At 44.8% G+C, this 72089-nt stretch overlaps 1 protein-coding gene across 1 annotated transcript; it reads left to right on the top strand.

The window, feature by feature from the left end:
* Positions 1–37788: 37788 nt before the first annotated feature.
* On the top strand, positions 37789–67642 carry LOC309564330 (uncharacterized protein; the record flags this gene model as incomplete). The annotated part of the gene is made up of 4 exons (XM_082268957.1): positions 37789–37822; positions 45540–46811; positions 47048–47097; positions 66398–67642. The coding sequence occupies 4 exons, from the start codon at positions 37789–37791 to the stop codon at positions 67640–67642; spliced, it is 2601 nt and encodes an 866-aa protein (XP_082125083.1).
* Positions 67643–72089: the final 4447 nt, after the last annotated feature.

Raw genomic sequence — 72089 nt, 5'->3', positions numbered from 1 at the left:
CTGGTTCCTCCACAGTTTCGGAACTGGCTTCCATGCTGCTTGGCAAGTTGCCAGGAGATCGGGCTTCTGACCTGGCTGGGGATGCCACATCCTGGCATGATGCAACATCTGCAATGTAAATTTGTAAGGGAATACAAGAATATAAGGTTAAACAATCATTGCAAATACACATATTTCTATGATCCCACTACACAACAATCTGTGACTACCAACCTTCTTGTTGCTCTGGTGTCTCATCACTTGTTGGCTCCACCAGGATTATTTCCGGAATAATGTCTTCATCTACATAATACAAAACATTGGCCATATCATAAAAGTCACAAGAGGTACATTTGTTAGGACATGGTGCCCTGCTTGATAGCTCTTTTAGTAACAAATATGAAGACATGTACATGGTTATCTACGAAAAATATGGTACATTAATGTTTGACAGTGCATAGGAACCAATTACCTTTAGTGGAATCTGTGCCACCTTCTGTGCCCATGTCCTCATCTTGTTCGGCAACTGCCGATGGAGCTGCCAGACCTCTCCTCCTCCTTTCCCATAGTTTGGCACGGAGTTTAAGTTTTTCTCCTATTTAAAGGTTTGAATAATAATCAGTGATTAATAGGAATGTTTGCTGAGAAGATTCGTGCAGGAAAGAACGTTCGTTGCAACACAATACATATATTTTTAACTATGGCTTCCTGACTTTTAATGTCATATACTAAAACATCAACAATAGATCGATCAAATCACGACATGACAACTAAAATGAGTAATCTAACTTTTTACATAGACATTATAATCTAGACATGTTAATACAACATACACCAAATTATAAAAAACAGATTGCATGATTAAAAAAATAAAGAAAAAATAAAACTTACTTTTTTTCAAAATCCGATGGATTTGGGAAAGCTGATCCTGCTCACGGTGTTTGAGGTCAGACCACCGTTTCCGAATCTGATCTTTCGATCGCTCGACACCGAATTTTTTGACCAAACAGGCCACCACCTTGTCCATGATGCCATCTTTCCTGGCATTGGGCCGCTCGTAATTAGCCAACTTGCCATCATAATCCATTTTTTCTAAAATGGAGACCATCTCCACCATTTCTGGCTTTGACATGGGTGTAGCCCTTGATTTTCTGGTGGCCCAATCACTTCGGCCCCCACTAATTGAGCTCCCAGATTGTTGAGACATTATTCTTGATTACAAGATTTTTCCACTGCTTCAGGTGTGAGTGTCGCATGTAGGCCTGATCTTCGGCACGTACACACCCCTGCACAAGCCCGCCACTGGAGGAGGAGTTGACGCCTGCGCTGTATTTAAAGGACGCCAGATCGTTCGGCCGACGATTCGCTAGCGGACATATCGAGAGTTGGAGCACGATCGAGCGGCGAATCACGACTTTTCCCCACAAACAAAGGTACGACTCTTTTAATAGAAAGTGTGTGTTTTGGGCCCTATACAGCTTTTATTAGGAATATCTTTATTATGTGCCAAAATACATGCTCTTTTAATATGTTTTGTGTTGTTTTGTGTCTTGCAGGCATATACTGTCCTGCAATATGGTGGACAATTTCACCACCCACAACTTTTTAATAAGTTTTATTGATGAGTTCAGGCAACTGCCCTGTTTGTGGCAAGTCAAGTCCGCAGATTATAAAAATAGAAAACTCAGAAAACAGGCCATGGAACATTTGGTGGCCTTCTACAAGCCCGTCTGTCCTGGGGCAAATTTTGATTATATCCGCAAAAAAATAAACAGTATTCGCACTGCCTACAAGCGGGAGTTAAAAAAAATAGAAGATTCCACCCAGTCTGGAGCAGGGGCACGGAATGTATATGTACCACGGCTGTGGTACTTTGATAACATGCGGTTCCTGGCAGACACCATGGAATCCAGGCCGTCAATTTCTACGCTGCCTTCGACTTCGGCAGAGGGCTCAGTGTCTGTAGATCCAAGCCAGGATGAGGATTTCCTGGAGGAGAGTTTTACTCAGGTATGGCATTTCACAATATATTGTCTGCTAAAATGTAATCATGTAACAAAATTATAAGCTAAACCATAATTGACCCTTTAGGTAAACGGGCATAGCAAGGGGTTGGCATGACAGGCAACCGCCAGGGGCGCAGGCCAAGGGGGGTGGGTCACAAAAACATTGGCATTGTTTTATTGTTTATTTTAACAATCCACTCAGCCTGCACACCCCAGAACCCCCAGTTTGCAGGCGGATTCATGCAGGTGTAAAACATTGAGAGCAGCTTCATGCAGGTGTAAAACATTGAGAGCTGCTTCATGCAGGTGTAAAACATTGAGAGCAGCTTCATGCAGGTGTAAAACATTGAGAGCAGCTGAGCCAAAAGACCAGGAGACTGAGACTGCCTCTCACTGCATCCCCAGCACACCTCTGGTCTTACAAACACTGCTGCATCCCCAGCACACCTCTGGTCCTAACAAACACTGCTGTAGCCTCAGCATTCCTCTGGCTCAACCTTTTTTAATACAAAACTAACAGCTCCTGCAAATGATCCATCCATCCTTGCTTCCATGTCTCTGGTCTCTCACTCTGGGTCAGCAAGGCAGGTGGCTTCCTTATTCCTGTTTCCCTGCACTGCTTCACCCTCAATGCCCTACATCAAGTCCTCTGCAAGTTCAGGCCCCTCTCTCTCTGCAACCCCCTCCTCTCTCTCTCACACCCCCTCTTTCTCTCCCTCTCTCTATCTCTCAACCCTCTCTTTCTTTTTCACACCTGAGACAATGATTGCCCACTAGAGAGCTCTACACTGGGCAAACAAGGGGCAAATTAGAAACTTTTAATGCCCTTTAATTTTTTTTTGGGGGGGTGGGTTACAGCTTTACATTGATCTTGGGGGGGGGGGGGGGTTGTTGCCAAATACAGCTCCTCAACAAGGGCACTGGAGACCCTAGATATGCCACTGTATGTAAAGTCTGCTATTTGTTCACAATAATATAACAAACATGCATTTTTATATACACTATAACATTCTAATCAATTGTTCATTTCATCAACAGGGAAGTGTCACTGAGGAGGAGCCAGGTTGCAGCCAGGAGCCTGGGGAGCCTGCGGAGCCTGAGGAGCCTGTGGAACTATTTCCACCACCACCTCCTCCTGCCAAACGGAGGCAAAAGAGGAAGCACGTGGATGACATCACCGACGAGTTTATCCAGGAGGCCACCATAGCCCTACGTCGGAAACCGGAGGCCAATGAGTCCTTCGGCAACATGACGGCAAAAATTTTAGATAAGGTGGACCTCAGGCAGTGTCAGTATGCCAGAAAAATCATCCTCGATGTGCTGCAAAAGGCTGAAAACGGCATACTTAATGAGCACAGCCATGCATGCCAGGAGCACCCGTGCCCTCCACCTCCACCTCCACAACACCCACCACCTCGCCAAATGCCACATGGCCAGTGGCAATATGGCCAGCAGGATCCAAACCTGCCCTCATGGCAACCTGATTTCAGTTACCAGCAACTTTAATTTTTGTAACCCCCTATTATTTATTTTACCCCTGTTTGCCAGTTTCTAGTTTAATTTTGTCCAAATGGACCTTTTTTATGTTTAGTTATACGGAAAGTATTGATGTTTGCTTTGTTTTTTTTTTGCTGAGATCCAAAAAATAAAGAAAATTGAAAATAAAAAATGGCCTATCTGAATTTGTTAACATGTTTAATATTGTGCATAACCTGAAAAATATGTTTTAGACATTAATTCATACAAGAATAAAGGGTCATATCAATAGTTAGATCTTTGGTGTGAAAATACAAAAATAACGGTGAAGAGTTCAAATTATTTAATTCTAAAATTTGATAGAACAGATAGAATAGACAAACATTATCTTCATCATAACAGAACACATGCCTTTTTATTAGAAAAGTATGGCATTATGAGCAGCATCTTCCTTCTTCTCACATTTATCAAGATGAGCATGTGCTCCGCATTTCACCTATTTCTTGGACTTCCGCGAGCCGAAAGTTCTTTCTGAATAAAATGTTGAGTTTACTAGAGAAAATTCTTCCGGGAACTCATTTGGTTTGATCATGCGTGTTGGGATTTGTAGCTGTGTGTCGGCAGAATTGTGTACTGACAGGCGAACAATCGTCCGTTCTGGTGTCGGCATACAAATATTTTCATGTTTGCAAGAAAGACTTTTGTCCGCGGATTGTGCGCAGACATCTGTCGGAGGCACCATACTAACACGCGTACAATCGGCAGATCCTTCGTCCACCGACGTTTGTATGCCGACGATCGGTACGTGTGTACGGGCCTTGAGGGGGAGAATCTGTCTCTGAATGAATGGAGATATTCTCAGTTAATAACTTCAATACAGGGCACTTTCACCCCCTTCCTGCCCAGGCCAATTTTCCCCTTTTAGCGCTGTTGCATTTTGAATGACAATTGCGCAGTCATGCAACACTGTACCTACACCAAATTTATGTCATTTTCCCCCCACAAATAGAGCTTTCTTTTGGTGATATTTGATCACCTCTGGGTTTTTTCCTTTTTGCTAAACAAATAAAAAAAGACCGAAAAGTTTGAAAAAAAAAAACACGTTTTTTTGTTTATGTTATACAATTTTGTAAATAAATACGTTTTTTCCTGCACTGACAGGCACTGATGAGGAGGCACTGATACTGATGGGGTGGCACTGAGAGGCGGCACTGATAGGTAGCACAGATATGCAGCATTGGTGGGCACTGATAGGCGGCACTGCTGGGCACTGATAGGCGGCATTGATGGGCACTGATAGGTGGCACTGACGGGCACTGATAGATGGCACTGATGGGCACTGATAGGCGGCATTGGTGGGCACTGATGGGCACTGATAGGTGGCACTGACGGGCGGCACTGGTGGGCAATAATGGGCACTGGTGGGCGACACTGAAAGATGGCAATGATGGGCACTGGTGGGCAGCACTAATAGGGAGGGCACTGGTGGGCAGCACTGATGGGGAGGGCAATGGGGGGCTCCCTGAGCCCTGATTGCCATCCCTGGTGGCCATAGTGGGCATCCCTGGGGTCATAGGTGGGCATCCCTGGGGTCATGGGTGGGCATCCCTGGTGGTTCTAGTGGCACCCCCCCAAGGGTCTGCACTGGTAATCAATGATCTCATTACCAGTGCTGACCCCCCCCCCCTGTCAGGGGAGCCGCCGATCGGCACTCCTTTACTCGTGCCTGTCAGGCACGAACTAAGGAAAGCCGATCAACGGCTCTTCCTGTTTACTATGTGACCAGCCATGATTGGACACGGCTGGTCACATGGTAAAGAGCTACGTCAGTAGGCTCTTTACCGAGATCGGAGAGGCAGGGTGTCAGGCTGACACCTCGCATCACCGGTCGCCGCTCTGCGCGCCGCCGTCATATGACGTCCGGTCAGGATAATACAACCACATTCCCGCCGTCAATCTGCTATAGGGCGGACGGGAAGTGGTTAAAAAATGTTGTGGGGTCCCTGCCACGACCCATTAGAACAGAGAAGGATTAGAACCTAGTGGAAAAAGAGATAGGAACACGATTAAAGAACAAGAAGTAAATAGAATATTGAATGCTGTCCAAAGCTTAGCGGTTGATGTAAACACCATTGAAATGAATTATAAATGTCTCTCGAGATGGTATAGAACACCGTTAAAAGCACAGAAATGCCAACATATCTTCACTATGTTGGAGGGGCTGTATTATGAAAGGTACAATGGCCCACATTTGGTGGGACTGTCCTAAGATCTGGGCATTCTGGCAGAAGGTGCAACAACTTATAGGTGAGATTACAGGAGTAAATATCACTGATGACCGATGGGTTTGCTTATTTCACAAATCTGATAATTCAAAAAAACAATTTAAAAGCACAATAGTACCAAATTTGATAAATGCAGCCAGGGGCAATCCCAAAATCCGGGCTAGATCCGGAAAGCCCCACACTTAGAGACTGGTTCAAAAGAATTGAATATACATTTAACATTGAATATTTAGGCAGTAGAGAAGAGGATCAGACAGTGAGTTTCTCAAATAAATGAAGAAAATGGTCTGAATTCAAAAATACTAGCAGATATGCAGACATTTGGATGGAATAGCGGAGAAGGAGGGACAAGTATAGAGATGGGGGGGGGGGGGGGGGAGGATGCACAAGAATAGGAAGTGGAATAGATGAGTAAGGGAAAAGTCAAGGGAGGGGGATGGGGTTGTTGACAGGGAGAGAAATTTATTTTTGTGTTATTTTTTTTTTTTTTGTGAAAAGCAACTTTTGTACTATTAAATTATTTTGAAATTTAATAAAAATATAAATAAAAAAAAAAAAGTTACACTTTTTATAATAGACACTTCTATTTTAATTGCACACAGAACTTCCTCTTACCAGTCTGACTGATTTCCTCCAGAATTAGGATGAGGATGATCTTTCTGTAAGGCACAGAAACGCTCCAGGAGTCCAATCACAGCTTCTCTTCCCCGATCCTGAATATCATGTAACGAGGTGTGAGAGAAGGAAATCAGCCCCGCTCCTTTTATTGATTTATATTTCTGAAAAAAAAAAATATATATATATATATTTATATTGTATATATACAGTATCTCCCAAAAGTGAGTACACCCCTTACATTTTTGTCAATATTTTATTCTATCTTTTCATGTGACAACACTAAAGAAATTACACTTTGCTACAATGTAAAGTAGTGAGTGTACAGCTTGTATAACAGTGTAAATTTGCTGTCCCCTCAAAATAACTCAACACACAGCCATTAATGTCCAAACCGCTGGCAACAAAGGTGAGTACACCCCTAAGTGACAATGTCCAAATTGGACCAAAAGTGTCAATACTTTGTGTGGCCACCATTTTTTTTCCAGCACTGCCTTAACCCTCTTGGCATGGAGTTCACCAGAGCTTCACAGGTTGCCACTGGAGTCCTCTTCCACTCCTCCATGACAACATTTTAGAACTGGTTGATGTTGGAGACCTTACACTCCTTCACCTTCCATTTGAGGATGCCCCACAGATGCTCAATAGAGTTTAGGTCTGGAGACATGCTTGGCCAGTCCATCACCTTTACCCTCAGCTTCTTTAGCAAGGCAGTGGAGGTGTGTTTGGAGTCATTATCATGTTGGAATACTCCCCTGCAGCCCAGTCTCCAAAGGGAAGGGATCATGCTCTGCTTCAGTACGTCACAGTACATGTTGGCATTCATGGTTCCCTCAATGAACTGTAGCTCCCCAGTGCCCGCAGCACTCGCGCAGCCCCAGACCATAACTTTGTACTCCTCACCTGGTTGCGCCACGCGCGCCAGACACCATCTGAACCAAATACCTTTACCTTGGTCTCAACAGAACACAGGACATGGTTCCAGTAATCCATGTCCTTAGTCTGCTTGTCTTCAGCAAACTGTTTGTGGTCTTTGTTGTGCATCATCTTTAGAAGAGGCTTTCTTCTGGGACCAGAGCTTGCAGACCAATTTGATGCAGTGTGCGGTGTATGGTCTGAGCACTGACAAGCTGATACCCCCCACCCCTTCAACCTCTGCAGCAATGCTGGCAACACTTATACATCTATTTTTCAAAGACAACCTCTGAATATGACGCTGAGCACGTGCACTCAACTGCTTTGGTCGACCATGGCGAGGCCTGTTCTTAGTGGAACCTGTCCTGTTAAACCGCTATTTGGTCTTGGCCACCGTGCTGCAGCTCAGTTTCAGGGTCTTGGCAATCTTATTATAGCTTAGGCCATCTTTATGTAGAGCAACAATTCTTTTTTTCAGATCCTCAGAGAGTTCTTTGCCATGAGGTGCCATGTTGAACTTCCAGTGCCCAGTATGAGAAAGTGAGAGCGATAACACCAAATTTAGCACACCTGAGACCTTGTAACACTAACTAGTCACAAGACACCAGAGAGGGAAAATGACTAATTGAGCCCAAATTAAGACATTTTCACTTAGGGGTGTACTTTTGTTGCCCGGGGTTTAGATATTAATGGCTGTGTGTTGAGTTATTTTGAGGAGACAGCAAATTTACACTGTTATACAAGCTGTACACTCACTACTTTACATTGTAGCAAAGTGTCATTTCTTCAGTGTTGTCACATGAAAAGATATATTAAAATATTTGCAAAAATATGAGGGGTGTACTCACTTTTGTGAGATACTGTATACAGTAAAACCTTGGATTGTGAGCATAATTCGTTCTGGAAACATGCTTGTATATATCAAAGCAAATTTTCCCATAAGGTATAATGGAAACTCAGATGATTCGTTCCACAACCATTTATTCATAAATATTCAGTTTATAGTCCACATAAAAAGATAGCAATGTTACCCATTCACAAATAGCAGCCTCCACAAGAGGATGAGAAGCAAAATGCCGCAGGAGCTTCAGAGTATAAAAGAGAAGAGAGGCGCCTCTAAGTGTAGCAATATGGTTACATTTAATGAAGGTTCAACATTTAGCAACTCACATGGTTAATGATCAAAGAGGCACATACTATAAATATATCCACACTGAATGCTGAGCTTTGTATTACACGTTCCTTTGGGATGATCGCCAGGTCATTGGATCCTATGGTTGCTGGTCTCATTTTTGGGTATGTGTATTCAGATTTTATATTTAATTGACCTACCCCCTTTCTTGTTTGCCTAAATAGTCATTCATATGTGAGTTCTTTTCCCTTATTGTATATTTAGGTACTCTTGTAATAAATAGATTGGTCTCTCCATATTTTCGTGGTGAGTTACACAATTTACTGTTATGTAGATTTCTTTTATCTTTCTATTTTGGTGCAAATATTTTTGTGGATGTTGAGTATTTTAATCGTTATGAGTTTTGGCACTTTTCACTTCCACTTATTGGTATATGCCTCGTAACGGAGACATAGCTACCACTTTTGTTTGTTTCTTTTTCATCACTGTGTACACATGCTGGTTTTTTGACTCACAGTTTGTACCTTACAATGTGGCACTTTCACATTTTTTATTATCATTTGCGTAGGAAGTATATTCCTCCTTATTCTCCTCTTTTATATCTCCACATCGTACAGCCATTCTCATTCTAAGATCCAAGGTTTCAATATCCTCTCAAGATATTGGTCGAATAAGTTATGCTAAGGGTAAGGATATAATTATTTTGGACTTCTCTCGTTTTCCTCATTTGCCTCTTTTTCCTCATTTGCCTCTTTCTCCCCCCCCCCAAATAGCCTGTTTGAGTTTGATCCCTCACATCAATTTTTCTGGGCCTCTTCTTTTTCCCTCCCTCCCCACCCCCCTCCCCCTCCCCCTTTTTTTTCTTTGCCGCCTGTGTTCCGTGAAAAAAACATACCCATAAAAATTCCATACCCTCGTTACTTCCGGTGCACCTACGTCAGCGAACAGCTGAGGAGCTTACTAGTGTGCATGCTCACAGGGTATGGAATGTTCACGGTACTGTGTTATAACGTTAGACCGCATCACCACATTAAAACATCTCCGTTGCAACATGAGTCTTCTCTGCTCCTACCACTGTAGATCACGGAGCCGACAATCGCCGTGATTCAGATTTCATACACCCGTCGCCCCTTTTACATTTACAAGCCGAGATCAGGGAAGTGACAGTGGTAGGAGCGGAGATGATTCATGTTGCAGCCGAGCTGTTTTAATGTAACCGCCGCACAGCTGAGGCGGTGTAACGTTATAACACACTACTGTGAACATTCCATACCCTCCGAGCATGCTCAATGCTAAGCTCATCAGCTGTTCAACGACGTAACCGGAGCTGTGAGCATGCGTACTGCTACGCTGCTCAGCTGTTTCTGACCGGAAGTGACGTGGGTATGGAATTTTCACGAGGTATGGTTTTCTCACGTTACACCTGCTTCTCCATGTATTGTTTTCATTGCTGATGTGGAATTTGTAATGAATTGTACTGTATTCTATCCTAGTTCCTTTTACCTGTGATTAAAAATTAGTGGTTTTGATGTTCCGGACAGTTTTGCATGCTACGCACCTTCCGAACTTAAAAAACCCCACCTGATCCAAAAAAGTAGATGTTCTCTTAGGTGGGTTTATGATATTCTTGGCCAACCTATTCCTTAGTGTGGGAGGTTTTCTATAAAAAAAATTGTTTGTTTGTTTTTTTTTTTTTTTTGTAAAAAATTAAAAGGATTTTGTCTTTACACCATTTAGATTCATCAATTTATCAACTTAACCTGCATGTAATGCTATATTAATGAATATTGGCTAATTTGTTCAAGGCTGATACTAGCTAGTTTATATTGATGGCTTCTAGTTTCATATCAAGGGTCTGTACACATAGGAAGTCAATAGAGAAGGTGATTTTGAAGCCCAGTACACCCAACAGGAAGGGAACAGGAAGTCAAGTGAGCGGATGTCCATCCGTGCATGGCTATTTACATTCACTGAGTGACCGGGATCTCTGTCTTTGAGAACGCCCTGTGGGAGAGGTGAAATGCGTAGACGCAGATTACAGTCTCTGAGTGTCGTCACATACAGTTGTCCGTGATACGCATGTTGGAAAGCACGCTGAGTGCAGGTCACGGCACTAGCTTCTGAATCAGTCAGAATATCACATCTGCCCTCACCTCTTTTTGGATATTTTGTGAATTGATGTCTACATGATTGTAAGTGCATATTTTATTGTTTAACCACTTACCGCCCGCCCGCCGTCATATGACGGCGGGACGGTGCGGCTATTATCCTGGGCGGCCGTCATATGACGTCCGCCCATTCAAGCAGGGCAGGCGCGCGATCGCGGGCGCGCCGCCGTGCATTGCCGGTGTCGGCGTGTCCCCGGGACACAGCCGATCACCGGCAGGGGGGAAACAGCCAATAGGCATGGCTGTTTCCCACGTGATCGGCTGTGTTCCAATGACACAGCCGATCACAATGGAGGCGCCCGGGAGATGACCGCGCATGCGCGATCGGGAGCGCGCAGCGCGGTCATGTCGGTGGCACTGTGTTCCGTAGGAACACAGCTGTTACCGGCGGTAGTAAACAGTCACTGACAGTGACTGTTTACTATGTGATCGGCTATGAATTCATTCACAGCCGATCACAAAATGTAAACAAAGAGCAGTAACTGACTGTTACTAGCTCTTCTCTCCTCATACAGTTTCCAGTATGAGGGGAGAAGAGCTAGAAATAGTGAGTTACTGCTCTGTACCCCTGTAAAAAGTACACAAATAAAGGTCCCCACACAGTCCTCAGCCCCCCCCCAATGTCCCCTGTCACCCAACAGTCACCTCATCAGTGCCCAGAAATTGACACCCATAACGTTCACATGTAAGCGTAGCGATCGCAGGCAGAATAACCGCGATTCTGCCCGCGATCCAGAAATCATTGCAAATTGCGGGACGCCTGTGCGCTGCCCGTGATTTGCAATAGCACCCCAAACGCTGTGCGATGTTGCCACCATTTCCGCCTGCCGAATCGCGGTAACATCGCGCAAACATCGCATGACGCCCAAAAAAGGTACAAGAGTTTCTTTGGGGCGTCATGCGTTGTTTGCTTGATGTTACCTCGATTCGGCAGGCGGAAATCGCTGCAACATCGCACAGCGTTTGGGGTGCTATTGCAAATCACAGGCAACGCACAGGCGTCCCGCGATTTGCAATGATTTCTGGATCACGGGCAGAATCGCAGTGATTCTGCCCATGATCGCTACGCTCACATGTGAACATAGCCTAAAGTTCACCGGTCACCAGAGACTGCCATCAGTACCGCCGTGCACCGTCACCTGTCACCCATCAGTGACCATCGCCCGTCACCTGTCACCCCATCAATCACCGTCACCTGTCACCCCATCAGTCATCGTCACCTGTCACCCCATCAGTCATCGTCACCTGTCACCCTATCAATCATCGTCACTTGACACCCCATCAGTGATCGTCACTTGTCACCCCATCAATCATCGTCACATGTCACCCCGTCAGTGATTGTCATCTGTCACCCCATCAATCATCGTCACCTGTCACCTCATCAATCATCGTCACCTGTCACCTCATCAATCATCGTCACCTGTCACCCCATCAGTCATCGTCACCTGTCACCCCATCAGTCATCGTCACCTGTCACCCCATCAGTCATCGTCACCTGTCACCCCATCAGTCATCGTCACCTGTTTGCCATATACATGCAATCACTTACTGACCGCCTAACGACTATATGCGTCGGCCATTAAAAGCTAAATACTGGGGTTATGGCAGCAGATAGCCCCCATAACCCCGGTATTTTTTGAAACGGCGGGCGGTCGGCTTTCAGATAAGGGTGGTCCCAGAGGCGGATTCACCGCGGAATTACCCTTACAGTGCAGGGGAAGAGGTGCCCCCCCCCCTCCTGCCGCGTCCCAGACGTTTTCCCAGCTTACCGGACCCGCCGGCAGCGGGGAAAACTATCCGGTCCCGGATCCTCAGAGACAGGAAGTCGAGTGAGGGCAAGATGGCCCTCACTCAACTCTATGGTCTTGGAGGACCGGAGCTACGTCAAAAGACGTTGCCTAGCAACCGGTTTAAAGGGCCGCTTTTTTTTTTTGCTTTTTTTTTTTTTTCCTCTTTCAACAATTTTTTTTTTTTTTTTGCTTTTTTAGTGTAGTTGTGAGGTGTGAGGTCTTTTTGACCCCAGATCTCACAATAAAGAGGACCTGTCATGCCTATTTCTATTACAAGAGATGTTTGCATTCCTTGTAATAGGAATAAAAATGATCAAAACATTTTTTTTTTAAAACTGTGTAAAAATAAAAAAATAATAAATAAAATAAATAGGAAAAAAAAAAAAAAAAAAATTAAAGCGCCCTGTCCCCGTTAGCTCGCGCGCAGAAGCAAACGCATACGCAAGTCCCGCCCACATATGTAAACGGTGTTCAAACCATACATGTGAGGTATCGCCGCGATCGTTAGAGCGAGAGCAATAATTTGAGCCCTAGTTCCTCTGTAACTCTAAGCTAGTAACCTGCAGAAATTTTTAAAATGTTGCCTATGGGGATTTTTAAGTACCAATGTTTGGCGCCATTCTGTGGGCATGCGCAATTTTGAAGCATGACATGTTGGGTATCTAATTACTCGGCGTAACATTATCTTTCACATTATGGAAAAAAATTGTACTAAATTTACTGTTTTCTTATGTTTTAGTTCAAAAAAGTGAATTTTTTTTCAAAAAAACCGCATTTGGAAGACTGCTGCGCAAATATGGTGTGATAAAAAATATTGCAACGATCTCCATTTTATTCTCTAGGGTCTCTGCTAAAAAAAAATATATAATGTTTGGGGGTTCCAAGTAGTTTTCTAGCAAAAAAAAATGATTTTAGCTTGTAAACACCAAGTGTCAAAAATAGGCCCAGTCTTAAAGTGGATAAATGGACAACTTTGTGTAAAGCGCTACTTGGATGTTAGGCCTATGTATGTGGCCAGGCTGTGAAAAAGTGTTACACATGTGGTATCGCCATACTCAGGAGGAATAGCAGAATGTATTTTGGGGTGCAATTTTTGCTATGTACATGCTATGTGTTAGAAATATTGCATAAATGGACAGCTTTTTGTAAAAAAAAATGTGTTTTCATTTTCTTTCCACATTTTCCAAAAACTTGTGGAAAAAAATGACATATTCAAAAGACTCATTATGCCTCAAAAATTATACGTTGGGCTGTTTGCTTTCTAAAATGGGGTCATTTTATGGGGGTTTCCATTGTCCTGGTGCTCCAGGGCCTTCAAAAGTGCGATAGGTTGTCAGGAAATTATATGTGTAATTTGTGCTCCTAGAATGCCGGACGCTGCTACTTTGATGTTAGGCCTCTGTATGTGGCCAGGCTGTGAAAAAGTCTCACACATGTGGTATCGCCATACTCATGAGGAGTAGTAGAATGTGTTTTGGGGTGTAGTTGCAAGTATACATGTGCTGTGTGAGAGAAATAACCTGTTAATATGGCAATTTGTAAAAAAAAATTAAAAAAAAAATAAAAATCTTCATTTTGCAAAGCATTGTGGGAAAAAATTACAACTTCAAAAAACTCACCATGCCCCTTATTAAATACCTTGGAATGTCTACTTTCCAAAAAGGGGTCATTTGGGGGGTATTTGTACTTTCCTGACTTTTTAGTGTCTCAAGAAATGAGATAGGCCTTCAGTACATCAGGTGTGATCAAGTGTGATCAATTTTCAATGATTCGCACCATAGCTTGTGGACTCTATAACTTTCACAAAGACCAAATAATATACACTTATTTGGGTTATTTTTACCAAAGATAAGTAGCAGTATAAATTTTGGCCAAAATTTGTGAAGAAAAATTACTAATTTGCAAAATTTTATGACAGAAACAAAGAAAAATATGTTTTTTCACAATATTTTCAGTCTTTTTTTATTTATAGCACAAAAAATAAAAAAAACAGTATTGATCAAATACCATCAAAAGAAAGCTCTATTTGTGTGAAAAAAAGGACACAATTTTTGTATGGGTACAGTGTTGCATGACTGAGTAATTCTCAGTCAAAATGTGAGAGCGCTGAAAGCTGAAAATCGGTCTGGGCAGGAAGGGGGTGAAAGTGCACTGTAGGCAAGTGGTTAAACCTAAAATAAAAGGACTTATTACACTATTTTTGGATCCTCTTCCTCCCATCTATGAGCCATGGTCCTATCAAGGACGTACAAGAAATTGAACCTGGTCTAACGTACCAGACAAAGCCTGCTAGACCCACATGCTATATGGCTAAGGGGTCCATGTTTTCTGGTAAGTGTTTATGCTGCTGAGGAGTGGAAAACTGAGCACCGCATGAGATATTCAACATTTTCAGCACTTTGGCACAAAAGCACTTTATTTGAGTATCATCAAGAGATTTTCACTGGCCACATGCTTTTGTCACTATATTGACTAAAAATCATTAGCATGAAAGCACTTTTTCCTTATTCAATTGAGGACTTCCACTGGCTACTTGCTTGTTCTAAAACGTTGGACTGTTATTTGCATATTGTATGTATAAGATTGTTGCACTACATGTATTTCATGTAAGGCAGACTTGTCAGAATCTCCAACCACGTCACTTCAGGTGACTCTCCAGCATATTGGATTAATTGGAGTAATTGGAGATTTTGGCGAGTTGGCTATTTTGACAGAACACCAGCAGCATTTACACTACGGTAGATGATGAGTTGGCTGTTTTGACAGCACACCAGCAACATATACACTATGGTACACATTGACTTGACTGTTTTGACAGAACACCGGCAGCGTATGCACTACGGTACACAACGAGTTGGCAGTTTTGACAGAACACCAGCAGCGTATACACTTCAGGACACAATGAGTTGGCTGTTTTGACAGAAAACCGGCAGTGTATACACTACGGTACACAACGAGTTGGCAGTTTTGACAGAACACCGGCAACGTATACACTACGGTACACCATGAGTTGGCTGTTTTGACAGAACACCGGCAACATATACACTACAGGACACAACGAGTTGGCTGTTTTGACAGAACACCAGCAACGTATACACTATGGTACACAACAAGTTGGCAGTTTTGACAGAACACCGGCAGCATATACACTACACGACCAGTTGGCTGTTTTGACAGAACACCGGCAACGTATACACTATGGTACACAACGAGTTGGCTGTTTTGACAGAACACTGGCAGCGTATACACTACGGTACACAAGGAGTTGGCTGTTTTGACAGAACACCGGCAACGTATACACTACAAGACACAATGAGTTGGCTGTTTTGACAGAACACCGGCATTATATACACTACGGTACAAAATGAGTTGGCTGTTTTGACAGAACACTGGCAATGTATACACTACAGGACACAACGGATTGGCTGTTTTGACAGAACACCGGCAACATATACACTACGGTACAAAATGAGTTGGCTGTTTTGACAGAACACCGGCAGTGTATACTACGGTACATGACCAGTTGGCTGTTTTGACAGAACACCGGCAGTATATACACTACGGTACATGACGAGTTGGCTGTTTTGACAGAACACCGGCAACGTATACACTATGGTACATGATGAGTTGGCAGTTTTGACAGAACACCAGCAACGTATACACTACGGTACACAACGAGTTGGCTGTTTTGACAGAACACCGGCAGCGTATACACTACGGTACACAAGGAGTTGGCTGTTTTGACAGAACACCGGCAGTGTATACACTACGGTACACAAGGAGTTGGCTGTTTTGACAGAACACCGGCAACGTATACACTACAAGACACAATGAGTTGGCTGTTTTGACAGAACACCGGCATTATATACACTACGGTACAAAATGAGTTAGCTGTTTTGACAGAACACTGGCAATGTATACACTACGGTACACAACGAGTTGGCTGTTTTGACAGAACACCGGCAACATATACACTACGGTACAAAATGAGTTGGCTGTTTTGACAGAGCACGGCAACGTATACACTACGGTACACAATGAGTTGGCTGTTTTGACAGAACACCGGCAGTGTATACTACGGTACATGACCAGTTGGCTGTTTTGACAGAACACCGGCAGTATATACACTACGGTACATGACGAGTTGGCAGTTTTGACAGAACACCGGCAACGTATACACTATGGTACATGACGAGTTGGCTGTGTTGACAGAACACCGGCAACGTAGACACTACGGTACACAACGAGTTGGCTGTTTTGACAGAACACCGGCAACATATACACTACGGTACAAAATGAGTTGGCTGTTTTGACAGAGCACGGCAACGTATACACTACGGTACACAATGAGTTGGCTGTTTTGACAGAACACCGGCAGTGTATACTACGGTACATGACCAGTTGGCTGTTTTGACAGAACACCGGCAGTATATACACTACGGTACATGACGAGTTGGCAGTTTTGACAGAACACCGGCAACGTATACACTATGGTACATGACGAGTTGGCTGTGTTGACAGAACACCGGCAACGTAGACACTACGGTACACAACGAGTTGGCTGTTTTGACAGAACTACGGCAGCGTATACACTACGGTACACAACGAGTTGGCTGTTTTGACAGAACACCAGCAGTGTATACACTATGGTACACAATGAGTTGGCTGTTTTGACAGAACACCGGCAACGTATACACTACGGTACACAACAAGTTGGCTGTTTTGACAGAACACCGGCAGGGTATATACTACAGGACACAACGAGTTGGCTGTTTTGACAGAACACCAGCAACATATACAGTACGGTACACAACGAGTTGGCTGTTTTGACAGAACACCGGCAGCGTATACACTACGGTACACAACGGATTGGCTGTTTTGACAGAACACCGGCAACGTATACAATACGGTACACAACAAGTTGGCTGTTTTGACAGAATACCGGCAAGGTATATACTACAGGACACAACGAGTTGGCTGTTTTGACAGAAAACCGGCAACGTATACAGTACGGTACACAACGAGTTGGCTGTTTTGACAGAACACAGGCAGCGTATACACTACGGTACACAACGGATTGGCTGTTTTGACAGAACACCGGCAACGTATACACTATGGTACACAATGAGTTGGCTGTTTTGACAGAATACCGGCAAGGTATATACTACAGGACACAACGAGTTGGCTGTTTTGACAGAACACCGGCAACGTATACACTACGGTACACAACGGATTGGCTGTTTTGACAGAACACCGGCAACGTATACACTATGGTACACAATGAGTTGGCTGTTTTGACAGAATACCGGCAAGGTATATACTACAGGACACAACGAGTTGGCTGTTTTGACAGAACACCGGCAGCGTATACACTACGGTAGACAACGGATTGGCTGTTTTGACAGAACACCGGCAACGTATACAATACGGTACACAACAAGTTGGCTGTTTTGACAGAATACCGGCAAGGTATATACTACAGGACACAACGAGTTGGCTGTTTTGACAGAAAACCGGCAACGTATACAGTACGGTACACAACGAGTTGGCTGTTTTGACAGAACACAGGCAGCGTATACACTACGGTACACAACGGATTGGCTGTTTTGACAGAACACCGGCAACGTATACACTATGGTACACAATGAGTTGGCTGTTTTGACAGAATACCGGCAAGGTATATACTACAGGACACAACGAGTTGGCTGTTTTGACAGAACACCGGCAACGTATACACTACGGTACACAACGGATTGGCTGTTTTGACAGAACACCGGCAACGTATACACTATGGTTACACAACAAGTTGGCTGTTTTGACAGAATACCGGCAAGGTATATACTACAGGACACAACGAGTTGGCTGTTTTGACAGAACACCGGCAACGTATACACTATGGTACACAATGAGTTGGCTGCTTTGACAGAACACAGGCAACGTATACACTACGGTACATGACCAGTTGGCTGTTTTGACAGAACACCGGCAACATATACACTACAGTACACAACGGATTGGCTGTTTTGACAGAACACCGGCAACGTATACACTACAGTACATGACCAGTTGGCTGTGTTGACAGAACACCGGCAGTGTATACACCACGGTACACAATGAGTTGGCTGTTTTGACAGAACACCAACAACGTATACACTACGGTACATGACCAGTTGGCTGTGTTGACAGAACACCGGCAGTGTATACACTACGTGTTATATTCTCCGTGTTGTGAGAGACACAGGACTCTGATCTGGAACAAGGGTTGTTTATTCAGGACTCACTGTACACTCCAACATGCATTACAGGACAGCTCTGTATATCAATTCATGTCTCTAAGATGGCCACTCTGCCCCTTGACCCTTGTTATCACTCTTGGGTGGAGCCAGCCTTAAAGTGACAGTACATGTAAAACCCTTCAGGTATAACACCTTCCATCCATCCTTTAAAAAAAACAACAAAAAAAAAAAAAAACAACACAACAAAACGAGGCATAAAACAGTAACTAATAATTGTCCAATACAGTCCTCCAACTCAGGAGATTTACATAGCTTCTTCCGCGTCCGGATGTGAGAACAACTTCCAGGGACGCTACGGGGAGAACATGGCAGTGGATCACTTTTGGCGGGCCCGTCGAAAGTCTCGTAACTGGTTTTGCATTTGAAACCGGTCAGGAGGGCGACAGTGTCGTTGAGGACGGGCACCCAGTGACTCGGGGCCGGAGGAAGCAGGGCTGGCCAGAATGGACACCGGCGGGGCCAAGAGGGGATCCCCTAGCTCAGAGGGTGAACAGACCTCTGGACCAGGGCTGGAGGGCTCTGTTGGAGCTGAGTTCAGAGTCCCCCCAAGCATCAGTCTCAATGCCTCCTGATCTGGTAGGAGCAGATCCTTGAGACACTGGAGGTGCAGCCGATGTCAGGGATTCGGGCAGCTGAGAACGAGGACGCAATTGGTTCGCATGCCGTCTGCAAATGGAACCATCTTCCAGGCAGACCCTATACATTTTGGGTCCCAAAGTCTCTGCGACAATAGCAGGAAGCCAACGAGTGTTGGAAGCGCCATAAGATCGGGCCCATACCTTTTGCTGGGCTGTAAACCGGGGAATCTCGTCGTGTTCGACCCTCTTGTCTTGGGATTGCCGCATATGTTCCTGGACTGTTTGAGGGCGGAGCATGTCCAAAACAGTCCATGGCTGCTGACCCAAAAGAAGTTCAGCTGGAGTTTTCCCAGTGGTTGCATGTGGTGTGTTTCTGTAAGCAGAAAGGAAGGAGTCCAGCTGCTGGGGTGACAGGGACTGTTGTTTACTTGTAGCCACAGTAGCTTTGAAATAGCGTTTGAAGGTCTGTACAAACCTTTCTGCTTGACCATTTGTAGCCGGGTGGTAAGGTGCGGTCAACTTGTGTTTGATGTTGTGGGCAGTCAGGAAACTCTGAAACTCCTGGCTTGTGAATTGTGCACCGTTGTCTGTGACAATTTCTCTGGGGTATCCAAACGTAGCAGCAAGATGTAACAGTATGGAAATCGTTGCGTTAGTCGTTGGCTGGGTAACAGGAATGACCTCAGGCCACTCTGAATGGGCATCAATAATGATCAAAAAGGTGTGTCCTCTGATCGGGCCTGCAAAGTCCAAGTGTAGGCGAAACCAGGCAACCGTGGGCCAAGTCCAGGGCTGGACGCACCCTCGAGGAGGGTCTCTTGCAGTTTGTGCACATCCAGCACATGCATTCACATATGTCGTGATATCTGAGTCGAGGTTCGGCCACCACACGTAGTCTTGGGTCTTTTGTTTCATACGTGTGCCCCCGGGATGACCAGTATGTAGCAAGTCCAGAATGTGTCTCCGGAGGGTCTGTGGAACGATCACTCGGTCTCCCCATAAAACACAGTTGCCAGCCACAGTTAATTCCAGACGCCTACGGAAGTAAGGTTCATAATCCTGTGTGACAATTGCAGGCAACTGTACCGTACCCAGGAGAGTATTGTCTTAAGGAAGGTATCCTTGGCTGTATGGGCTGCTACTTCCCCGGAAGACAGAAAGGACAGGCTGATGTAACGACAACTCTTGACAGGTGGAGAAGAGTCTGTTAATGTCCTTGTCAGACGGGATATGGCGTCCGCATTAGCATCATGGCTGTGATACTGGATTTTGTAGCTATATGCTCCCAAGAATAGGGAATAGCGTTGAAGACGGGCCGCAGTCGTCTGGGAGATGCCTTTGTCAGGGCTAAAGATCTGAAGGAGTGGTTTACGATCAGTCAGTATGGTGAATTCCCTACCATACAGGTAAAGATGAAACTTCTTAATTGCCCATATGAGCGCAAGAGCCTCTTTGTCAATGTGAGAGTAATTGCTTTCTGCTTTTGTCAAGGACCTGGAGGCGAATGCCACAGGTTTCTCTGACCCATCTGGTAAAACGTGACATAGTACAGCCCCTAGACCATAGGGTGAGGCATCACAAGCCAAGGTGAGAGGCCTTTGGAGGTCATAGTGCACGAGCATGTGTGACGCCAACAGCTTTCGCTTAGAAACTTTAAAAGCACGTTGGCATGCAGCCGACCAGTTCCATCTGGAGTGTTTCTCCAAAAGCTTGTTTAATGGAAACAAAGTGTGTGCTAGATCCGGCAGGAATTTGTGGTAATAGTTCAGCAAGCCCAGGTATGATCACAGCTGTTGGACGTTGGTTGAGGCTGGAGCTTTTACTAAAGCATCAACTTTGGCTTCCGTGGTGTGTATACCCTCTGCATCCACAAGGTGGCCACAACACTCCAATTTAGGTATCATGAATTGGCATTTCGCTAAGTTCACTTTTAGACCCTGCTCTTGGAGTCTCGCCAACACAAGCTCCACGTTACGCTTGTGTTCCTGGTCCGTCAGGCCCGTGATGAGCATGTCATCTAACAGGCACTGTGTGAAAGGAATGTCCGCCAAAATCCCATCCATTTTGCGTTGCCAAATGGCTGGGGCGGAGGCTTTCCAAACACCATCCGATTGTATTCATACAATCCCTTGTGAGTGTTGATGGTTAGAAACTTGCGGGACGAAGGGTGGACCTCAAACTGTAAATAAGCTTGCCTGAGATCAAGCTTGGTGAACTTTTGACCTCCTGCAAGAGAGGCAAAAATGTATCTACTCTGGGTAGGGGATACTGGTCTATCTCCAGTTGAGAATTTAGTGCCATGCGGAAATCGCCACAAATGCGTAAGTCCCCATTTGCTTTCTTTACTGGTACAACTGGTGATGCCCACTCGCTGTGCTCTACCTTTGAGATGACACCTTGTTCCTCCAGCCGGCTTAGTTCAGCTTCCACACCTGCTCGGAGTGCGAAAGGTACTGTCCGAGCATTGAAGAACCTGGGCTGGGCGTTGGGTTTCAGCCTGAGTCTCACACAGTCATGCTTTATTTTTCCCAAATGGTTATCAAAGACTTGTGAGAATCACTGTTTCAGGGATTCCACCCATCCCTTGTTATCTCTTTATGGGATGGTCACGGTGTTGCAGGGGTTTATGGCGATGTCTGGCATGCCAAAGTGAGCAATCCAGTCTCTCCCAAAGAGAGGGGGTCCCCCATGTTCTAGGATATACAATGGCATTCTCTTTGTCTGACCCTTGTAGGATACCTGCACTTTCACGTAACCCAGTGGGTGGAGTATCTGCTTTGAGTATGTCTGCAGTTTGATTGGTGTTGGACGGACAGTTGTTCGGATCAGAAGTTTTCTCAATTGTTTCTGGGTGATAACTGAAACTGCTGCTCCTGTGTCTACATCCACCTTGAGTTTCTTTCCTTCCACAGTTACCTCTACAGTCATTGCAGAGGGTGCTGAATGCATATGATGTATGTCCAATCTGTAGAGCACTTCCTCATCCTCGGATTCCGATGACGATGTACATCTTCCCACCATATATGCTTTTGTCCTGGTGTTCAGAGGTTGTTTATTTCACACCTGCTTACTACGGCAGACTCGTTTCAGATGGCCTGCCTTACCACAATTATGACAGAACTGATCCTTAAACCGGCAGACTTTGTGGTCATGGTCTGTATTCCCACAATGGTAGCAAGCTGACACCCGGTTTGGTGAGGGTCTATTTTTCCAGTTTGCTGCTGTTGGCTTGACTGCTGTTCTGAAAACTTCCTCTTTAACCTCTTCCCTTCTGCTCTGGGGGTTCAAAGCCTCTGTATCTTTCACAGCCATTTCCATCACTGAAGCTATCTCAATTGCCTTTGTAAGGGTAAGGTCTTTCTCTGTTAACAGTCTCTTTTGGCTAGACTCACTATTTAGTCCCATGACAAACTTATCCCTCAGTGCAGTCGGTAAGTACTCCTCAAAAGAACAGGTTGAGGCTAGTCTGCGAAGGGCGAGCACATAAGCCTTAATATCTTCACCCGGCTGTTGCTGCCGCTGATAGAACCGGAATCTCTCTGCAATCTCTAGTGGTTTAGGCTGGAAGTGATTCCCTAACAGTGTCAGGAGCTCTGCCAAAGTCTTAGTTGCTGGTTTTTCAGGGAAAAGGAGATCCCTAAGAGTGTCATATGTCCTAGCACCAACCACTGTCAGAAATACTGCTACTTGCCTGTCACCTGGGATGGCATTTGCACAAAAATACTGTTCCAGTCTCTCAATCCAGGAACTCCAACATGCCTGTTCTCCATCAAATTCACTTAATGTCTCGATCAATTACATTTTCCTGCTGGGCTCTGTGGGTGTTTGTATCCAGCTGACAATCCAGTGTTTTTTTCCTTCTTTTCTTTTCTCACACGGATAGTAACCTTGTAAATCCCATCCTCGTCGCCACTGTTATATTCTCCGTGTTGTGAGAGACACAGGACTCTGATCTGGAACAACGGTTGTTGATTCAGGACTCTCTGTTCACTCCAACATGCATTACAGGACAGCTCTGTATATCAATGCATCTCTTACATGTCTCTAAGATGGCCACTCTGCCCCTTGTCATCACTCCTGGCTGGAGCCAGCCTTAAAGTGACAGTACATGTGAAACCCTTCAGGTATAACAGAGGGGGACCGTCACTACTTGAGCTGAGAAGTAAGGATGATCGAACTTTTGAAAAGTTTGGTTCGGCCAGAACATCCGAACTTCCCGGATTTCAGAACCCCATTGAAATCAATGGGACCCGAACTTTGGTAATCAAAAAACACCATTTTGAAGCCCCAAAACCCAATAAATGCCCCTAAAAAGTGCCTAGGGTTCTGGGTCATGCCGTCATGCCCCATTAACTATTAATCACACAAAAAAAAGTTCTTAAAAATTGTCATTTTTAATAAAAAAAAGCCAATTATTGAAAAAATTAAAAAAAAAGGTGTGCATGTGAAGTTTCAGCTCTGTAGCATGTCCAGAACCATGAAAAAAAAAAAAAGATAATTTTTCAGTAGAACAGGGATGTGGGACCCTCCTTTAACTTTAACACCTATATGATCTTTTTTTCTGGTTCTGGACATGCTACAGAGCTGAAACTTCACAGGTACACCTTTTAGACCCCCCAGACACAAAATCACACAAAAAAAGTTCTTAAAAATTGTCATTTTTGATAAAAAAGCCAATTATTGAAAAATTAAAAAAAAGAGATTTGGATTTAGTATCTGGGGGGGGGGGGGGGGGGTCTAAAAAGTGTACATGTGAAGTTTCAGCTCTGTAGCATGTCCAGAACCATGAAAAAAAAGATTGTTTGTATTAGAAAACTTTCAGCACAGGAATATGGCTTCTCTGCTGTAACACCTTGCCGGTTTCAAAGCAGGCATTTTTTTGGGTTCTTTCGGTCAGGAAAAACATCTGAACTTGTGTATAGTGGTACTGTGCACAAGTTCTGATGTTTTGCCTGCCTCCAAAAACCCCCAAAAAATGCCAGCAAAAACACACCTGGGCATTTTTTTTTTTGACGCTAGCGTTTTTTTAGCATTTTTTGGGGTTCTTTTGAGGCAGGCAAAACATCTGAACTTGTGTATAGTGGTGTATATACACACATCCATATATTTATATACACACCTAGACATATATAGGTGTGATAGTAGCAGAAATATATGCTTGCGCTAATGAAATCATTTACACTAATATATTTCTGCTACTATCACACCTATATATGGCTAGGTGTCTATATACATATAATTATGTTTGTATATATACCACTATACACAAGTTCAGATGTTTTGCCTGCCTCAAAAGAACCCAAAAAAATGCCAAAAAAACGCTAGCGTCAAAAAAAAAATGCCCAGGTGTGTTTTTGCTGGCATTTTTTGGCGGGTTTTGGAGGCAGGCAAAACATCTGAACTTGTGCACAGTACCACTATACACAAGTTCAGATGTTTTTCCTGACTGCAAAGAACCCAAAAAAATGCCTGCTTTGAAACCGGCAAGGTTTTACAGCAGAGAAGCCATATTCCTGTGCTGAAAGTTTTCTAATACAAACAATCCTTTTTTTTATGGTTCTGGACATGCTACAGAGCTGAAAGTTCACAGGTACACATTTTAGACCCCCAGACACAAAATCACACAAACAAAAGTTCTTAAAAATTGTCATTTTTGATAAAAAAGCCAATTATTGAAAAAATTGATAGTAGCAGAAATATATGCTTGCGCTAATGAAATCATTTACACTAATATATTTCTGCTACTATCACACCTATATATGGCTAGGTGTCTATATACATATAATTATGTTTGTATATATACCACTATACACAAGTTCAGATGTTTTGCCTGCCTCAAAAGAACCCAAAAAAATGCCAAAAAAACGCTAGCGTCAAAAAAAAAAAATGCCCAGGTGTGTTTTTGCTGGCATTTTTTGGCGGGTTTTGGAGGCAGGCAAAACATCTGAACTTGTGCACAGTACCACTATACACAAGTTCAGATGTTTTTCCTGACTGCAAAGAACCCAAAAAAATGCCTGCTTTGAAACCGGCAAGGTTTTACAGCAGAGAAGCCATATTCCTGTGCTGAAAGTTTTCTAATACAAACAATCCTTTTTTTTATGGTTCTGGACATGCTACAGAGCTGAAAGTTCACAGGTACACATTTTAGACCCCCAGACACAAAATCACACAAACAAAAGTTCTTAAAAATTGTCATTTTTGATAAAAAAGCCAATTATTGAAAAAATTAAAAAAAAAAAAAAGAGATTTTTTGATTTTTACTTTGGATTTCAGATCTGGGGGGTCTACAAAGTGTACATGTGAAGTTTCAGCTCTGTAGCATGTCCAGAACCATAAAAAAAAAGATCGTTTGTATTAAAAAACTTTCAGACAGGGGGTTGGCTTCGCTGCTGTAACACCTTGCCGGTTTAATAGAAGGCATTTTTTTTGGGTTCTTTGCAGTCAGGAAAAACATCTGAACTTGTGTATAGTGGTACTGTGCACAAGTTCTGATGTTTTGCCTGCCTCCAAAAACCCCCCAAAAATGCCAGCAAAAACACACCTGGGCATTTATTTATTTTTTGACGCTAGCGTTTTTTTGGCATTTTTTGGGGTTCTTTTGAGGCAGGCAAAACATCTGAACTTGTGTATAGTGGTGTATATACACACATCCATATATTTATATACACACCTAGACATATATACAGTGGGTACGGAAAGTATTCAGACCCCCTTAAATTTTTCACTCTTTGTTATATTGCAGCCATTTGCTAAAATCATTTAAGTTCATTCTTCTTCCTCATGAATGTACACATAGCACCCCATACTGACAGAAAAACACAGAATTGTTGACATTGTTGCAGATTTATTAAAAAAGAAAAACTGAAATATCACATGGTCCTAAGTATTCAGACCCTTTGCTCAGTATTTAGTAGAAGCCCCCTTTTGATCTAATACAGCCAGGAGTCTTTTTGGGAAAGATGCAACAAGTCTTTCACACCTGGATTTGGGGATCCTCTGCCATTCCTCCTTGCAGATCCTCTCCAGTTCCGTCAGGGTGGATGGTAAACGTTGGTGGACAGCCATTTTTAGGTCTCTCCAGAGATGCTCAATTGGGTTTAAGTCAGGGCTCTTGCTGGGCCATTCAAGAACAGTCACGGAGTTGTTGTGAAGCCACTCCTTTGTTATTTTAGTTGTGTGCTTAGGGTCATTGTCTTGTTGGAAGGTAAACCTTCGGCCCAGTCTGAGGTCCAGAGCACTCTGGAGAAGGTTTTTGTCCAGGATATCCCTGTACTTGGCCGCATTCATCTTTCCCTCGATTGCAACCAGTCGTCCTGTCCCTGCAGCTGAAAAACACCCCCACAGCATGATGCTGCCACCACCATGCTTCACTGTTGGGACTGTATTGGACAGGTGATGAGCAGTGCCTGGTTTTCTCCACACATACCGCTTAGAATTAAGGCCAAAAAGTTCTATTTTGGTCTCATCAGACCAGAGAATCTTATTTCTCACCATCTTGGAGTCCTTCAGGTGTTTTTTAGCAAACTCCATGTGGGCTTTCATGTGTCTTACACTGAGGAGAGGCTTCCGTCGGGCCACTCTGCCATAAAGCCCCGACTGGTGGAGGGCTGCAGTGATGGTTGACTTTCTACAACTTTCTCCCATCTCCTGACTGCATCTCTGGAGCTCAGCCACAGTGATCTTTGGGTTCTTCTTTACCTCTCTCACCAAGGCTCTTCTCCCCGATAGCTCAGTTTGGCCGGACGGCCAGCTCTAGGAAGGGTTCTGGTCGTCCCAAACGTCTTCCATTTGAGGATTATGGAGGCCACTGTGCTCTTAGGAACCTTAAGTGCAGCAGAAATCTTTTTGTAACCTTGGCCAGATCTGTGCCTTGCCACAATTCTGTCTCTGACCTCTTCAGGCAGTTCCTTTGACCTCATGATTCTCATTTGCTCTGACATGCATTGTGATCTGGAAGGTCTTATATAGACAGGTGTGTGGCTTTCCTAATCAAGTCCAATCAGTATAATCAAACACAGCTGGACTCAAATGAAGGTGTAGAACCATCTCAAGGATGATCAGAAGAAATGGAAAGCACCTGAGTTAAATATATGAGTGTCACAGCAAAGGGTCTGAATACTTAGGACCATGTGATATTTCAGTTTTTCTTTTTTAATAAATCTGCAACAATGTCAACAATTCTGTGTTTTTCTGTCAGTATGGGGTGCTATGTGTACATTCATGAGGAAGAAGAATGAACTTAAATGATTTTAGCAAATGGCTGCAATATAACAAAGAGTGAAAAATTTAAGGGGGCCTGAATACTTTCCGTACCCACTGTAGGTGTGATAGTAGCAGAAATATATGCTTGCGCTAATGAAATCATTTACAGTAATATATTTCTGCTACTATCACACCTATATATGTCTAGGTGTGTATATAAATATATGGATGTGTGTATATACACCACTATACACAAGTTCAGATGTTTTGCCTGCCTCCAAAACCCCCCAAAAAATGCCAAAAAAAACCCGCTAGCTTCAAAAAAAAAAATGCCCAGGTGTGTTTTTGCTGGCATTTTTTGGGGGTTTTTGGAGGCAGGCAAAACATCTGAACTTGTGCACAGTACCACTATACAAATGCCTATGGAGATTTTTAAGTACCGTACTTTGTCGCCATTCTACGGGTGTGCGCCAATTTAAAGCAGGACATATTAGGTATCTATTTACTCAGCATAACATCATCTTTCGCATTATACAATAAAATTGAGGTTTTAGGTTTAGGGGTAATGTGTTTTTCTAATGAATAAAAGTGTATTTTTTCCCCCAAAAATTGTGTTTTTTTCCTCAAAAATTACGTTTTCAAAACTGCTGCGCAAATACCATGTGACATAAAAAATTGAAACTATCCACATTTTTTTCTCTAGGGTCTCTGCTAAAAAAAAAAAAAATGTATAATGTTTGGGGGTTCTAAGTTGTTTTCTAGCAAGAAATACTGATACTGTTTGGTAGAAGATGAAGGTAGAACGCCCTGAAGGCCAGTCCTGAAAAGTTACCTGTTAGAGCAAATCACCAAAACATCACCAGCTACAATCATTGTAAGTAGCAAAGTACAAAAATCCCAATATGGTCCACAAGGTGGTGACCTGACTTCTCTCAGATGGAACGCACAGACAGGAAGTGATGAGATATAGACAGGAAGTGATGTAAGATACTGACAGGAAGTGATGTAGTTACAGACAGGAAATTATGTCAGGTATACATAGAACGTTCTAGAGTGAGCGGTGAGTCGGGAGGAATTAGAGAGGAGACGTAGCTGGAAGTGGCAGCAGAAGAGGTAATAAGATCTTATTTTATATTTGTAATCTTTTGTTACCTAAAGAAAATGTTCTCCTTCCTTATTGCCCCCATCTTCCTTATTCACCCCCCATCTAACACCGCTGTCCCCACTCTTCACCCCCCATCTAACACCATTGTCCCCACTCCTCCCCCCCATCTAACACCGCTGTCCCCACTCTTCACCCCCCATCTAACACCGCTGTCCCCACTCTTCACCCCCCATCTAACACCATTGTCCCCACTCCTCACCCCCATCTAACACCGCTGTCCCCACTCTTCACCCCCCATCTAACACCGTTGTCCCCACTCCTCACCCCCATCTAACACTGCTGTCCCCCACTCCTCACCCCCCATCTAACATTGCTGTCCCCCACTCCTCACCCCCCATCTAACACTGCTGTCCCCCACTCCTCACCCCCCATCTAACACTGCTGTCCTCACTCCTCACCCCCCATCTAACACTGCTGTCCTCACTCCTCACCCCCATCTAACACTGCTGTCCTCACTCCTCACCCCCCATCTAACACTGCTGTCCTCACTCCTCACCCCCATCTAACACTGCTGTCCTCACTCCTCACCCCCCATCTAACACTGCTGTCCTCACTCCTCACCCCCCATCTAACACTGCTGTCCCCACTCCTCAACCCCCATCTAACACTGCTGTCCCCACTCCTCAACCCCCATCTAACACTGCTGTCCCCACTCCTCAACCCCCATCTAACACTGCTGTCCCCACTCCTCAACCCCCATCTAACACTGCTGTCCCCACTCCTCAACCCCCATCTAACACTGCTGTCCCCACTCCTCAACCCCCATCTAACACTGCTGTCCTCACTCCTCACCCCCATCTAACACTGCTGTCCTCACTCCTCACCCCCCATCTAACACTGCTGTCCTCACTCCTCAACCCCCATCTAACACTGCTGTCCTCACTCCTCACCCCCCATCTAACACTGCTGTCCTCACTCCTCACCCCCCATCTAACACTGCTGTCCTCACTCCTCAACCCCCATCTAACACTGCTGTCCCCACTCCTCAACCCCCATCTAACACTGCTGTCCCCACTCCTCAACCCCCATCTAACACTGCTGTCCCCACTCCTCAACCCCCATCTAACACTGCTGTCCCCACTCCTCAACCCCCATCTAACACTGCTGTCCCCACTCCTCAACCCCCATCTAACACTGCTGTCCCCACTCCTCAACCCCCATCTAACACTGCTGTCCCCACTCCTCAACCCCCATCTAACACTGCTGTCCCCACTCCTCAACCCCCATCTAACACTGCTGTCCTCACTCCTCACCCCCATCTAACACTGCTGTCCTCACTCCTCACCCCCCATCTAACACTGCTGTCCTCACTCCTCAACCCCCATCTAACACTGCTGTCCTCACTCCTCACCCCCCATCTAACACTGCTGTCCTCACTCCTCACCCCCCATCTAACACTGCTGTCCTCACTCCTCAACCCCCATCTAACACTGCTGTCCCCACTCCTCAACCCCCATCTAACACTGCTGTCCCCACTCCTCAACCCCCATCTAACACTGCTGTCCCCACTCCTCAACCCCCATCTAACACTGCTGTCCCCACTCCTCAACCCCCATCTAACACTGCTGTCCCCACTCCTCAACCCCCATCTAACACTGCTGTCCCCACTCCTCACCCCCCATCTAACACTGCTGTCCCCACTCCTCACCCCCCATCTAACACTGCTGTCCCCCCTCCTCACATCCCATCTAACACTGCTGTTCCCCATTCCTCACCCATACCTCCCAACTGTCCCGGATTCAGCGGGACTGTCCCGATTTTTCAAGTAAGTCCTGCAGTCCCGCTCATGTGGGCTGAAGTCCCGGAGCAGCAGTGGGCTCCACTCAATGGGGTATGCTCAGTAAATACCTTTTTACACTGACTGTGCCCTCTGCTCCTCTCCCCAACCCCCATACATGTTACTTTTCCTTGCAGTCATAGTTGCTAGGACCGCTGGCGTCCTGGCAACTAATGACGTGTTGTGCAGGAGAGAAACGACCAATGTATAAGCCGCTTTAGAATCAGCTCCGCCCCCTGCCCAGCTCCACCCCCAACGTAGGCTTCAGCGCTGTATAGAACACTTGTTCCTGCTTCCTGCAGCCCTGCATCTCTCCTCTGGTAAGGGGGCGGGGCTGCTGTGTGTCTGTGTATACATGTGTTGTGTGTCTGTGTATACATGTGTTGTGTGTCTGTGTATACATGTGTTGTGTGTCTGTGTATACATGTGCTGTGTGTCTGTGTATACATGTGCTGTGTGTCTGTGTATACATGTGCTGTGTGTCTGTGTATACATGTGCTGTGTGTCTGTGTATACATGTGTTGTGTGTCTGTGTATACATGTGCTGTGTGTCTGTGTATACATGTGCTGTGTGTCTGTGTATACATGTGTTGTGTGTCTGTGTATACATATGTGTTGTGTGTCTGTGTATACATATGTGTTGTGTGTCTGTGTGTGTGTGTATATATGTGTTGTGTGTGTGTTTATAAGGTTGCATACCTCCCAACTGTCCTGGAATCCGCAGGACTGTCCCGCAATTTGAAGGGGGTCCCGCGGAGCTGGGCTGAAGTCCCGGAAAATCTGGCCGCCGGTGTCCTTTTAGATAATTTCTCCGATAATGCCTCCCGTCCAACTCTGCTGCCCTCCTCCCAGCTCTGCCCTCGTCTTCGAGGAGGCAGGAGGAGGCAGAAGGACTTGAGGAGACGCAGGGGGGACAAAGGAGAAGCCGCTGCAGGTAAGTGCCCCGGTCTCGGGTGGGGGGGCACGGTACTCTGGCCATTCTGCATTAAGGGGTCACGCTGGCCATTCTGCATTAAGGGGTCACGCTGGCCATTCTGCATTAAGGGGTCACGCTGGCCATTCTGCATTAAGGGGTCACGCTGGCCATTCTGCATTGAAAGGGGTCACGCTGGTCATTCTGCATTGAAAGGGGTCACGCTGGTCATTCTGCATTGAAAGGGGTCACGCTGGTCATTCTGCATTGAAAGGGGTCACGCTGGTCATTCTGCATTGAAAGGGGTCACGCTGGTCATTCTGCATTGAAAGGGGTCACGCTGGTTATTCTGCATTGAAAGGGGTCACGCTGGCCATTCTGCATTGAAAGGGGGCACGCTGGTTATTCTGCATTGAAAGGGGGCACGCTGGTTATTCTGCATTGAAAGGGGGCACGCTGGCCATTATGCATTGAAAGGGGTCACGCTGGTTATTCTGCATTGAAAGGGGTCACGCTGGCCATTCTGCATTGAAAGGGGTCACGCTGGCCATTCTGCATTGAAAGCGGTCACGCTGGTTATTCTGCATTGAAAGGGGGCACGATGATCTCTCTGCATTGAAGGGGGGCACGGAGTGTTTGGAGGTTGGATGGGTGTTTGGGATATATAGTGCTAGGGTGGGCATTTGAGGTGGATAGAGCTGCTGGGGGCATTTGGGGTAGATGGGGGGGGGGGTGTATGGAGCTGGGTGGGCATTTGGGGTGTATAAAGCTGGGGGGGGGGTGGATGGTGCAGAGTCCGACCCCTGCATTCTGTATATTACATACTCCTGTCTCCTGCATTCTGTACATTACATACTCCTGTCTCCTGCATTCTGTACATTACACTCTCCTGCACTATATACACAATACTTTACATTATATACTTCTCACCAAAGTCTTCATTGTCTCAACAGTTGCTGGTTGCTATGCAGTCTCTGACTATTTTAATGAAGTTCTTCTTTAACCACTTTACGTCTGCTCACAGTAATACTACTGCGGCAGAGTGGTTCGTTATCGTCTGACGACGTAGTATTAACGTCGTCAGACACTCCCCCTTCTGGGCGGCGCTTGCGCGCCGCCGGAGGCTCGCTCCCGCTGTTTTCATTCACAGCGGGAGTCGGGCCAGGGGAGGAGCAGCGGCGATCGCCGCTGCTCTGCCCCGATCGCCGGGGATCTAGTGTGGAGATCCGCCCGCCTGTGTAAACACAAGCTGACGGATCTCCATAGTGACAGGGAGTGACAGATCGGACTGTTCAGCATAGCTGGACATCCGATCTGTCCATGACTCACTCAGTCACCTCCCCCCCCTACACGTCAGTAAGCACCAGGCATACATTAACCCCTCCCTCTCCAATAAAATGAACCCCTTCCCTGCCAGTGTCATTTTTACAGTAACAGTGCATATATATAGCACTGATTACTGCAGTAATGTCACTGGTACCCCCAAAAGTGTCAAAAATGTCAGTCAAGGGTCCGATCTGTCCGCCGCAATGTCGCAGTCCCACAAAAAAAATCGCAGATCGCCGCCATTACGCGTTAAAAAAAAAACACCAAAAATGACAGAAATCTTTCCCTTTGTTAGTAAACGCAATAACTTTTGCGCAAACCAATCAAAATACGCTTATTGCGATTTTTTTTTTTACCAAACATAGGTAGCAGAAAACAAATTGGCCAAAAATTTTTTAAAAAATTGGTTTTTACATCTTTTTTGGGGGGAATTTCATATAAAAAAATGTTAAAAATATTGTTATTTTTTCAAAATAGACGCTCTTTTTTTGTTTATAGCGCAAAAAGTAAAAATCGCACAGGTGATCAAATACCACCAAAAGAAAGCTCTGTTTGTGGGAAAAAAGGACGTAAATTTCGTTTGGGTACGGCGTCGCACGACCGCGCAATTGTCAGTTGAAGTCGCACAGCGCCGAATCGCAAAAAGTGGCCTGGACGGAAGACAGCAAAATCCTCCGGTGGTAAAGTGGTTAAGGTAGGCTGAGCAATCAAAGCATATTTTATGAGTACTAGGAAGTCTGGGTTTTGTTTACCCTATCCCTTAAGCCCCTCCCACTGCAAAGAAATTGGCCACACCCACAATTTGTCACTACGCGCGCCGCAGGTTTTGTTTCTCGTTCAGTGTCCCTCATTACGAAGTTCAAAAGTTGGGAGGTATGCTCACCCCTCATCTAACACTGCTGTCCCACACTGCTGTCCCCCCTTCTCATCCCCCATTTATCACCGCTGTGCCCCACTGCTCACCCTCCAACTAACATTGCTGTCCCCTGCTCCTCACCCCCATCTAACACTGCTGTCCCCCATTACTTACTCCCAATCTAACCCTTTTGTTCCCCTCTCCTCACCCCCCATCTAACACCGCTATCCCGCATTCCTCACCCCCCATCCAACACTGTTGTTTCTCTCTCCTCACCCCCCTTCCCACACTGCTCACCTATATTCCACCACCCCCACAGACACTGTTGTTCCCCACTCCATGTTTCCTTAATCAACATTGCAGATCTCCACTCCTCAAACCCTGTATTTGACAATTCTGTCCCCCACTCTTCACCCAGACCCAATGCTGCCACCTTGCTTTCTCTCGCTGGTCACATGACATCACTCTTAACTCTATTAAAGCGTAACTCCACTTTTGTTGAGAAAAAAACATTCCCCTCTGGGTGATCTCTGTACCTTGCAGGGATTTTAACAAACTTTATTGCAGATTCCTACCTTTTGTTATTCTGAAGAAATCATTATTTGGTCCCTGTGCTGAGTGGGTGAAATGGGAGTGGTTTCATAATTATCTGTCAGCTGTGGCAGCTGCAGGGCTCTAATGAGGAAAGCTGCTGGGCCTGCATCCCTTTCGACGTGTTCCTATTGGGAATATCTCTCCAAAAATGAAATTTTTGTTGCAGGTGATGCCAGAAATCTGACTTGTATCTTAGGCAGACTTCTGGGAAAATCAGCGAGCCAATCACACAAACAGGAAATTATGTTTCTGGGGGTGTGGTCAGTATACATTCTGTGTACAGAACAGCTCCAGGTAGCCATATTGCATTTTCTAGAAAATTACAACAGCTGCAGAGTAAAAAGGAAAGGTCATTTTTAATAACATTCAAATACAATATGATTTGTGTCGCAATTGTATACACTATATTGTTTTTTCTTTATTTGCTGATTTTTTCCCCACGAAAGTGGAGTTACCCTTTAATAAAACACAGACCTGACCAGAGAGGTGAGGAGGATTCTGGGAGGTCACATGACATCACTCTTATCTCTATTAAAGCAGGGTTCCAGCCTAAAAATTGACAAAATCGATTTTGGGCCATCCGCTTGCTGAGTGTCACCTGAAAAACAAATAGATGCTCCCGATTTTTTTTTTTTTTTTTTGTTTACTTACCTTGTTATAGAAGAAAATATTCTCACCTTCCTTCCACTTCCTCCCTCTGCGGCCCGCGCCGTCTCTTCCGGCTTGCGATGACTCCTGGAAGCTGAACGTCATCGCTCCCAGGAGTCAATGCGCCTGCACCTGCCCCGCTCGTCAGTTCCGGTGCAGGCGCGGCATTCCCTGCTAAATAGCTTCTGGGCATGCCCAGAAGCTGTGGAGGGATGCCGCGCCTGCACCAGAACTGATGAGCGGGGCCGGTGCAGGGCATTCTGGGACTCCGACGTCACCGAAGAGGATGCAGAAGAAGACGCGCTGGCTTCAGCTGCCCACACCTGAGATGGCAGCGCTGGAGAAGAAATTTTCAAGGTAAGTATTTATTTTAAAATGTAAGTGCGACCCGGGACACTTCAGAGGCTATCCATTATGGAATGTACTAGCCCTGACTGTCACGGGGGTATTTTTATCTAAATTTCACCCCCGAGGCCGTAACTCTGCTTTAATAAAACACAGACCTGACCAGAGAGGTGAGGAGGATTCTGGGAGGTCACATGACATCACTCTTATCTCTATTAATAAAACACAGACCTGACCGGAGAGGTGAGGAGGATTCTGGGAGGTCATATGTCATCACTTTTTTTTTTTTTTTAATTAAATCAAAATTTTACATTTTATTAATTTTCAAAAACAGAAAATACAAATACATTTCTATAATCTTACTAAAACCCTTACCCAAGAAATCCTTCTCCCCAAATCCCTACCACTTCCCATTCCACTCGGTAATACTCATCTAGTCGTACATTTTACCACCTCCCTTTCTTCTTAATCTACCCATATTCCACCCTCATACTCTAATCCATCCAGATTTCTAAATATTTACTTGTCTTCTTGAACTCTGCCCACTTAACCCACTTGTTTGAGAAACTCTCTATCTGGTCTTCCTGTCTGCTTCCCATGTATTCCATATTGTATATTCAACTCTTTTATACCAATCTCTTAATTAAAGCGGAGTTCCACCCTGGGACATTTTTTTTTAATAAAAATACCCCCGGGACAGTCAGGGCTAGTGCATTCCACAATGGCTAGCCTCTGATCTGTCCCGGGTCGCACTTACCTGCAAGAAGAAATACTTACCTTGAAAATGTATTGTCCAGCGCTGCCATCTCAGGTGTGGGCAGCTTGAAGCCAGCATGATCCTCTTCTGTGTCCTCTTCCGTCTTCTTCGGTCCCACGATGCACTGCACCGGCCCCGCCGTCACTTCCGGTGCCACAGCGTCATCCCTGCACAGCTTCTGGGCATGCCCAGAAGCTGTTTAGCAAGGTATGACGGCGCCCGCACCGGAACTGACGTCGGGGCCGGTGCAGGCGCATTGATTCCTGGGAGCGATGACGTTCAGCTCCCAGGAATCATTGCAAAGCCAGGAAGTGACTAATCGCTGTGGCCGCCGAGGGGTATTTTTATTAATAAAAATGTCCCAGGGTGGAACTCCGCTTTAATTAAGAGATTGGTATAAAACAGTTGAATATACAATATGGAATACATGGGAAGCAGACAGGAAGACCAGATGGAGAGTTTCTCAAACAAGTGTGTTAAGTGGGCAGAGTTCAAGAAGACAAGTAAATATTTAGAAATCTGGATGGATTAGAGTATGAGGGTGGAATATGGGTAGATTAAGAAGAAAGGGAGGTGGTAAAATGTACGACTAGATGAGTATTACCGAGTGGAATGGGAAGTGGGAGGGATCTGGGGAGAAGGATTTCTTGGGTAAGGGTTTTAGTAAGATTATAGAAATGTATTTGTATTTTCTGTTTTTGAAAATTAATAAAATGTAAAATTTTGATTTAATTAAAAAAAAAAAGTGATGACATATGACCTCCCAGAATCCTCCTCACCTCTCCGGTCAGGTCTGTGTTTTATTAATAGAGATAAGAGTGATGTCATGTGACGTTCAGCTCCCAGGAATCATTGCAAAGCCAGGAAGTGACGAATCGCTGTGGCCGCCGAGGGGAGGAAGAGGAAGTAAGGTAAGTATATTTTCTTCTAAACCAGGTAAGTAAAAAAAAAAAAAAAAAAATTGCGATTATCCATTTGTTTTTCAGGTGACCCGGAGCGAGAAGATGGAGGTAAGTTTAATTTTAGGGTGGAACTCCGCTTTAAGTTTTAGCCAATTTTTTGGAATTGCCCCCTTTGCTCCGTTCATTAAGTTGGGACTATCGTGCTTTTATACAGTTTTTTTTGATTTACCAGTTTTGTGAAATAAGCAAACCTACGGGTCATTAGTAATATCTACACCTGTAATTTCCTCAATGTATTGTTGAACCTTCTGCCTTATCCCTATTAATAAAACACAGACCTGACCTGAGAGGTGAGGAGGATTCTGAGAGATCACATGACATCACTCTTATCTCTATTAATAAAAAACAGATCTGGCCTGATTCTCAGAAGATTCTTAGAAGGACACAAGGATCTCTACAAGGATGTCATGATGGAGAATCAGCCACCCCTCACATCTCCAGGTAAGAGGAGAGTTTATTGTAAAGGAGAGAGCAGTACGGAGGGTCCACCTAGATCCCCCATCATCTGATAAACACATAGAAACAATGTATTCAGTCAGTGTGTGTGTTTCCTACAGATGGATCCAGTAATGGGAACCCACCAGAGAGATGTCCCTGTTCTCTGTATTCCCAGAATTCCACACAAGAAGTTCACACCATCCCTCACCATCATCAGGTAAGTGAAGATCAAATCAAGATCGTAAAAGTGATCTGACTATATGAAAAAACATTCCACTTTTAGGTATAAGGTTATTTGTGCTCACAGAAACCATTCCCTGCTATTTTGTTTGTTTAGAATGAAAGTTTTATGGATATAAAAGATGAGTTTAAAGAGGAAGAAGAGACGTATGTGAGAGGGGATCAGCAGTTCAGGGAAGAGGTTGGGATGATGGACAAAGTTAAAGAGAAGGAATCTTCTCCAGACATCAGCACAGGTGAGTGATGGCCACTAAATACCAAAACTGTTTGGGTATATGGATTGATGTTTGAGGATCTGTAGATGCACTTCTACAAAGACGTCATGATGGAGAATCACCCGCCCCTCAAATCACCGGGTAAGAGGAGACTTTATTGTAAAGGAGAGAGCAGTAAGGAGGGTCCACCTAGATCCCCCATCATCTGATAAACCCATAGAAACAATGTACTCAGCCAGTGTGTGTGTTTCCTACAGATGGATCCAGTAACGGGAACCCACCAGAGAGATGTCCCCGTCCTCTGTATTCCTGGGATTCCACACAGGAAGATCACACCATCCCTCACCATCATCAGGTAGGTGAAGATGGATGTCGAGATCGTAAAAGTGACCTGACTGTATGAAAATATATTCCACTTTTAGATATAAGGTTATTTGTGCTCAAATTTTAAATAATACATTCCCTGCTATTTTTTGTTTGTTTAGAATGAAAACCTTATGGATATAAAAGATGAGGTTAAAAAGGAAGAAGAGACGTATGTGAGGGTTGATCAGAAGTTCAGGGAAGAGGTTGGGATGATGGACAAAGTTAAAGAGGAGGAATGTTCTCCAGACATCAGCACAGGTGAGTGATGGCCACTAAATACAAAAACTGTTTGGGTATATGGATTGATGTTTGAGGATTTGTAGACCCATTTCTGCAAGGACGTCATGATGGAGAATAAGCGGCTCCTCACATCAGCGGGTAAGAGGAGATTTTATTGTAAAGGAGAGAGCAGTACAGAGGGACCACCTAGATCCCCATCATCTGATAAACACATAGAAATAATGTATTCAGCCAGTGTGTGTATTTCCTACAGATGGATCCAGTAATAAGAACCCACCAGAGAGATGTTCCCTTCCTCTGTATTCCCGAGATTCCACACATGCCAACAATAAAGAAGAGATAAAAGAGGCTGATGAGGATTATGTGGTGGAGGCGGCAGAGTTTCAAAAAGGACACAGGAAGCAGTACCAGGACGCCATTGTGGAGTCATCCAGTTACAGAAACACACCAGAGAGATGTCCCGGTCCTCTGTATTCCCAGGATTCCACACAGGAAAATCACACCATCCCATATGTGAGGGGGGATCAGCAGTTTACAGAGGAGGTTGGGATGATGGATGCAGTTAAAAAGGAAGAAACGTCTCCAGATATCAGCTCGGGTAATTATGCAATAATGGTTTAAAGCTTACTTAGTGATGTTTGGTTGGGTGGTATCATTGATCTGGTTAGTTGTCAAAGTTTGGTGTTGTGATTGCACCCAGTTCCACCACAGATCTCTTTTTAAACTTTAAAATGCTCGACCAACATAGATGACTCCTGAAAAATATATATTTTTTTTAATTACCTTCCCACGTCTCCATTCCTCAATATAACGTCTTGTTCCAGACAAATGAGGAGGAGATACTGTACACCATATGAAAGGTCCACCTCCATTCACGTCATGTTCCAAACAAATGAGAAAGAGATCCTGTACACCACATGAAAGGTCCATTTCCATTCCTCAATATAAAGTCATTTTACAGACAAATGGGGAGGAGATGCTGTACACCAAATTAAAGGTATATCTCCATTCTTCAACATAACGTCATGTTCCAACAAATGAGGAGATACAGTACACCATATGAAAGATCCATCTCCATTCATCAGTATAACATTATGTTCTCAACAAATGAGGAGGAGATACTGTACACCATATGAAAAATTTGTCTCCATTCCTTAATATAATGTCATGTTCCCAACAAATGAGGAGATACTGTACACCAGTGTTCCCCAACCCCCGGGCCGCGGACCAGTACCGGTCCGTGGATGAAACACCACGCCCGAGGAACTTTACATTATTTTACTGTGGCGGCCAGGGAGCAGAGCATTGCGCCCCGAGCCCACCCATTGAGTGACAATAGCGCATAAAAATTCGCTATTGTCACACGGATCCTCCTCCTGGCCAATCAGGGAGCGGGTCCTCCCGCTTCCTGATTGGCCGAAAGGCAAACCCCATGCCATTGGCCGAGGAGGAGGCGGAGGGCTGAGGACTCGAGGAGACACGGGAACTGAAGAGAAGCTGCCGTGAGGTAAGTGCACGGGTCTCGCGGGGGGAACGCTGGCATCTCTGCATTTATTGGGGGCAATGCTGTGGCACTCTGCATTTATTGGGGGCAATGCTGTGACACTCTGCATTTGGGGGCAATGCTGTGGCACTGTGCATTGATTGGGGGTACGCTGTGGCACTGTGCATTGACGTCCTCCCCCCATCCCCCCCCTCAGCGGGCCACAGAAAAATTTTCAAACGTTGACCGGTCCGCGGCGATAAAAAGGTTGGGGAGCACTGCTGTACACCATATGAAAGGTCCATCTCCATTCCTCAATATAAAATCATGTTCAAACAAATGAGGAGATACTGTACACCATTGGAAAGATCCATCTCCATTTCTCATTGTAACGTCATGCTCCCAACAAATGAGGAGGAGATACTGTACATCATATGAAAGGTCCATCTCCAAATGTCATCATTTCAATAGCATTATTACCTAGTGATGTTTGGTTGGGTAAGGTTGTACCATTGGTTTATGTCAAATCTTTTTTTTTTTTTTTTTTTTTCAGTTCTTTTATTTATATGAAAGTCAACTTCCAGGCATAATAAACAGTAACATTCCTTATAGAACATATGCTGAGACAGTGTATTACAACATTGAAGACAATTAAGTCATACGTTTGAGATCTACATCGGTCGTAGAATAAGAGGTGTTCTACAATTCCTCTAATAGGAGGAGTTATGCAAGACTAGAAAGTACCCGGAGTTGTCTGTGTAGAAGAAGGAAGGAGTAAAGCGAATAAGTAGTGGAAAGAGAGAGGGAAGTAAAAGAAACCTAGAAAGAGGCAGAAGAGGATAAGTAGGTTGGATGAGGGGGGAAGGGAAGGAGGGGTGGAAGGGGGGGTAGCATTGGTAAAGCTCTGGCCCTACACCCGCAATACTTTCCACCAATATTTTAGCTCTCCCTCAAACTCAACATGAGGTCTCTTTAGTACTGCCACCCTTAATTAAAGAGCAGCCTTCATCAGAGAGGACAAATATATTCCATTGACCCCAGGTTTTGGTATATCGTTCGTGTTGGGGATGTGTCGAGAGAACAAGGTTTTTTCATTCTATTTATTTCTTCGACCTTTTTGAGCCACATGCCAACAGTCAGGGCCTGTTGGTTTTTCCATTTAAGAGGGATGCACATTTTAGAAGCATTTAGAAGGTGACAAATGACAGAATTTTTATAGGTCTGGGTCAGGATGTTAGAAGCATGGATAAGGAAGAGAGCAGGGTCATTGGGGAGCGGTTGGTTTATAAACCTCTGAGACATTTCATGTACTGTCTTCCAGAACTCCTACATGTTTTTTGGTCGTGTCCTAAACTAGTGAAGTGTCTCCCGGCCCTTCCTGGCATCTCCAGCACTGATCAGTGAGTGCGTGGAAGAACCTGCTCAACCTTCATGGCGTGTGGTACCACCTTGTTAGGAGTTTGAAGTTGGTTTCTTGTATTTACATGCAGATGGATGACTTAAATGGAATGATGTGATTTTGTTGGTCTGGATTAAAGTTACAGTCTAAAGCTCGTTCCCTCTTAGCTAAGAATGGGGGTTGGTAAGTCCCCTGGGGTGTGATCAGTAATGCATAGGTCGTGGATAATACCTGTATCAGCATTCTGTCTTGAGAGCAATGTTCTTCGAAGGGTGTAAGTTGTGTGTTGCGTTCACTGGGAGGTGGCAATGAGTTTAAGAAATTGAGTTGCAATGCCCTCCAGAATTCTAGACGGTAGGGTCCCGAGGAGTCCATGAGGTCTTTGAGTGCAGGTCAACTAGATGATGTTGAAAAATGGGAGGCTTGGAAATAGCCTGACTCCATCAAGGTCCTGAATGTTTTATCTTGGTAGCCCGGAGTAAACTGGGGATTCCCCAGTATGGTTGTCAGTGGCGAGTGCGTCGGGGAAAGTGGAAGTTGTGTGAATAATTTAGAGCAGGTTCTTATCCTGTGACCTATGAGGGGATGGCGTCTTATGGAGTCTGGTAGTGAATGGTGGCACGATGGAGCTCTATGGAGGGGTATGTCGCATTGGGCCTGTTTTAATCTGGGCCAAAGCTTTGCTTCACCATGACGACACCAGTCTATGAGTCTCCCCATTGTGTAGCCTGATAGTACTTGCACTGCCTGTCCACCTAGTCATTTAGGAAGCAAGAGTAGTCTGCTACATAGCCTAGGTCGCTTATGTGCCCAGATAAAATCCACTAGTAGGGTGTCATCTTGCTTAAAGTAAAGGGATGAATATCGGAAGTGCTTGAAAGAGGTATAGGAACTTAGGGAGTATGCAGATTTTAATAATGTTTCATCTCCCAAAACATTAATGGAGACCAGATTTCGATTCATCTTCTAGAATGTGGACTTTCTTTAGGAGGGGGAGAAAGTCCAGCGTGAAGATGTGTAAAAATTTGGGTTGTATGAGAGTGCCCAGGTATTTCAGCGCTGAGTTTGTCCATTTTAGCTTAAAATGCAATTGCAGTGGTGGAGGAGGGGGTTTGATAAGCCTACTCCCAAAGCTTCAGATTTAGTAAAGTTGATTTTTAGATTGGACAGAGTGCCATATAACTCAAACTTGTGAAGAAGATTAAGTAGAGAAATTATGGGATTCATGAGGGAAAATAACATGTCGCCTGGATACGCTGATATTTCCTGCTTGGTCACCCCAACAGTTATGCCTCAGATATCCGGGTGGAGGCGTATTCTACATAAAAAGAATTCTAGTGATAATGCGAAGCGTAAGGGTGACAGAGGGCACCCCTGTCTTGTCCCATTCCTAATTGTGACGTAGTCTGATAAGACACCGTTTGCCTTAACCTGGGCGGCAGGGGCCGAGTAGATCTGCGAGATCCAATTTAGCATGGTGTTGCCGATGCCCACATGTTGAAGTACTGCAAACATAAAATGCTGATTTACTCAATCAAAGGCCTTCTCTGTGTCTGAGCTTAGGAGGACACAGGGTGTGCGGGTCTTGGTGGTTGCATGTAGGAGGTTGAGGACCATGGTTGTGTTATCCCTTGCCTCACGTGAACAGTTTAAAATCGACTTTTAGCAAGGAAATGGATCAGTAGCTACTACAGGAGGTGAGATCTTTTCCCTCTTTAGGGATGACTGAAATGTGAGCTTGTAAAGTCTCCTTGGGGATATATGTCCCAGAGCCCCATGTATTAAACATGTCAGCCATAAACTGTCCAAGTGACGGCAAGAGTGTTTCATAATATTGGATGGTAAACCCATCCGGTCTCTGGGCCTTCTCCACTTTGGGACCACCTATGGCCTGTTTTAGTTCAGCCAAGGTGAATGGGATCCTCTAGGGATTTACTGTCAGTGTTAGGACAACCAGGGCATCCAGAAAGAGAGCAGGTATTCCTCTATATGGGTCTGTTGGGGGTTGGGGATTGTAAGTTATAGAGCGAGGCATAGAAGGATTTAAATTCTTGTGTGATATGTCTAGGTAATGTGGCTTTTTGACCTGTGCAGGAGATAATAGGTTTCTTCTTGGAGGGATCTAGCCAATAGTCTGCCACACTTATTTCCCGACTCATGACATTTTACGACAAATTTGCATGGCTGCCTTAGCTTTGTAAAGTAAAGGTCATTAATTTGCCTACGTAGAGTCATAAGTTCTACCTTATTTGTGATGGGACTCCAACGCATGCAAAGCTTGGAGTAAAGCCCTGTACACACGTAGCGATTGTCGGCCGAACAATCGGCCGTCTTTTGTCCGGTGCTGTCCTGTCGGTTGAAAAGTGCTAAAGACTGCACACGAATTTTGTCGGCCAACAACAGCTGACTGCAGAAGTGATGTCATGTGATGGTTAACTTTCCGTGTGTTTTTTCTTCTCTGAGCATGCCCAGTCTTGTTCATCTGCTGTTTTTTGGCCGAATTCTGTACTGACTGAGGAACAATCAGCTGTTCTGGTGTTGGCCAACAAAAATTTTAAAGCCTTAAAGCCTACACACCAGATTCTGTTCGGCCGAAAAGTCGCAGTCAGTTGTCGGAAGCATCATACTAACAAGCCGACAATCAGCCGATCGGACGTTGGCCGAATATTTACGGCCGACAATCGCTACGTGTGTACGGGCCTTAAGGAGTCTAGTTGTGCTGTACGCTGTTTTTTGATCCAGGAGCCATGCTTTATAAGCACCCCACGAATCACTGCCTTGTGTGCCTCCCAAATGATTCCAGGGTCAGTATCTGCAATGGTGTTAGTCTGAAAGAAATGGTCTAATCCTCTACACCTGTCAAAACAGTCTCATCTTGGAATAGGCTTTCATTTAGTCTCCACATCCGGGTTCTGGACCATCGAAAGTCTGTTAGTGCGTAAGAAAGTATAACAGGAGCATGGTCGGACCATGTAATAGAGCCTATTAAAGAGTCACGGATCGTGTGTAATTGACAATACGGCATCTAATAATAGTCTATACGAGAGTATAGTTGGTGAGGTGAGGAATAGAAAAAAAAGTCTCGTTCTCTGGGATGCATCAGGCGCCAAACATCTATCAATTGTGCACTATGGAGGGACTTTGCAATACGTTTGTGGACGCCAGGGGGGGACAGAGGAGGATCCCAGAGATGTATCCTCCGAAGGAATCAGAGGGATATTAAAATCTCCCTCAATAATTAGTTGACCCTCAGAGAACTCCAGGAGCTTCTCCATACCTCCTAGTAATGAACTCATCCTGCTGGCTGTTGGGAGTATAATAGGTGGTCAAAGTCACTCTGACGTCACCAACATTGCCCTTAAGAAACAGAAATCGGCCATTGGGGTCTTTTAGAATATGCGCGCAGTGTCCATGGTACCGTACTGGAAAAAATGATAGGCTCCTTTTGATTTAGCCTCCGGGTTAGTAGAGCGGTAGGTCAAGAGGAAAAACGGGTTCTTAAATAGTGGAAGCTTGTCATTCCTGAGTTGATTTAGTTGCCTTGTTTTTGTCTCGTCTTTTTTTTGTGTTATTTTTACTTGTATGTTTAAAAATCAATAAAAATAATAATAAAAAAAAAAAAGCTGAGTCCTAGGAATGAATAAACAGTATGGAGCGGGATAAGGCGCAGGCAAAGGAGATAAATTTAATGAGATGTTGGGGGAGTGGGTGGAGTCAGTGGAGGTGGCGAATGGAAACATGCAGGATTGACTATATATGAAGGTTACGATCGCTGTGTCTATGACTGTACAAAGCGGAAATATTGTGTACGGAATGGAATGGACTTTTCTTTCTTTATAATAAAACTTTTTCTGATTTAAATAGGAAAAAAAAACACTCAGAAAAGATGAGTAGGGAAAATGTCAGTGGCCTCCACCTGTAAAACCATTCCTGTTTTGGAGGTCGTCTCATTGTTGCCCATCTAGTGCACCTGTTGGTAACAACCCCCATTGCTATTTCACTGACCAGATGAATATCCCAGGAGTTTCCCTGACTTGATGCTATACTCTGATTATAAAGTGTTGAGCAGTGTATATGAGTGTGGAAAACTCTTGGTAATTTTTCTTGTCTTCTGACAGACGGACTCTGTGGTGGGAATAGAAGGACATCGGAGGAAGATGTGACTACAGAAGATAATGACATGGCATCTTCTCCAGAAGTAAATCCCGTTCCTCATAATATACATGACAGACCTCACCATTGGAGGAGATCATTGGATATGTCTAATTCTGAGGAATCTCCTGATACTTCACATAGTCCTCTAATATCTGACAGTGCCGACGGGTGCGGGAAACCATCTCATCTCAGGGAATCTTCTTTACACCATAAAGGGGTTCATATAGGAGATAATTCATTGTCATGTTCAGAGTGCGGGAAATGTTTTAAACAGAAAAGAAACCTTCTTAGACATCAGAAAATACACACAGGTGACCTTCCCTATTTATGTTCAGAGTGCGGGAAATGTTTCAAAAATAAAACATACCTTCTTCAGCACCAGAGAATTCACACAGGTGAGCGTCCCTTTTCATGTTCAGAGTGCACAAAATGTTTTAGTCGAAAAGGAAACCTTCTAAAGCACCAGAGAATTCACACAGGGGAGCAACCTTTTTCATGTTCTGAGTGCGAGAAATGTTTCACTGAAAAAGGAAGCCTTCTTAACCATCAGAGAATGCACACAGGTGACCTTCCCTATTTATGTTCAGAGTGCGGGAAATGTTTTAATAATAAAAGAAGCCTTCTTAGCCATCAGAGAAAACACACAGGTGACCTTCCCTATTTATGTTCAGAGTGCGGGAAACGTTTTAATAATAAAAGAAACCTTTTTAGCCATCAGAGAATACACACAGGTGATCTTCCCTATTTATGTTCAGAGTGCGGGAAATGTTTTAATCATAAAGCAAGCTTTCTTAGCCATCAGAGAATACACACAGGTGAGCGTCCGTATTCATGTTCAGAGTGTGGGAAATGTTTTAATCATATAGGAAACCTTCTTAGCCATCAGAGAATACACACAGGTGAGCGTCCCTATTCATGTTCACAGTGTGGGAAATGTTTTAATCGTAAAGGAACCCTTCTTAGCCATCAGAGAATACACACAGGTGAGCTTCCCTATTCATGTTCAGAGTGCGGGAAAGGTTTTAATAATAAAAGAGACTTTCTTAGCCATCAGATAATACACACAGGGGAGCTTCCATATTCATGTTCAGAGTGTGGGAAATGTTTTAATCATAAAATAAGTCTTCTTAGACATCAGAGAATACACACAGGTGAGCGTCCCTATTCATGTTCAGAGTGCGGGAAATGTTTTAATCGTAAAGGAACCCTTCTTAGCCATCAGAGAATACACACAGGTGAGCTTCCCTATTTATGTTCAGAGTGCGGGAAATGTTTTAATAAAAAAGGAAGCCTTCTTGGCCATCAGAGAATACACACAGGTGAGCGTCCCTATTCATGCTCAGAGTGCGGGAAAAGTTTCAGTCAAAAAGGAAACCTTCTTAACCATCAGAGAATACACACAGGTGAGCGTCCCTATTCATGTTCAAAGTGCGGGAAATGTTTTATTGAGAAAGGAAGCCTTCTTAAACATCAGAGAATACACACAGGTGATCCTTCCTATTCATGGTCAGAGAGTGGGAAATGTTTTGCGCTCAATGTTTACTTGTTAGACACCGGAAAGTTCATACAGGCGAGTGTCTCTAATCTTGTGCAGAGTGCAGGAAATGTTTAACTAAGAAAGAACACCTACTTACACATAGGTGAGCGCCTTTTTAATATTACAAGTGTGGGAAATGTTTTCCAAACAAAGGTTTATTTTATAGAGACCAGAAAGTTCATACAGGCGAGCGTCCTATTTCATGTTCAGAGTGTGGGAAATGTTTCACCCCTTCTGTACGTTTCAAACGGCAAAGAATTGACACTTATATTAGAGGCTCCGTTTCCATGTTCAGAGTGCGGGAAAGTTTACAAATAAAGGAAATCTAATGAAACATCAGAGTGCACCCCCTGCTGGTACCACGGGAAATGGACGCTGGATTGTAATGGGTGGAACTGTTTAGTCCATAAACAAATGTGAAACCACCACAGTCCACTCGGGGTTGGTTTACACCCGTATTGCCCTCTGACCCGCTGTGGGGTTGGCAGGCAGCTGGGAGCCCTTATGTTAACCCTGTAAAGCCCACGTCAGTACACCGCAAACGTATGCATCGGGGCTGTTGCGGCACAACCCCATTCAGTTGAATAGCATTGCCCAATGTGACCGGGGGTGTGAGGTTTGCAGCAGCCGCAAATTGCAGTGCCATGTGTACTGCCCCATCCGGCTGCCATTTAAGCTTAAGGGGGGTGGTAAAATCATAACTCTACTGTCTACCTTTACCGATCCCTCCCCACATGAGGCAAAAGGCAGGAAACCATGACAAGACATGGGGCAACAAGTGAGCAATTAAGACAAAACATGGGGCAACAGGTGGGCAATCCGCACAATACATGGGATAATAAGTGGGCAATCCTGACAATATATGGGGCATAAAACCAATGAAAATGGTCGCACTCCGACAGGTTATAGTGATGATATTTATTGCAGACAGTCAATACGGGATACAGAAAGGTGGACGCGTTTCACACGTAATATTGTGCTTGTTCACCACGGTGTGCGCACCTGTTGGTAATACATGGGGGCAACAAGTGGGCATTCATGACAATACATGGGGCAGCAGACAAACAATTCTGACAATACATTCTTTTTGTGTTCTACTTATAAATATGTATATAGATCTAAGCTACTGGATGGAAAAAGATCACTGTAAAATGCAGCCAATCAGGATTTATCTTTCATTGGTGAACCTTCTTAGAAGGGGGGGTGAGTTCAGACCTTGCATTGATTATAGGATCCTCAATCGCATCACGGTCAAGAATGCATACCTGATGATTGGTTGCTTAATTTTTTTGCTCCTTTAGATTTATTGAAGTAGCCGGCTTTTTATTGGTCCAACCAATGTATGATTATTAATACATTTGACACATTTGTTCTATTATAAAAGATGTAAGCTTTATTTTATTCATATCATTTACTGTGTGGTAATCGCTTATTCTGATCTTGTCCAATAAAAACGCTTCGTACAATATTCTGTGCCGAGTCTTCTTTTTTTTTACCAATGATTAGATGATCGGTGACTGGAATGTGATCAGTTCATAGAGAGTCATCCATTAGGGTTTTATTAGTGAGATGGAGATTGGAGAAGGCACCACATTGACAAGCCATTGGAGGCCCTTTCTAAAGCCCTACATTTTTTGGCAACCTGTCTATGACATTAGTCTTCCAAACTCTATCTCACTGAGCTAAGGCCAGAAGAGTTCCAGGAGTTCTTCTCTGTCCACAGTTCCCAAACTAAAAGGAGACATCCACCACATCTTCAATCTTAAGGCCCTAAATGTCCTCAGCTGGGCCCAGGAGTTCCGCATTCAATCCACCAAGTTATAGCCTCTCTCTTTATCAGGGAGACTTTTTTTTTTTTACCACCCCACGTACATGTACTACAGCAAGTCAGCCGTTCTGTGAAAAATCACGTACCTGTACGTCATCTGCATTTCCGGGTCTTGGGCCAGAAGAGTTCCAGGAGTTCTACTCTGTCCACAGTTCCCAAGCCAAAAGGCGACATCCACCCCATCTTTGATGTCAAGGCCCTAAATTTCCTCAGTTGGGCCCAGGAGTTCCGCATGCAATCCACAAAGTCATAGCTTCTCTCTTTATCAGGGCGACTTTTTTTTTTTTGACCACCCCACGTACATGTACTGCGGCAGGGGGGACATTCTGTGCAGAATTAGTTACCTGAACATCATCTGCATTTTCACGTCTGGGGCACATACGCGCGCTGCCAGCGCCCAGCTCCCGCTGCACACAGTGGGAGCCAATTAATGGGTCCAGCGGACATGACTAATGCGGGCACCCGGCAATCATTCCCGAGAGAGGTGGAACAGTGGTCTGCCGATGTAAACAAGGCAGATCGCCTTTCTGTTAGTAGGGAAGATGGAGATCCTGAGTTTCTGCTAATGAAGGAAGGAGATACTGGCGCACAGAGATTATATATAGTCCAGCCAGCAATAAATATCTAAAAATACCAAGGATGAGGGTAGAGGATAATCCATAAAATGTCACTGGTCTTTGGTTATCAGGGTACAATAAAGGAATGCACGGGACCACCTGCGGCTGCTGTCCTTGTTACCGGCTCTGTATAGACCAAGAGGAAAGGCCTGTAGAACGAGCCAAATACTCTGAGTGCATAGCTTTGCTTCTCTTCTCGTCTGGTACCTCCTATCCTTCCAGTGACAGCACTTCCGCTGTGCCTTCCACACTGGTTAGCATGGCTTCTTGGGGTGCCCCCAGGCTCCCGAGCCAGCCATCTCTCTGCCCAGCAGCCAGAACAGATGACACCGGTCCTGCAGGACGGTTCTAGGAGGATTCACATCCACGGACTCTGACACCAGATGAGCACTTGTATATTTTACTCTTGTGAGTGATTTTAATAGTTTGCTTCTAAAACCCTTTAACCAGGATACTACACTTAGCTGGCACTTCCTGTAGGGTTTCCACCCAGCCAGGATTCACCTGACAGTTCGGGTTTTGAATCGTGTGTCCGGGTTTCAGGCCACCTGAAACCTGGACATAATATTCAGAAATGGACTGTGGCTCTCCAAGTACCACAACCCCTGGGTGCATAGATGTGCACACCGGCCTCACCCCCATACACGGACAGGAGAGAAGAAAGGGCTTGATCTATTCCTCCTCCTCCCACCCCTACCCCTTTGGCTGCCCACTCACACTCCAATTCCTTTGCGCTCTGTGCCTCAGGAAAGGGATGTGTGGGCTGGAAGTTTGAAGCTCAGCAACCAGCAGATACATTGTGGATGAAAGCCTTTGATGCCTGAGCCTCCATCCTCGGGTGAGTGAGCTTCTCTCTCGTGCCTCCAAGTGAGTAAGTACACGAAGGTAAGATTTAAGGGGTGCTCTGTGGACTCTGATGTAAGGGGGGCTTTGGGAACCAGAATTAAAGCATAAATGCTGGAGACTCTGATGTAAGTGGGAGGTTCCCCCTTAAAAATAACATTTTGCTGTGCATGGCTAAAGTGTTCGGGTTTGGCTTGAAGAAAAGGTGGCAACCCGAGCTTCCTGTGTGTTTCTGCTAAGCAGGAACACTGATCTTTGCCTTTCCACAGTTAAAGCACCTCCCCCACAGTGAGTAAGCACTCCCTAGGAACACATTTGATGACTGATTACTAGAAAATATAAAAAAATTAACATTCTATAAAAAATATCTCATAGTTTGTAGACGCGATAACTTTTGCGCAAACCAATCAATAAACACTTATTGAGATTTCTTTTTACCAAAATTAAGTAGCAGAATACATATTGGACTAACTTGATGAAGAAATTAGATTTTTTACATTTTTTTTTCTTATTGGATGTTTTATAGAAGAAATTAAAAAATATTAAAAAAAAAAAACGTATGTTTTTGTTTATAGCACAAAAAATGAAAACCGCAGAGGTGATCAAATACCACCAAAAGAACGCTCTATTTGTGGGAAAAAAGGACATCAATTTTATTTGGGTACAGTGTCACACAACCGCGCAATTCTCAGTTAATGTAACGCAGTGCCCCATCGTTGGTGTCAATGGGATTAATTGTGCCCCATCACTGATGTCATTGGGAGAAATTCTGCCCCATCGTTGGTGCCGATGGGAGGAAATATGCCCCATTGTTGGTGCCAATGGGAGGAATTGTGCCCCATCACTGATGTCATTGGGAGAAATTCTGCCCCAAGGACCAGATAAAAGCATGCAAATGGAATCTGGCCTCTGGGCTGCAGTTTGGAGACCACTGTTCTAGACAGCTCCTTTTGCCCAATTCCATTCCAGTCCCCAACAACACAACATTGTGTCATTGTGGGACAATTCGGGCCGTTTTGTGGACAGTCCAGGTCACCTGGCACTGAACACCAGGCTGCCCCTGACCTGTCCTTCTCCACCAATAAGAGAGAACATACCCAACCTTTATTATACGTTAGAGTTAGGATCAAAATGAAAAATTGGAACGTGATGCATCCTTCCATTATTTCAACTTTTTTTCAAAATTCCGGGAGGCATTACATTGAGCTTAAGTATGTCTCAAACATTAGAGGTTTATCCATTTCCCGGATCCAGTCTCCGAGGGTAGGAGGACTGGGTGAAACCCAACATAAGGCTATCAGCTTACTGGCTACAATGAGGGAAAAAAGTATTTGAACCCTTGCTGATTTTGTACGTTTGCCCACTGACAAAGAAATGATCAGTCTATAATGGTCAGTTTATTTTACCAGCGAGAGCCAGAATAACAACAAAAATATCCAGAAAAAAGACATTTCAAAAAAGTTATAATTTGATTTTCATTTTTTTTTTTTTTAAATAATTTTTATTGAGGTTTAAACATTTTAACAAGGTAAGTGAGCAAAATTGTAAGAAATAAAGGCACATTTCTCAACATGGACAAAGTGCAGTATCAATAACAATACAGAAGGTATAAGGCTTAACATAGCCTAAGGTCAGGGAGACAGGAAGGGAAGGCATAAGGTTAAGGATGAGGACGAGGGTATGGCACATACAGCAATGTTGGGGCATGGAGCCGTTCAGGCTACAAAGAAACAGGTATGCAATACAGTAAACAGTAAAACAGTCATGCAATATAGTAAATATAGATTACGAGAGAGCCCAAAAATTCCATTGGGTATTAAAGGACTGTAGTTTCAGCTGGTTAATGACGATAGCTTTTTCAAATTGGTAATTTATCTTTAAAAGGGTAACAACATCTGACAGGTTCGGAGCCTCCGGGTTTTTCCACCTGCGCAGAATGACTGTTCTAGCCGCAAGCAGGACGTGTGTTATCCACAGTCTATACGTGCTGGGTATGTCATCTATTCCTAAGTGTAGCAAAGCTAAAGCTGGTGAGGGTGTTATCAGACAACCCGTGTGGGATGACATATATGAGAATACCCTGTTCCAGAAACTCCGCAGTGATGGGCAAGACCAGAGCGTGTGGAGCAACATACCCACCTGGTTGCAATTCCTCCAGCATAATTGGGAGTACCATGAAGAAAAACCTGCCAAGCGAAAAGGCGTGTAATACCACCTATTCGTGAGTTTGAGGGTCATCTCCGAGTGATTAGCACAATGAGAGTATTTATGTATCGCACTTAGCGCTCTTTTCCATTGGGAGATTGAGAAGGCAGTAGCTAGGTCTCTATCTCATTTGAACATGTGGTTAGTCTTATGGAATGTCGTGTTGTCAAGCAGAATATTATAATAATGCGAGAGCTTGGGAGGTTTTGGTAAAGGTGTCGTGAACAGGTCCCATATTTTTCCGTCAACCACTATTTTGTGCAGAGGGTTAGACAGCAGAATGTGATTGATTCTGAGTATGTGGTAGAAGGAATGGTACGGGAGATCATATTTGCGAATTAGGTCAGAGACAGGGACAAGTGAACCATTACAGTAGAAGGAGTTAATAGAGACAATGCCCCATCTATCTAGGACAGTGTTTCTCAACTCCGGTCCTCAGGGCACACTAACAGGCCAGATTTTAAGAATTACCTTGGGGAGATGCAGACTTGAATACTGCAATCACTGAGCAGCAAATGATATCACCTGTGATGTATTTCAGTTTTCTTGCAAACCTGGCCTGTTAGTGTGCCCTGAGGACCAGAGTTGAGAAACACTGATCTAGGAGATTCGTGGGTATGTCAGGTAAGTGTGACCGAAGAAGGGATACCGGTAAAATAGACTCAGGCAGAACATCCCTTTCATTGAGCGGAGCCGGGGAGTGACGCCACACCCGCAGGGAAGCCTGCATAGTCGGGGGGGGGGGGGGGGGGAAGCTGGCAAGTGCCATGCCTTCCACTTATCACTTAGTAGTAGGGCTTTAAGGTCCGGAGTGGGTGCAACATCTCTCTCCAGGTCCACCCAAATTGGATGCTCAGACTTGTTTAACCAGGTACGCAATTGCGCCAGAATAGTGGCCCAATTATACGTTGGGATATCTGGGATGGAGGCCCCCCCAAACTGTTTCCTCCGGACCAAGGTGGAAAAGGCACAGCGCGGACGTTTACCCTCCCATATGTACGACATCATTGGTCTAGACAGTTTCCGAAGATGTGTCATGGAGAAGTGTATGGGGAGCGCCCTAAACAAATACAGTAGTTGGGGTAAAATAAACATTTTATATGCCGCCACCCTGCTGCTCCAGGAGAGCCTGTTAATGCCTAGGTAATGTATGCTATCCGTAGACCAGGGAATAGGGACAGATGTCGCGAGGGACTCATGAATATGGGAAGGTACTCCCATGTTAAGGGCTGTGGATTTGGATGCATTCAGTTTTTAATAGGACACCTTGCTGTAGGCTTGAAGTGTGGCATATGCGGCTGCAAGAGAAATATGTGGCTGGGTAAGCATTAAGATGATATCATCCGCGAACAGGTTTATTTTGTGATGATAGGATGGGAGGGGAAAGCCCGTGATAATAGGGTTTGAACGGATGGTTTCTGCCAGGGGTTCTATGACCAAGTTGAAAATTGTCGGTGAGAAGGGACAACCCTGCCTGGTGCCGTTGGTTATGTGGAACCGTTTGGAAAGCGTGCCCGATGTATAGACCTGCGCCGATGGAGCAGAGTACAGCACTGTAATCGCCGAGAGGATAGGGCCCTGAAACCCGAATTTTAGGAGAGTGGCTCGCATGTACCCCCAGTGGACCCTATCAAATGCCTTTTCAGCATCCAGGGTGAGTAGCACAGACGGTGTTTTAGATGTGTGAGCTAGATGCATAATCCCCAGTATCCTCCGGGTAGCGTCTGATGTCTGCCTGCCTGGTGTGAACCCCATTTGGTCCCTGTGTATGAGTGAAGGCAAGATACTGTGGAGACGCCTGGCGAGAATGCGTGCATAATTTTTTGGCATCGGAGTTCAGAAGCGAAATGGGGTGAAAGTTCGCCGGGGTAGTGGGGTCCTTACCTGGCTTGGGTAGAGTGACTATGTGAGCACCCAGTATATCGGGCGGTAGCGAAGAGACTTCCATGGCCTTATTGAATACTGTCGTCAGAGTAGGGCTTGTGACGTGGGACGTAATTTGATAAAATTCATTGGAAAAACCATCTGGCCCAGGCGATTTACCCTTGGGCAATGTAGTTATACTGGAATGAACTTCAGCTAATGATATTGGTGAATTCAACAACAACTGCAATTGGGCGTCAGTGAGAGATGGTAGGGACACTGCACCAAGAAAGCGGTCGATATCTGCCTCTGTGGGTTGATGTTCGGTCGGGTCATTTTGTAGATTATATAGGGCACTATAGAAATTTGCGAACTCATCTGCAATGGCCTGTGGGTGCGTGATTTTTGTTTTAGTAGATGGATGAATCAGATGTGAGATTCTGGATTTTGCCTGTTTACGTTTTACTTGGTTTGCCATAAACTTCCCCGCTTTGTTTGCCTGAAAATAGTGCTGTTGTCTGAGGTATTGGAGATGTTTATCAGATTGTTCTAACAGTGTGAGTCTGAGTTCTTGTCGCAACTTAAATAGGGCAAGGGAGTCCTTGTCATTAGGACGTAGTTTGTTTGTAGTCTCTAGTCTGTGGATATCACTTGTCAGTGAGGTGACCCTGTCCTGCCTCCGCCTCCGAAGCTGTGACTGCTGCTGGATGCACACCCCTCTAATGAAGGCTTTAAGTTCACCCCACAGCACCCACGGGTCGGAGACTGACGGCTCGTTGACCTGAAGGAAGTCCTGTATTTCCTTAATCAGTCGGGTACGGCACCCTTCCTCTTGTAGCATGCGTGAATCACAGCGCCAAATGTATGCATTAGGAGATCTGGCAGATTCCTCTATGGTCAGTTCTACCACCGCATGGTCAGACCAAGTGATGTCTGTAACCACAGAGGAAGACGCTTTGTTCAACAGGTACATATCTACAAAGAACATGTCTATCCTGGAGTAGGAATGGTGTCTAGGCGAAAAGAAGGAGTAGTCCCTCTCCGTGGCATGTTGACACCTCCATACATCAAATAACTTTTCACAATGGAGAAGGGCCCCCAGTGACTGTTGTCTGTCCCGGGGAGACGCCGAGGAGTCCAACCCGGGGTCGACAACAGCGTTGAAGTCACCACAAAGCAGTAAATGACCATATTTGACACTATATACTTGCTTAAGGAGTCTCTTCAGGAAGTGGAGCTGGTGTGTATTCGGATCGTATACAACACATAGAGTAAGCGGCAGTCCGTTGAGGTCACATGTTGCGATTATGAACCTACCCTCAGGATCCAAAACAGTTTTGCGGAGGCTGACCGCTAAAGAGTCTCTGAATGCGAGCATGACACCCCTTTTCTTGTCGGTACGAGAAGCAAAGAGTTTGAGAAAAGTTCCGGTAGGTACAGCGAGGTTGGTTACCGTCCTGGAAATGCGTCTCCTGCACTGCCAGTATATCGGCCTTATGGGAAACGGCCTCCTTTCACATGGAACGCCTCTTCGCGGGGTGGTTTAGTCCGTTGGCGTTGATAGAAATCAGCTTAATAGTCATAATGGGTCACATAGTCCTGCGATGCTGAAAGTCGTGGGTATAGGTCACAACGTAGAATCCATGCCATGGAGTGTGTGCCATCCTTACCGTCAAAGCATGTTGAGAAAGAGAACAGGGGGGTTAAGGGCAAAAGGGAGGGAGTCCATAAAAAAAAGGACTGTCTCGGCAGTCCGAGAGTGAAACAGATCGCAAAAAAGGTGGTAAGGGGCCAGATAGATTCACTATCAGAGGCCAAGGACAAAAATGTGTTGCTTCAAGCGTCGTTAGGGCTAGAATGGGTAGATTGCGGCTTAGAAGGCCGCTTGAGGGACACCACTTGCCATTCAGTATCCATGGGGCGCAATGTCGGAGAGTGAGGAGCCGGAGCCTGTTCAGCCGGCAGAATGTTCCACCTGCGAAGGACGGAGAGACCCTTCTCTAGTCTCTTGACAGGCACAGTAGCCCCCTCATGCGTAATCAGAAGAGTCGCAGGATAGCGCCATTTGTGCTGCACCTGATGGTTGCGCAAGGCTTTGGTTACCGTGGAGAGGTTGCGCCTGGCCTGTAGTGTATGTTTGGACAGGTCCGGTAGTAACTGTACATTACAATACGGTTCCGGGAGCTGGTTGATCTGTCTAGAGGCAAGCATAATGCGGTCTTTTGCATGAAAAAAGTGCACCCGCAGCAGTATGTCCCTAGGTATGTCACCTGCCAGAAATGAAGGTTTAGGCAACCGATGGATTCTATCAATCAGGAGCTCTGAATCTGGCATGGAGGGAACCAGCAGCTTGAACAGTGTGGTAACATGCTGCAGCAGTTGTGTGGGAGAGACCGATTCTGGGACTCCTCTCAGCTTAATATTGTTGCGCCGGGATCGGTCCTCCAGGTCAGCAACTTTATTTTTCAGCCAAGTAATTTCTTCAGTTTGGGCATTTGTCCTATCAATAATGAGATTGATGGAGTTGGCATGGGTGGATACAGAGTGCTCTACCTGGTCTATTCTGGAGCCCAGGGAAGTAATCTCAGCAGTAATTTGCCTGGTCTGGAGCTGCATGTCAGCCTGCATAGAGGCTCTTAGTGTAAATAACATGTCTTTCATAGAGGATTCCAATATGGGGTTCCCTCCAGTGGGGTACGCAGAAAAGGGGTCTGCTGGTGGAAGGTTGAGGGCTGCAGATGCGAGGTTGGGGTAAGTAACATCCATACCTGGCTCGTGCTGTGCGGGAGGAGGTGAGTCTCTCCGCTGTCTGTGCTTGGCGGGACTTCTGGAGGATGGAGAAGGAGGAGAGGGTGAGCCCAAAGATGGACTGCTGTCTGGATTGCCTATGGTGCGGCGCTGTGGCAGTGTGGTCGAGAGGTGCGGGAGTATGTTCAGAGGAGCCGGTCCTTGCTTCCCGCGCTGCCCTCTGCTCGTGTCCCCGCCGAAAATTTTGGCGGAGCCCGGGGGTTTGTGAAATGAAGAATCCCGTGAGCTTGCTTGACTGGTCGGTTTCTTTCTTCCGACGGGTCATAGCGGTGGCGTTCGTGCAGGTCGAGGAGCAGTTCCGAAGATCGGGTAAGCTGCTGAAGCCCTTGTAGCGGCAATTGTCCTGGGTGCCCGTGCGGAGCTAGCCTAACAAGCAGCCATCTTCCGCGCCGGCAGCCACGCCCCCCCCCCATTTGATTTTCATTTTAATGAGTGAAATAAGTATTAGATCCCCAATCAATCAGCATTTCTGGCTCCCAGGTGTCTTCTATACAGGTAATGAGCTGAGATAAGGAGCACTATCCTAAAGCGAGTGCTCCTAATCTCAGCTTGTTCCTGTATAAAAGACACCTGTCCACAGAAGCAATCAATCAATCAGAGTCCAATCTCTTCACAATGGCATACCAAAGAGCTGTTCAAGGATGTCAGGGACAAGACTGGAATGGGCTACAAGACCATTGCCAAGCAGCTTGGTGAGAGGGTGACAACAGTTGGTGCGATTATTCGCAAATAGAAGAAACACAAAATAACTGTCAATCTCCCTCGTTCTGGGGCTCCATGTAAGATCTCACCTCGTGGAGTTTCAATGATCATGAGAATGGTGAGGAATCAGCCCAGAACTACACAGGAGAATCTTGTCAATGATCTCAAGGCAGCTGGGACCATAGTCACCAAGAAAACAATTGGTAACACACTACGCCGTGAAGGACTGAAATCCTGCAGCATCCGCAAGGAACCCCTGCTCAAGAAAGCACATGTACAGGCCCATCTGAAGTTTGCTAATGAACACCTGAATGATTCAGAGGAGAACTGGGTGAAAGTTTTGTGCTCAGATGAGACCAAAATCGAACTCTTTGGCATCAACTCAACTCACCATGTTGGAGGGGGAGGAATGTTGCCTATGACCCAAGAACGCCTTCCACACCGTCAAACATGGAGGTGGAAACATTATGCTTTGGGGTTGTTTTTTTTTTGCTAAGGGGGCAGGATAATTCATAGTGTCGGAAGGACGATGAACGGGCCATGTACTGTCAAATCTTGGGTGAGAACCTCCTTCCCTCAGCCAGGGCATTGAAAATGGGTCGTGGATTGGTATTCCAGCATGACAATGACCCAAAACACACGGCCAAGGCAACAAAGGAGTGGCTCAAGAAGCACATTAAGGTCCTGGAGTGGCCTAGCCAGTCTCCAGATCTTAATCCCATAGAAAAAATATGGAGGGAGCTGAAGGTTCGAGTTACCAAACGGCAGCCTCGAAACCTTAAAGACTTGGATAGAATCTGCAAAGAGGAGTGGGACAAAATTCCTCCTGAGATGTGGGCAATCCTGGTGGCCAACTACAAGAAACATCTTAACTCTGTGATTGCTAACAAGGGTTTTGCAACCAAGTACCAAGTCAGGTTTTCACTCATTAAAATGACCATCTCCTGTACCATGTCTGCAGTCTCTGACCATCTCCTGTACCATGTCTGCAGTCTCTGACCATCTTCTGTACCATGTCTGCAGTCTCTGACTATCTCCTGTAATATGTCTGCAGTCTTTGACCATCTCCTGTACCATGTCCGCAGTCTCTGACCATCTTCTGTACCATGTCTGCAGTCTCTGACCATATCCTGTAACATGTCTACAGTCTCTTACCATCTCCTGTAATATGTCTGCAGTCTCACCATTTCCTGTAATAATGTGTCTGCAGTCTCTCACCATCTCCTGTAGTGCCTCTCTGGTGTGTGAGTGATGTAAGGTGTATATGGCTGGGTGTGAGTGACCTTACACAGACCCACCCACACACAGAAAATAATATTCACACATATACTGACAAAACACACACACACACACACACAAAAAAAAATTACATACAGAAGAAAAAAATAGGTTAATAGCCCTGCCCTCTGCATATAGCATTCTCCTGAACCCTGCACGTGGCATCCTCCTGAACCCTGCACGTGGCATCCTCCTGAAACCTGCACGTGAACCCTGCACGTGGCATCCTCCTGAACCCTGCACGTAGCATCCTCCTGAACCCTGCACGTAGCATCCTCCTGAACCCTGCACATAGCATCCTCCTGAAACCTGCAGGTAGCATCCTCCTGAACCCAGCACGTATCATCCTCCTGAACCCTGCACGTGGCATCCTCCTGAACCCTGCGCATAGCATCCTCCTGCACATAGAATCCTCCTGCACATAGAATCCTCCTGCACGTAGCTCCAGCATACAGGGGGCACACTGACCACCAGCATACAGTGGCCACACTGACCACCAGCATACAGGGGGCACACTGACCACCAGCATACAGGGGGCACACTGACCACCAGCATACAGGGGGCACACTGACCACCAATATGCAGGGCCACTGGTTACCTGTCCACAGGGGACATAACAAATCAAGGAAAACAACTACCATGCAACTAAAAAAATCTCAAAAGCAATAAGAAAATCTTGTTAGCTGGTTCTCTCATCTAACGTGCAACAATAAAAAACAAAAAATGCAGCACTGCCCTACACTTCATCTATAAAATTCTACAAATGGACTTATAATGGTAAAACCTATAAATGAATATCCTGTGCAAATCCACCAATGTATTACAATATAGTAGTGATGGTGTCACCCTCTCTGCAAAAGGTAAGAAATATTGCAGAGCTGCAATGTGCAAATAGTGGTGACCCCCCTCCCCCCCGCATATATAATCATAATAAATAGTACAATTAATGTACATATTTTACATTTTATTATGATTATATATCGGGTGTTTCACCACTATTTGCACATTGCAGCTCTGCAGTATTCTAACCTTTTGCAGAGAGGGTGACACCATCACTCCTTCCCGGATTGGATTTGAATTTAGCTGCCCCATCCCCCCCTCCAAGTTTTTTTTTCTCTATCTTATCTTCCTAACATTTGGTAGCCCCATCCCAAAAATTCTAAAAAGTATCTTTATCTTTTTTTTTTCTATCTCATGGACGAAATGTGAGAATTAACATATATATCATACAATCATTCCATAAACACATCCCACATACACCGCATAGATCATTTCACGGAAATATGCTTATAAAATAGTTTACCATTTGCCAAAAAAAAAAAAACTATGTCCCTGGATTTCATTTTAAAAATCTGGTCACCTTACTATATGGTCCACAAGGTGGTGACCTGACTTCTCTCAGATGGAACGCAGAGACAGGAAGTGATGTGAGGAACAGACAGGAAGTGATGTAAGATAAAGACAGGAAGTGATGTAAGATACTGACAGGAAGTGATGTAGGTCCACAGAGGAAGTGATGTCAGCTATAAATAGGCATTTCAGAGGCCAGTCGGGAGAAAGTAAAGAGGAGACGTAGCTGGAAGTGGCAGCAGAGGAGGTAATAAGATATTATTTTCTATATATAATCTTTAATTACATAAAGAAAATGTCCTCCTTCCATTTTTATGCCGGGGGGAACAGAAACAGAGGACCCATAACACTGAGAATCAGATTGCAGTCCCCCGGTGAAATCACATAAGTAGGATGAGCAGCAAAACTTCCTCCAGCTCTCCTGTAGCGCCCTCACCAGGCAGAGCCGAGGTACTCATAATCTATCTGGGGAAGAGGCAGAGCTCTGGGTGACCTCGACACTCACCTCTGGAAATATTCAGCAGCTTTCCTCCCTCGTCACTACTAACATTAATCCCATCCTCTGCCCCAACACCAACTGGGCCCCCACTCCTTACCCCCCATCTAACACAGCTGTCCCCCGCTTCTCACCCCCCCATCTAACACCTCTGTCCCCCATTCCTCACTCCCATCTAACACTGTTGTTCACCATTTCTCAGCCCCCATCACCCCCGTTCCCTACTTCTCATTCCTTATCCAACACTGTTGTTCCCCTCTCCTCAGCCCCCTTCCCACACTGCTCACCTATATTCCACAACCCCCACTGACACTGTTGTCCCCCACTCCTCATTCCCTTATTCAACATTGCAGATCTCCCCTCCTCACACCCCATATCTGACGCTTCTGTCCCCCACTCTTCACCCAGACCCAATGCTGCCAACTTGCATTCTCTCGCGTCTTTCATGATATCACTCTTATCTTTATTAATAGAGCCCAGACCTGATCGGAGAGGTGAGGAGGATTCTGGGAGGTCACATGACATCACTCTTATTTCTATTAGTAAAACACAGACCTGACCAGAGAGGTGCGGAGGATTCTCAGAAGATTCTTAGGACACAAGGATCGCTACAAGGACGTCATGATGGAGAATCAGCCGCCCCTCACATCCCCGGGTAAGAGGAGACTTTATTGTAAAGGAGAGAGCAGTACGGATGGTCCACCTAGATCCCCATCATCTGATAAACACATAGAAACAATGTATTCAGTCAGTGTGTGTGTCTCCTACAGATGGATCCAGTAACGGGAACCCACCAGAGAGATGTCCCCATCCTCTGTATTCTCGGGATTGCACACAGGAAGATCACACCATCCCCCACCATCATCAGGTAGGTGATAGTAAGAAAGCGAGGCCAGAACACATTGGCCCCATAAACGACGATAAGGGAGTTTTGGCCACAGAGGACAGGGAAAAGGCGGTAGTGTTAAATAATTTCTTCAGTCTTCACAAAAGAATTGGGGGGCTACACTAACCCAGCTTGTAAGGCCAAACTAAACAACACACCTCAGGAAATACCGCCATGGCTAACAGAAGATAGACTTAAACTAAACTAGAGAAAATTAACATAAATAAATAACCAGAACCGGGTGGCTTGCACCCGAGGGTTCTTAAAGAGCTCAGCCAGGTGATTGCCAGACTATTATTCTTGATCTTCAAGGATAGTTTACAGACGGGTATGGTGCCAGCTGATTGGAAAAAAGCCAACTTGGTACCAATATTTAAAAAGGGGCCGAGATATATCCCGGGTAACTATAGGCCGGTCAGCCTAACATCAGTAGTCTGCAAGATTTTGGAGGGGATGTTAAGGGACCACATACCATACTTTAGTAATGAACACGGTATTATTAGTAGTAATCAGCATTAGATTCATGAAAAATCATTCTTGCCAAACCAATCTATTAACCTTCTATGATGAAGTGAGCTGCCACCTAGATAAAGGTAAGCCTGTGGATGTGGTGTACCTGGACTTCGCAAAGGCCTTTGACACCGTTCCCCACAAACGCTTACTGTTCAAACTAAGGAAGGTAGGTATGGACCATATGGTGAGTACCTGGATAGAGAAATGGCTCCAGGGGAGGTTGCAAAGGGTGGTGATTAATGGGGTGTACTCAGATTGGGCGGGTGTGGAAAGCGGGGTCCCCCAGGGTTCTGTCCTGGGGCCAATCCTGTTTAATTTATTCATAAATGATCTAGAGGAGGGGATATCGAGTAAAATCTCAATATTTGCGGATGATACTAAACTAAGCAGGCCAATATCTTCTGGGCAGGATGTGGAAACCTTACAAGCGGACCTGAATAAAATTATGGGGTGGTCAACTACATGGCAGATGAGGTTTAATGTTGAAAAATGTAAAGTAATGCACCTGGGTGCCAGAAACCAGAAAGCAAGCTACTCAGTAGGGGGGAACCTCTGGGTGAGTCTAGGATGAAAAAAGGACCTGGGGGTACTGGTAGACAACAGGCTTGGCAGTGGCATTCAATGCCAAGCCGCTGCAAGCAAAGCCAACAGAATACTGGGATGTATAAAAAAGGTGATTCACTCCAGAAATAAAGAGATTATTCTCCCTCTCTACAAGACTCTGGTCCGGCCACATCTGGAGTATGCTGTCCAGTTCTGGGCACTGGTCCTCAGGAAGGATGTGCTGGAACTGGAGAAAGTCCAGAGAAGGGCAACAAAAATATTTAGGGGAATGGAGGACATCAGCTATGAGGAAAGACTACAAGCACTGAACTTATTCTCTCTGGAGAAGAGATGATTGAGGGGGGATATGATATCAATGTACAAATATTGTACTGGCGACCCTAGCATATGGAAAAACCTATTCAGAGAAAGGAAATACAATAAGACACGTGGCCACTCACTAAAACTAGAGGAAAGGCGGTTTAACCTTAAAATACGCAGGGGGTTCTTCACTGTGAGAGCAGTAAGGATGTGGAATTCTCTTCCACAAGCAGTCGTATCAGCAGGAAGCATTGATAGTTTCAAAAAACTATTAGATGGGCACCTTAAAGACCACAACATACAGGGGTATACAATGTACAGTTAACAGCAAACACACACACACACATCATAGGTTGAACTGGATGGACTGATGTCTTTTTTCAACCTCACTAACTATGTAACTACGTAAAATGAATGTCGAGATCGTAAAAGTGACCTGACTGTATGAAAATATATTCCACTTTTAGGTATAAGGTTATTACTGCTCACATTTTAAAGAAACCATTCCCTGCTATTTTGTTTGTTTAGAATGAAAATCTGGTAGACATAAAAGATGAGGTTAAAGAGGAAGAAGAGACGTATGCGATGGCTGATTTGGGTATATGGATTGATGTTTGAGGATCTGTAGATGCACTTCTACAACGACGTCATGATGGAGAATCAGCCGCCCCTCACATCACCGGGTAAGAGGAAACTTTATTGTAAAGGGAAGAGCAGTACGGAGGGTCCACCTAGATCCTCCATCTGATAAACACATAGAAACAATGTATTCAGTCAGTGTGTGTGTATTTCCTACAGATGGATCCAGTAATGAGAACCCACCAGAGAGATGTCCCCGTCCTCTGTATTCCCGGGATTCCACACAGGAAGATCACACCATCACACATACAGTTAAAGAAGAGATAAAAGAGGAGGATGATGAGGATTTTGTAATGGAAGAGGCAGAGTTTCCAAAAGGTCACAGAAAACAGTACCAGGACACCATGGTGGAGTTATCCAGTTACAGAAATCCACCAGAGAGATGTCCCTGTCCTCCGTATTCCCTGGATTCCACACAGGAAGATCACACCATCCCCCACAATCATCAGGTAGATGAAAATGTAGGAAAATTATCCCAATCCCTAAGAGATGTTCTTCAATTATTTTTTTTTGTATTTAATATTATTTCTGCCATTTTGTTGGTTAAGGATGAAGATCTGATAAATGTACAAGTTGGGGTTATAAAGGAAAAGACGTATGTGAGGGGTGATCAGCATTTTACAGAGGAGGTTGGGATGATGAATGCAGTTAAAGAGGAAGATCTTCTCCAGATGTCAACTCAGGTAATTATGGAAGAATGGTTTAAAGCTTACTTAGTGATGTTTGGTTGGGGGGTATCACTTTGAAAACACATCAGATCTCAATGGGGAAAAATATCACGCTGGACATCTATACTGGTATGGACTGGGTAAAGTGTTAGGATCTATACTGGTATGGACCGGGTAATGTGTTAGGATCTATAGTGGTATGGACTGGGTAATGTTTTAGGATCTATAGTGGTATGTACTGGGTAATGTGTTAGGATCTATACTGGTATGTACTGGGTAATGTGTTAGGATCTATAATGGTTTGGACTGGGTAATGTGTTAGGATCTATACTGGTATGGACTGGATAATGTGTTAGGATCTATACTGGTGTGGACTGGGTAATGTGTTAGGATCTATACTGGTATGGGCTGGGTAATGTGTTAGGATCTATACTGGTCTGTTCTGGGTATTGTGTTAGGATCTATACTGGTATGTACTGGGTAATGTGTTAGGATTTATAATGGTTTGGACTGGGTAATGTGTTAGGATCTATACTGGTATGGACTGGGTAATGTGTTAGGATCTATACTGGTATGGACTGGGTAATGTGTTAGGATCTATACTGGTATGGACTGGGTAATGTGTTGGGATCTATAGTGGTATGGACTGGATAATGTGTTAGGATCTATACTGGTATGGACTGGGTAATGTGTTAGGAAGGAAAGGAAGTAACCCCAAAAATCAAAGTGAAAAAATGATGCAGCAGGCAAATCCATTTTGGTGAAATGTCATTGCAGTAACTCAGAATGGTCCTCAGTAGTGTGTATGGCCCCCACGTGCTTGTATGCATGCCTGACAACGTCGGGGCATGCTCCTAATGAGACGACGAATGGTGTCCTGGGGTATTTCCTCCCAGATCTGGACCAGGACATCACTGAGCTCCTGAACAGACTGAGGTGAAACCTGGCGGCATCGGATGAACTGAAACAGAATGTCCTAGAGATGTTCTATTGGATTTAGGTCAGGCGAGTGTGGGGGTCCTTCAGTGGTATCAATTCCTCCATCCTCCAGGAACTGGCTGCATACTCTCACAACATGAGGCTGGGCATTGTTGTGCACCAGGAGGAACCCAGGACTCACTGCACCAGCATAGGGTCTGACAATGGGTCCAAGGATTTCATCCCGATACCTAATGGCAGTCAGGGTGCCATTGTCTAGCCTGTAGAGGTCTGTGCGTCCCTCCATGGATACACCTCCCCAGACCATCACTGACCCACCACCCAACCGATCATGCTGAACGATGTTACAGGCAGCATAATGTTCTCCCCAGCTTCTCCAGACCCTTTCACGTCTGTCACATGTGCTCAGGGTGAACCTGCTCTTATCTGATCTGTTATCTCTTATCTGTGAAAAGCACAGGGTGCCAGTGGTGGACCTGCCAATTCTGGTGTTCAACGGCAAATGCCAATCGAGCTCCACGGTGCCGGACAGTGAGCACAGGGCCCACTAGAAGACGTCGGGCCCTCAGGCCACCCTCATGAAGTCTGTTTCTGATTGTTTGGTCAGAGACATTCACACCAGTGTCCTGCTGGAGGTCATTTTGATGGGGCTGATGGGTTAAGGACCTTCTACGGCCCTGTCCAGCTGCATCTGATTAACAACCCCCTCTGCTATTTCACTGACCAGATGAATATCCCAGGACTTTTCCTGACTTGATGCTATACTCTGATTATAAAGTGTTGAGCAGTGTATATGAGTGTGGAAAACTCTTGGTAATTTTTCTTGTCTTCTGACAGACGGACTCTGTGGTGGGAATAGAAGGACATCGGAGGAAGATGTGACTACAGAAGATAATGACATGGCATCTTCTCCAGAAGTAAATCCCGTTCCTCATAATATACATGACAGACCTCACCATTGGAGGAGATCATTGGATATGTTTAATTCTGAGGAATCTCCTGATACTTCACATAGTCCTCTAATATCTGACAGTGCCGAGGGGTGCGGGAAACCATCTAATCTCAGGGAGTCTTCTTTATACCATAAAGGGGTTCATACAGGAGAGAATTCATTGTCATGTTCAGAGTGCGGGAAATGTTTTAAACAGAAAAGATACCTTCTTCAGCACCAGAGAATACACACAGGAGAGCGACCTTTTTCATGTTCTGAGTGCGGGAAATGTTTTAATCAAAAAGCACACCTTCTTCAGCACCAAAGAACTCACACAGGGGAGCGTCCCTATTCATGTTCAGAGTGTGGGAAATGTTTTAGTAAAAAAGGAGCCCTTCTTAGGCACCAGAGAACTCACACTGGTGAGCGTCCCTATTCATGTTCAGAGTGCAGGAAATGTTTTAATCAAAAAGCACACCATCTTCAACACCAGAGAATACACACAGGGGAGCGTCCCTATTCATGTTTTAAGTGTGGGAAATGTTTTAATCATAAAGGAACCCTTAATAGCCATCAGATAATACACACAGGGGAGCGTCCCTATTCATGTTCCAAGTGCGGGAAATGTTTCATTTGGAAAAAAGACCTTCTTAGCCATCAGAATATACACACAGGTGATCTTCCCTATTCATGTTCAGAGTGCGGGAAATGTTTTAATAATAAAGGAAGCCTTCTTAGGCATCAGAGAATACACACAGGTGACCTTCCCTATTCATGTTCAGAGTGCGGGAAATGTTTTAATCATAAAGGAAGCCTTCTTAGCCATCAGAGAATACACACAGGGGAGCGTCCCTATTCATGTTCTGAGTGCGGGAAATGTTTTAGCCAAAAAGCAAACCTTCTTCAGCACCAGAGAATTCACACAGGTGAGCATCCCTATTCATGTACAGAGTGCGGGAAATATTTGAATGAAAAAAGAGCCCTTCTTAACCATCAGAGAATACACACGGGTGAGAGTCCGTATTCATGTTCAGAGTGCGGTAAATGTTTTAATCAAAAAGGAAATCTTCTTATCCATCAGAGAATACACACAGGTGAGCGTCCCTATTCATGTTCAGAGTGTGGGGAATGTTTTAATCATAAAGGAAACCTTCTTTGCCATCAGAGAATACACACAGGTGAGCGTCCCTATTCATGTTCAGAGTGTGGGAAATGTTTTAATCGTGAAGTAACCCTTTTTATCCATCAGAGAATACACACAAATGAGCGTCCCTATTCATGTTCAGAGTGCAGGAAATGTTTTAATCAGAAAGTAAACCTTCTTTGCCATCTGAGAATACACACAGTTTAACGTCCCTATTTATGTTCAGAGTGCGGGAAATGTTTCACTCCATATGTACATTTCAAACGGCAAAGAATTCACACTTATATTAGAGGCTCCGTTTTCATGTTTAGAGTGCGGGAAAGTTTAAAAATAAAGGCAATATAATGAAACATCAGAGTGCACCCCCTGCTGGTACTACGGGAAATGGATGCTGGATTGTAACGGGTGGAACTGTTTAGTCCATAAACAAATGTGAAACCACCACAGTCCACTCGGGGTTGGTTTATACCCGCATCGCCCTCTGACCCACTGTGGGGTTGGAATGCAGCTGGGAGTCCTTATGTTAACCCTGTAAAGCCCACGCCAGTATGCCGCAACCATATGCATCGGGGCTGTTTGCGGCACAACCCCATTCGGTATAGAATAGAATAGAATTGCCCAATGTGACCAAAGGTGTGAGGTTTGCAGCAGTCGCAAATTGCAGTGCCATGTGTACCGCCCCATCCGGCTGCCATTTAAGCTTAAGGGGGTGGTAAAATCATGACTTAACCGTCTACCTTTACCAATCCCTCCCCACATGAGGCAACAGGCAGGAAATCATGATAATACATGGGGCAACACACAAGCCAACAAATGGGCAATCATTACAATACATAGGACAACAAGAGAGCAATCGTGACAATACATGGTCCATTGTGCAACTACATGGGGCAACAAATAGGCAACCATGACAATACATGAGGCAACAAGTCTACAATCATTACAATACATGAGGCAATAGACGGTCATTCAACAAGTGGGCAATCATCATAATATATGGGGCAATTATGACAATACATGGGGCAACAAGTGGGCAATCGTGACAATACATGGCCTATCATGCAACTGCATGAGGACCTAACGGGAAATGGTTTATTCTTTTTGTGTTCTACTTATAAATATGTATATAGATCTAACCTACTGGATGGAAAAAGATCACTGTAAAATGCATTAACCCACAGCAGCCAATCAGGATATACTGTATATTTCACTGGTGAACCTTTTTTATTGGTTGCTTAATGTTGTTGCTCCTTTTTGATTTATTGAAGTAGCCGGCTTTTTATTGGTCCAACCAATGTATGATTATTAATACATTCAACACATTTGTTAATTCTATTTTAAAAGATTTAATCTTTATTTTATTCATATCATTTACTGTGTGGTAATCGCTTATTCTGATCTTGTACAATAAAAACGCTTCGTACAATATTCTGTGCCGAGCCTTCTTTTTTTTTTACCAATAATCGATTAGATGATCGGTGATTGGAATGTGATCAGTTCATAGAAAGTCATCCATTGGGGTTTTATTAGTGAGATGGAGAGTGCAGAAGGCACCTCATTGACAAGCCATTGGAGGTCCTTTCTAAAGCCCTAAACTTTTTGGCAACCTGTCTATGACATTAGTCTTCCAAACTCTATCTCACTGAGCCAAGGCCAGAAGAGTTCCAGGAGTTCTTCTCTGTCCACAGTTCCCAAACCAAAAGGAGACATCCACCACATCTTCAATCTTAAGGCCCTAAATGTCCTCAGCTGGGCCCAGGAGTTCCGCATGCAATCCACCAGATCATAGCCTCTTTATCAGGGAGACTTTTTGTTTTGACCACCACACGTATATGTAGTAGGGCGGCTGTTCTGTGCAGAATCACGTACCTCTACGTCATCTGCATTTCCAGTTCCGTGGCCAGAACAGTTCCAGGAGTTCTACTCTGATCACAGTTCCCAAAACCAAAAGGGCACATCCGCCACATCTGGACACTGGACAAAGCAGGAGCCAATCAGCGAGTTCAGCGGACATGATGTCCACCTGCACCCGGCAATCATTCCTGAGAGAGGCAGAACAGTGGTCTGCCAGTGTAAACAAGGAAGATAGCCTTTCTGTTAGTAGGGAAGATGGAGATCCTGTGTTTCTGCTAATGGAGGAAGGAGATACTGGCGCACAGAGTTTATATATAGTCCAGCCAGCAATAGATATCTAAACATACCAATGATCACGGTAGAGGGTAATCCAGAAAACGTCACTGGTCTTTGGTTATGGGGGTATAATAAAGGAATGGACGGGACCACCTATGGCTGCTGTCCTTGTGACCGGCTCTGTATAGACTAAGAGGAAAGGCCTGTAGAAGGAGCCAAATACTCTGGCTGCGTAGCTTTGCTTCTCTTCTCGTCTGGTACCTCCTATTCTTCCAGTGACATCACTTCTGCTGTGCCTTCCATGCTGGTTAGCATGGCTTCTTGGGGCTCCTCCAGTCTCCCGAGCCAGCCATCTCTCTGCCCAGCAGCTGGAACAGATGACAGCAGTCCTGCAGGATGGTTCTAGGAGGATCCACAGACTCTGACACCAGATGAGCACTTGTATATTTTACCTCTTGTGAGTGTTTTTAATCCTTTGCTATTAAAACCCTTTAACCAGGATACTACACTTAGCTGGCGCCTCCTGTAGGGTTGCCACCCATCCAGGATTCCCCTGGACAGTTCGGGTTTTGAATCATGTGTTTGGGTTTCAGGCCACCTGAAACCTGGACACAATATTCAGAATGGACTGTGGCTCCCCAAGTACCACAACCCCTGAGTGCATAGATGTGCACACTGGCCTCACCCCCATACACAGACAGGAGAGGAGAAAAGGCTTGATCTATTCCTCCTCCTCCCACCCCTACCTCTCTGTCTGCCCACCCACACTCCAACCCCTGGCGTTCTGTGCCTCAGGAAAGGGATGTGTGGGCTGAACGTTTGAAGCTCAGCAACTGGCAGATACACAGTGGATGAAAGGCTTTGATGCCTGAGCCTCCATTCTCGGGTGAGTGAGCTCACCATCCAATGTCTGTGACTGAAGTCTCCGCCCGCTCTCCCTTCTTTCTCCTGCCTCCAAGTGATTGAGTACCCTAAGGTACGATTTAAGGGGTACCATGTAGACTATGATGTAAGGGGGGCTTTCAGAACCATAATTAAAGGGGGAACGCTGGGAACTCTGATGTAAGTGGGAGGTTTGGTGACAGAAACTCCCTTACATTAGAGTTCCCCTTTACATCAGAGTCTGCAGCGTTCCCCCTGAAAGATAAAATGTTGCCATGAGTGGCTAAAGTGTTGGAGTTTGGCTTGAAGAAAAGGGGGCAACCTGAGCTTCCTGTGTGTTTCTGCTAAGCAGGAACACGGATCTCTGCCTTCCCACAGTTAAAGCACCTCCCCCACAGTGAGTAAGCACTCCCTAGAAGCATGTATTGGGATTTTTTATATCAAAAATAAATTTTTTTTCTTGGATGTTTTATAGCAGAATGTAAAAAAAATCTTTTTTTTTTTCAAAATCATCCGTCTTTTTTTGTTTATAGCACAAAACATTAAAACCGCAGAGGTAATCAAATACCACCAAAAGAACGTTCTATTTGTGGGAAAAAAGGACTTCAATTTTATTTGGGTACAGCGTCGCGCCACCATGCAATTCTCAGTTAATGTAATGCAGTGCCCCATCCTTGGTGTCATTGGGAGAAATTCTTCCCCAAGGGCCAGATAAAAGCAAGCAAAGGGAATCTGGCCCCTGGGCCGCAGTTTGGAGACCACTGTTCTAGACAGTTCCATTTGCCCAGTTCCATTCCAGTCCCCAACAACACAACATTGTGTCATTGTGGGACAATTCGTTCCATTCTATGGACAGTCCAGGTCACCTGGCACTGAAAACCAGGTTGTCCCTGACCTGTCCTTCTCCACCAATAAGAGAGAACATAATTAACCTTTAATATACGTTAGAGTTAGGATTAAAATGAAAAATTGGAATGTGATGCATCCTTCCATTTTTTCAACTCTTTTTCTAAATTCCGGGAGACATTACATTGAGCTTAAATATATTTCTCAAACATTAGAGGTTTATCCATTTCCCGGATCCAGTCTCCAAGTGTAGGAGGACTGGGGTGAAACCCAACGTGAGGCTATCAGCTTACGGGCTACAGTTAAGGAAAAAAGTATTTGATCTCCTGCTGATTTTGTACGTTTGCACACTGACAAAGAAATGATCAGTCTATAATTTTAAAGTTCGGTTTATTTTACCAGTGAGAGACAGAATAACAACAAAAATATCCAGAAAAATGCATTTCAAAAAGTTCTACATTGATTTGCATTTAATTGAGTGAAATAAGTATTTGATCCCCTATCAATCAGCATTTCTGGCTCCCAGGTGTTTCTATACAGGTAACGAGCTGAGATTAGGAGCACTCTCTTAAAGTGAGTGCTCCTAATATCAGCTTGTTTCCTGTATAAAAGAGACCTGTCCACAGAAGCAATCAATCAGATTCCAATCTCTCCACCATGGCCAAGACCAAAGAGCTGTACAAGGATGTCAGGGACAAGATGGTAGACCTACACAAAGCTGGAATGGGCTACAAGACCATCCCCAAGCAGCTTTGTGAGAGGGTGACAACAGTTGGTGTGATTATTTATAAATAGA

This window comes from Pelophylax lessonae (assembly GCF_965119305.1).
Source record: "Pelophylax lessonae genome assembly, chromosome: 9".
Lineage (NCBI taxonomy): Eukaryota > Metazoa > Chordata > Amphibia > Anura > Ranidae > Pelophylax > Pelophylax lessonae.
The sequence above is the reverse complement of the archived record's forward strand: the minus strand, read 5'-3'. Positions and strand labels throughout refer to the sequence as shown.